Raw genomic sequence first — 72,089 nt, 5'->3', positions numbered from 1 at the left:
AGGATAAATCTGCCATGGACAAAGGGCTTATGGTTAAAGGTCATTGTATTGATTTGGTGGAGGATGGTGCCTTTGAAAGACAACATTGTTTTAAGTAAATCGATTGAATCTGCTCTGGATGCCTATGTAAGAAATTGGTTTAAGGTCTCATTTAAATAATTGATCATCATGTGTATTTATTAATGGTATTTAACTGAACTCCCACTAACCTAGGGTATTTCACAAAGATCAGAGCTGCCAGAGGCTCATTATTTCCCGACTTTTCTAAATGACTTCTCCAAATGTTGAGTCCTGCTGTATACTCAAGGGGAAACCTTGGAAGAGATTTAATGGAGAAATCAAGGACTCATTTTTGTAAAAGAAAATTAAGTTTAAATGTGAACATTGCAGCATGTGATAAAATACTTCATGAACGTATGTTTCCTATTGACATTGGACACATGAAAAATTCTACTCATTTGCCTATTGAAGAAAAATCTAAGCATCCTTCCTTACACTTACACCAGAGATTTACAAGCTGGAGTTTATGGGCCCTTAAGAAATGATAGATAGGGGCAGGTAGGGCTCTTAGTGGACAGAGAACCAGCCCTGGAGTCAGAAGGACTTGAGTTCAAATCTGGCCTTAGACACTTGACACTTACTAGTGATATGACCCTGAGCAAGTCACTTAACTCCACTGCCTAGCAAAAAAAAAAAGAAAAAGAAATGATGGATAGATTTGAGGAGGGGTTCATGAACTCTGCTGGGTAAAGTTACATCTTAATGTTCACAAACCTCTAACTGAAATTAGCATTTCATTTAGTTTAGTTAGAGGATAAATATTTTCTTCATTTATTTTTTTGTTTTCAACATTGACCTCCACAAGATTTTGAGTTCCAAATTTTCACGCTATCTTGCCCCCTCCCTCCACTCCAAGATGGCATGCATTCTGTATAACCCTTCCCTAGTCTGTCCTCCCTTCTGTATCTCCACCCCCTTCTCTTATCCCCTTCTCCTTCTATTTTCCTGTAGGGCAGCATAGATTTCTGTACCCCATTTCCTATATTTCTTATTTCCCAGTTGCATGCAAAAACATTTTTTAACATGTGTTTTTAAAACTTTGGGTTCCAAATTTTCTCTCTTCCTCCCTCCCCACTCACCCTCATTGATAAAGCAAGCAACTAAATATAGGTTATACATGTGCAGTTATGCAAAACATAGTAGTCATGTTGTGAAAAATTAACTCTATTTCCCTTAATCCTATTCTGTCCCCCATTTATTCTATTCTTTCTTTTGACCCTGTCCCTCCTCAGAAGTGTTTGCTTCTGATTACCCCTTCTCCCAATCTGCCCTCCCCTCTATCATCCCCCACTCTCTTGTTCCCTCCCCCTTCTATTTTCCTGTAGGGTAAGACAGATTTCCATACCCAGTTGAGTGTGTATGTTATTCCCTCCTTAAGCCAAATCTGATGAGAATAAGATTGAATCATTCCCTCTCACCTTCCCCCATTTCCCCTCCACTGTAAGAGCCTTTTCTTTTCTGTTTCTTTTTGCAAGTTAATTTACCTCATTCTACCTTTCCCTTTCTCCTTCTCTCAGTATAATCCTCTCTCAACACTTAATTTTATTCTCCAGATATCACCCCTTCATCTTCAACTCACCCTGTGCCCTCCATCTATTGATCTATCTATCTATCTATCTATCTATCTATCTATCTATCTATCTATCTATCTATCTATCTATACATATATACATACATATATTTTTTCCCTCCAACTACCGTAATACTGACAAAGGTCTCATGAGTTACAAATATCATCTTCCCATGCAGGAATGTAAACGGTTCAACCTTAAAAAGTCTCTTAAGATTTCTCTTTCCTGCTTACCTCTTCATGGTCCACTTGAGTCTTGTATTTGAAAGTCAAATTTTCTATTCAGTTCTGGTCTTTTTATCAAGAATGCTTGAAAGTCCTCTATTTCACTGAATGCCCATTTTTTCCCCTGAAAGATTATACTGTTTTTCTGGGTAGGTGATTCTTGGTTGTAAACCTATCTCCTTTGTCCTCTGCAATATTATATTCCATGTCCTGTGGTCCCTTAATGTAGAAGCTGCTAAATCTTGTGTTATCCTGATTGTGTTTCCACAATACTTCAATTATTTATTCTGTTTGCTTGTAATATTTTCTCCTTGACCTGGGAACTCTGGAATTTGGCTACAATATTCCTAGGAGTTTTCCTTTGGGGATCTCTTTCAGGAGGAGATCAGTGGATTCTTTCAATTTCTATTTTGCCCTCTGGTTCTAAAATATCAGGGCAGTTTTCCTTGATAATGTCTTTTTTTTAAGGCAATTGGGGTTAAGTGACTTGCCCAGGGTCACACAGCTAGTAAGTTTCAAGTGTTTGGTCTGAGGCCAGATTTGAACTCAGGTTCTCCTGACTTCAGAGCCAGTGCTCTATCCACTGCTCCACCTAGCTGCTCCTATAATTTCTTGAAATATGATGTCTAGGCTCTTTTTTCGATCATGGCTTTTAGGTAGTCTGATAATTCTTAAATCCTCTCTCCTGGATCTATTTTCCAGGTCAGTTGTTTTTCCAATGAGATATTTCACATCGTTTTCTAGTTTTTCATTCTTTTGAATTTGTTTTACAGTGTCTTGATTTCCCATAAAGTCACTAGCTTCCAATTGCTGCATTCTAATTTTTAAGGAAGTATTTTCTTCAGTAATCTTTTGGACTTCCTTTTCCATTTGGCCAATTTTGCTGTTTGGGGTGTTCTTCCCCTCATTGGCTTTTTGGACCTCTTTTGCCATTTGGGTTAGGCTATTTTTTAAGGTGCTATTTTCTTCAGCATTTTTTTTTTGGATCTCCTTTAGCAAGCTGTTGAATTGTTTTTCATGATTTTCTTGCATCACTCTCGTTTCTCTTCCCAGTTTTTCCTCTACTCCTCTTACTTGCTTCTCAAAATCCTTTTTGAGCTCTTCCAAGGCCTGGGACTGATTCATATTTTTCTTGGAAGCTTTGGATGTAGGAGCTTTGACTTTGTTGTCTTCTTCTGGTTGTATGTTTTGATCTTCTTTGTTACCAAAGAAAGATTCTGACTTTTTTTGTGCAGTTTGTTCATGATCCCAGACGATTACTTGAGTTATAAACTCTTTGTTAAGGTAGAGGTCTGCTTCTAATGTGGAGAATGTACTATCCCAAGCTTCATGGGTTTGTACAGCTGTTTTCAGAGATACTTCTGGGGACCTGTAAATTTTCAGTTCTCTCAAGGTGGTATGATCAAGGGTGAGGTGTTTACTCCTTTCCTGGTCTGTGATCTGGTCTATGAGTGACCACAAGCACTCCTTTCTGTCCTGCAACTGTGAGGAAGATTTCCTCTCCACAGCTACTACAAGCTCAACCACGCCAGTGCTCCTTCTTGCCCCAGGACTGCCACCCAGAACTGTGACCCAGATCCAAGCACCGGCAAAGCAAGAGAATCCTGCACCAGCAGAGAAATCCCTGTGATCCCCCTCTGATCCTCCACTCAATTCTCCCTCGGTCTGTAGGCCAGAAGCTCATGAGGCAGCCACTGCCCTGGGGCCAAGATCAGGGACTGAAGCTGAAACCACCTTGCTTCTTTCTCTCACCGCAGAAACAGACTTTTCCCACTGACCTTCTAAGTTTTCTTTGGTGTTCATGGATTGACAAGTCAGGAAACTACCACAGCTGCCTGCAATTCAGTCCTCTGAGGCCTGCTCCAGGTTCACTGTGGCCTGTGTGCCCAAGCCCAACTATGCTTCTCTCCCAAAATGGTGTGATGTACCTTTCTGATCAACCATCCAGGCTGTCTTTGGCTGGAAATTTGTTTCACTCTGTCTTTTTGTGGTTTCTGATGCTTTAGAATTTGTTTAGAGCCATTTTTTACAGATATTTGGAGGGGTTTGGAGGAGATCTCAAGCAAGTCGCTGCTTTCATTATGCCATCTTGGCTCCGCCCCGAGAGGATAAATATTTTTGAAATGGCTACCATGAAAACCAGTTACAATTTATGCACATATGTTTGTTCTAGAGGACAAAAAGGGAGAGATATTTTATGAATAACCCAACATCATTCAAGTTATATCACTTTTATACTCAGTGACTCCAATGAAAAAAGGTCAGTTTGAAAATAGTGGGGAAAATATTAGAAAATGTAGATCAAGAATAGAGAGAGATATTTTTTCCTACCAAAATATAGCACCCAAGCCATCTCATGTCAGGCTATTGTTTCATATGTTGAACATTCTTTGGCACTGTCCTTCTTTAGGATTGGGATGTAAACTGATCTTTTGCAATCCAACGGCCACTGTTGAGTTTTTCAAATTTGCTGGCATATTGAATGTAGCACTTTAACAACATTATCTTTTAGGATCTTAAATAGCCTTATTAATAGCACTACTTCCTAAGACCCATTTAACTTCTTTCTCCAGGATGTCTGGCTCTAGATCAATAACAAAACTATCATGGTTATTGGTGATGTTAAGATCTGACTTGTATAACTCTTCTGTGTAATCTTGTGACCTTTTGTATGAAATGTTAGCTTGATATCTCTAATTTTCTTGAAGTGATCTCTTGTCTTTTCCATTTTATTGTTTTCTTTTATTTTTTTGCATTTCTTATTTAAGAAAACCTTATCTCTCCTTGCTACTCTCTGGAATTCTGCATACAATTGGGTATATTTTACCCATTTTTTCCCCTTTCATTTTCCTTATTTCTTCAGTTATTTGTAAAGCCTCATCAGATAGCTATTTTGTTTTCTTGCCCTTCTTTTTCTTTGGAATGTTTTTTGTTGCTGACTTTCATACAATATTGCAAACCTCTGTCCATAATACTTTAGGCAATCTAGCTACCAGATCTAATCCCTTAAATCTAGTTATCATCTCCATTTCATATTCATAAGGGTTGTTATTTAGGTCATACCTATATGGTTTAATGGTTTTCACCATTTCAATTTAAGTCTAAATTTTGCAACAAACTTATACATATTTTATTGAAAACCTTACTTGATCAATACAATCTAATGTTGTTTGGTAACTATATCTAAATTAATTTTTAATAAAATATGACTTTTTCCCTTCCCCCTCATGACTATTGCTACCCACTGACCTACTTTCTCTTTCCCTTTATATCCCTGGTAGAATTCCACCCAGGTAACAAATAGGCAGAGTGAAGAGATACAAATAATATGCTAGCCATATCCAAGCTGGCATGGCTTGACCTTCAGTTTTCTTCAGTGGAATGCAAGGATACAACCTGGAAGAAATAGGAATTGTTGAGATAATCTCTGGGGAATCCAGGAGGCATTTAAAACTTGGTATCATCTTGCAGGAGCACCTTCTTGAGGGTCCTTCATGGTCATTCAGTTGACAGAAGCATCATCATCCTGATTAAGATAAATTTGGAACAAGAGCCCAGCTCAACATCTTGCCTCTACTTCTTCCTGCTTACTTATGTGACTATGTGACTGTATTCTTGTGTGTTCCTTACTACTTGTGTGCCTTCACAAAAGCAAACTACTCAATCATTGGGCCTTAGTTTCTTCATCTGTAAAATGGGAAGTAGTTATGTTTGCAAGGTGAACCTTATGAGTGTGTGAATGGGGCTCTTCTAGATACTCTAAGGCTGAAGCTGAGCCTTGCATTGCTCTATCAGATACACAGCTAAAGTTGCATTGCAATGAGTATGCTATACTCATAATCTTACTGGCAAATGAGTTTTTATTGAAGGTGTCAGTATAAATCCAGACACACAAGATGTCTGGAGATTGAGAATTCAGATACTCTGCCATTGTTCTTCCTAGAAAACTAGATTTTATGGCTGGACCTCTGTCCTTTGCCAGTGTGTCAAAGGTATATTTAGGTCTCTTCCCTTCACTGCTAAACCAATACTGCCCAAGGGTAACAGAGTTATAGGCAACCTCCTCCACCAAAAATAGTAACTACTACCTTTGTTTATTCTTTAATGCTTCAGGTAAACATCCTCTCATTTCCCCAGTTCCACTGACCATTAATTACCACTTTTACAGAGAAGAGCTCTGGAGGTTTAAGGTGAATGAGGACAAGGTTACTAAAGAGAAATAAATCACACAACCACAAAGTCTAAGGAGGAAATCCTTTCTTCCAATAGCCCTGGCTTCTGTGACTTAGGAATTGCATAGGAAGCCATATGACCTGCATTCTTCCAAGGTAAAACAAACGATCCTAATAGCTGATCTTCTTTCACTCTGTTTCTCAGAATGGAAATGTAGATAATCTATAATCTTAAAGGTATTTTTCTCTTTGCTTAATAAATATTCCTTGGGGTTCCAAACAGTCCACAGACTTGAATCCCTCATTGTTTTTAAAATCAGGATTATACCAGAAGGCATGGAGAATAAGGGGAAAACTCACTTAGTCAGGGAAAATGGTCATTTATATATTCAGTACCATGAAATACTCTGGCCTCTGTGAAGCAATTAGCTGTTCACCACAAACAGTTGTTTAGGAAAATATTATTTCAGCTAGTATGCAAAGGAAAGCAGATGTAATGGCTCTGGGGTCCATCTGGGGCCTCATACCTCTCCAAAGCCATCCATCATTTATTTATGGCACAATATTTAGGCCTTCTTATTTCCCTAAAATTCAAGCATTTAAGAAAATGAAAGTGGGGGCAAAAAGCTGGCACCTAGAAAAAACCCAGGTCATCAGTCAGAGAAGAAATGGTGATCTTCACAATCCTCCCCCAGGTGCAACTGAGCTGGCGGCCATACGTACTAGCACCCATATGGCACAAACAGCCCAGTGAGCTCTGCTGCTGCTGCTGCCCATACTGATGTGTTTATTTTTACTCATCAGATGATACTAATAGGTAAAGTAATTTAGTAAAATAGCATAGTAATAAAAGTAACAATAACAGTATTTTCTCCATAAACCTGGTTCACATTTTCTAGAAATACAATCAGCAGAAAAAAATGCTCCCCCTACAGTGTCCACATGGAAGGCTGCACTTGTAACCAGCACGTGTGGCCAGGGTACACATATGGAGAAAGTGTATGCCTCTGGCACTGCAAGACCATTGCTATCTTCTGGTGCAGCAGCCTCTCCCAGCTGGGTCTGCTCCCTGCTGATTTACTTGTTATGCTGTTCAGCATCTTGCAGGTGCTTCTGAGATGGTCTTCTGATTGAGGTCCAGCAGAATTTCACCAGGGATGGGTTTGCAGAGTTTCTCTCTGTTCTGAGAGAAATCTGGAATGTTCAACTGAAGTGCTACCCTATCCTCACAAGGGGATGAGTGAACCCTGCAATCTCAAACTTTAGAGGTCACAGGCTTTTTGTTATAGCTTTTTAAAGAAGTAAGACTTTTTCTAAAAATTTTATAGCACTAGAATAAAATAATAAAATTATCTGGAAGAAAGAAAGATAAAAAATCAAAGGAGTCAATTCAAAAATCAGTCAAAGGAAGGTAGCCCAGCAACACCAGATCTCAAACCATATTAGCAAGGAGTAATTATCAAAACAATCTGATCCTGACTGAGAAATAGACTGGCTGATGAATTGAACACATTGGTCTAAAATAGACAAAAGTAAATGACCAGAGCGAACTAGTGTTTGATAAAACCCAAATCCCAGTCTGCTGTCCCAAAACTCACTATTCAATAAAATTAGAAATACTCAGAAAATTAGAAAGTAATCTGGCAAAAATTAGGAGTAGACCAATATGTAACAGCTAGGTGGTACAACAGGTAGTGTCAGGAAGATTCCACTTCACGAGTTCAAATCTGGCCTCAGATCCTTGTTAGCTGTGTGACCCTGGGCAAGTCACTTAATACTGCCTCAGTTCCTCAACTGTCAAATGAGCTGGAAAAGGATGTGGCAAACCATTCCAGGGCCTTTACCAAGAAAACCCCAAATGGAATCACAGAGAGTCAGACAGGACTGAAACAAATCAACAACAACATGACATATCATATGCTGTGATAAGCTCAAAATGGGTATATGATTTAGATATCAAAGTTGATACAAGCAAGTTAGGAGAACACGGAAATAATCACCTGAGAGCTCTAAGAATAAGAGAAGAATTCATGGCCAAACAAGAGATAAGAGAGTATCACAGGAGGTGAAATGGATGATTTATTTACATAAAATTAAAAAGATTTTGTGCAAACCAAACCAATGCAGCCAAATTAAAGGGAAAACAGGAAACTGGGGGACAATCTTTCCCAGTAGGTTTCTCCAAAATAAAGGGAAGTGAGTCAAATTGATAAATGGTTAAAGGATATGAATAGGCAATTTTCTGATTGATTTATTTGAAGAAATAAAAGCTATCAATAGTCACATGAAGAAATACTCTAAATCGCTAATGTAGACTAGTGAGAAATAATGAAGAAAAATTTCAAATTAAAACAACTCTGAGGTACCACTTCACACCCATCAAATTGTCTAACATAACAGAAAAGGAAAATCACAAATATTGGAGGGGATCTAGAAAAATATGGACACTAATGAACTGCTGGTGGAGTTATGAACTGGTTCTATCATGCTGGAGGCACCCAGGTGACTCTTGGCCTGATGTCAGGAAGACCTGAGTTCAAATCTGGCTTCAAACAGCTACTAGTGTTATGATTGAATTTTAACAAAAGAGTGAATTGAGGGAGATCTCTGAGCAAGATAATAATTGTTAGCAGAAGCATGCTGCTTGTCAAAAACGGGTTAATGGACTGCCTCCATTAACGTCAAAGGCCCTGAGCAAAAGAACAGCTTCCTTTTTTCTAAATTTTGGGGAGTACGAAGAATAGAACAAGGTAGTTGATGTCATGGAATTAAAATCAACATGATTGATTCCAGAACTGAGGTGCACGATTGGTTGGGAGTTTGGCAATGGGGACTAGCAATGACCTCCTTCTTCTCTTATAAGATTAAAAAGTGCTCTCATTTGAGTCCAGGTGTAAGATAGTGGTCCAGACTTTTGGACGGTAAAGCAGACCTTCTTGAAGGATAGCTTGGTGGCATAAAGATACTAAGCTCAGCCCCCTCTGCTTTTCAAATGCATTCTCTAAGGTCAGTTAAATTCCTTAGGCAGGAAAGCCAGGTTTGTAATCTTAACCTATTACAGAACAGCTAAACTCTGAACCGAGTTCAGAGACAAAGAATCATGACCTAAGCAGTCATAAAGCAATAGCAGTTACAGGACAAAACCAATTTATTATAAATAGGATCAACAAGAAAACGAGACAGGATCAATCTGAATCTTCTCACTAGGTGGGCGAGTCACTTAACCTCTCTTTGCCTTAACGCACTGGAAAAGGAAATGGCATCTTTGCCAAGAAAACCCCATACAGGGTCATGAAGAGTCAGATACAACTGAATGACTCAAGAACAGCAACAAATCATGCTGGAGAACAATTTCAAACTATGTCCAAAGGGATATAAAACTGTACATAGTTTGTATCCCACAGGTCTGTATCCCCAAAAATATAAGAAAAAGGAAAAGGAAATAGATGTAAAAATATTTATAGCAACTCTTTTTGTGGTAGCAAAAAAATTGGAAACTGAGGAGATGCCTACTCATTGGGGAATGGCTGAACATGTATCATATCATTGGGATGGCATAGTATTATGTTATAAGAAATGATGGAATGGATGATTGTAGAAAAACCTAGGAAGAAATATATGAACTGATGCAAAGTCAAGCGAGCAGAACAAGAACATTATACAGAGTAACAACAATATTGTAATAATGATCAACTGTGAAAAACTTAGCTACTCTGATCAACACAATGATCCATGATAATTCCAAACTCAGGAGGGAAAATGCTATCCACCCCCAGAAAGAGAAGTGATGGACTGAGTATAGATTGAAGCATCTTCAGTTTTTTCTTGATTTTTTTTTTCCTCCTGCAACATGGCTAATGTGGAAATGTTTTGTATGACTTCATAAGTGTAATGGGTATTGGATTTCTTGCCTTCTCACTCTAGGGAGGGAGAGAATCTGGAAATGAAAATTTTATAAAAATTAAAAGAAATAAAGAACAATTTAAATTAAAAAAAAAGAAGCAACCCTAATACAGTCAGACTAGTGAAGGTAAATGTAATGAGATTTACCATCCCTCTCCAACTTTAGCCTCAGGCTTGCGTTTTAAGCTAGAAAACAACTCAGCAGGCAAAGATGTGGAAAAAAAACATTTTTCTACCATATTTGGGGTGCTAGAAGACACAGATGATTTCTCTCATATTTACAAAGAGCCTTGAGGTTATCAAAGGGCTTTCTTCACTACAAGCTTGAGAAGTAGGTACTATGCAAGTGATTATCATATTTGCCTTTATATTGTGTATGTGTGTAGGTATATATGTATATGTATATGCATATGCATATGTATATGCATATACATATGTATGTATCATATTGTGGTCATTATATAAATTATTCTTTTCATTCTGCGTAAAATCCCAACTTTCTCTCAATTCTTTCTTGTCATTTCTTACGGTACAATATTCCATTACTTTGTATTCATTCAGTGGCATTCATTCAGCCTTTCTTCAGTTAGTAGCAAGGTTTTTGTAGCTATTTGCTTCTATGCACAAAGGGCTACAATAGGTTTTTGTGTTTATATATGTGTGTGTGAATATTATGTGTATGTGTGATTATGTGTGTGTGTGTGTATACACTTTCCCTTAAGGTCTATGCCCAACATTGGTATAGCTGGGGCAAAATGTATGTCCAGTTTGATGACTCACATCAATCCAGACTACTGTTCAAAAGAGTTGAGTCATTTCACAATTATACCAATAGTGCATTGATCTGTCTTACATGCCACAGGCCTTCAAAGATTTACGATTTCCATCTTTTGTCATCTTGGCAAATTTGAACAGTGTGCAGTAAAACTGGCTTGCTTTAGTTTGCATTTTTCTTTTTAGCAATTTGGAGCATTATTTCGTAGGGTGGTCAACTGTCTGGATTTCTTTTAACAACTTTTTGTTCATATCTGCTTCTCTAATAGGGCTCTTTTTAAATATTTATGTCAATTTACTACATATCTTAAAGATCAGACCTTTGTCAAATGCTTTCTGTGAAGATTTCCCCACCCTCAGTCAACACTTTCTGATTCTTGTTGAATTGCAAAACTATTCATATTGATTGCTCCCATCCCTTCTTTTGGCAAGGCAGGTCTATAAAGAGTACCCACTCGCAATTATCTTAGCTTAAAAGAGGTTACTTACTGACCTTTAATGTTTGTCACCTACCAGTTGGAGCTTATCGTGATATATGGGATATGTGCTGGTCTATACCTAATTTCTGGTAAAATGATTCCAAGTTTTCCCAGTTTTTATCAAAGAAGGAGTTTTTCTACCAGTATTTTGTGGCCGCAGGTTTTACTGAGCATGAGGCTACTATGTTTGGTTGCTTCTGAGTTTTGCTTACCTGATCTGTTCCACTAATCATTTTTTTTCTACTAAAAAAAAAACCTGCCAAATGGTTCTAACATTTTTTAAAACTAGAACTGTGATTTCTTCACAGGTATGGAGCTCATGTGAGGAATTCCTTTTACCAATGCAGATGGGAAACTGTGATGCAATTTATAGCTGTGCAGAGGTACTCTGGGCACTGAAAGATGAAGAGAATTATTCAAGGTCACACAGGCAGGATGTGTAAGGCCTGGGACTTGAAGCCAGGTCTTCCTGACAAAGGCCAGCTTTCTCTTCACTTTACCACACTTTCGCTTTGATGCTTACTGTTTTATAATGCAGTTAGAGGGCTGGCAATGCTAACTTCCCCTTAATCCATCCTGGCCCCATTATTTTACCAGAAATTCTTGACCTTTTATTCTCCCAGATGATTTTTGCCTAATGTTATGAAGTAACCTCTCATTGTTACGGGACCTACTTCACTAAGACAACACCTTGATTATTTCCATGCAAAATGTGCCTGGGCTCAGGCAATCTTCGTGTCACCAGACTCATAACAATTTGGTCAAATCGCCCCATGGTGCACCATGGACAACCAATCTCTCTATTGCAAGTCATAAATTTTTCAGTGCAAAGCGGCAAACAGTGGTGATTCAATCTCCACAAAAAGGATTAGCATAGATTTGTACTGCAACGTCTTAGGCTTTTGACTAACACTAATACTGTTTTTTATTTCATTAAATATTTCCCAATTACATTAAAAAATAACATTTATTTTTTAAAAATGAGTTCCAAATTCTTCCCCCTCCCCCACCCTTTGAGAAGGCAAGCAATATGTCATTCTACATGTGAAGTCATGAGAAACATATTTCCATCTTTGCCATGTTACAAAAGGAAAATACAGAAACCCAAGAAAAAATAGTGTTTTTTTAAAGTCTGTTTCACTCTGCACTCAGGGTCCCTTGGTTCTGTCTCTGGGGTGGAGAGAGTCTTTCATCGAGGGACCTTTGGCAGTGTCTTGGGTCATCATCTTGATCAGAGGAATCGTCTTTCCCAGGTGAACATCTCTACATTATTACTAGAACCGGGTTCTCAAGAGCTCCTGTTGAGTGCAGAAGGGGAGGACCCACAAGTATTTCTGTTCCCAGCTGTATTAGGAACATCCTAAACTTAACAGGACCAATCATTTGTAAGCCAAATAATAAATTCTACTTTCTTTGAGGGCCCCAACTTCCTCACCTGCCTCCCACCTTTCACTGTGGCTTTATTTATAATGTCTGGAAGGTGGTGAATGAATCTGAACATAGGAAGGCATCATGGCAGAAAGAGGAGCAAGTCCTGGCTCTCAGTTCAGAAGATCTGGGTTCAAATCCTCCCTCTGCCACTTCCACATCACTATGTGACCTTGGGGAAATCATTTAATCTCTCAGAGGCTCAGTTTCCTTATCTGTAAAATGAGGAGACTGGGCCCAGTAGTATCTGAGGCTTTTTTCAACTCTAGATCAATGATACATACCTTCCAATATCAATCCATTTGGGGCTGGACAGCCCTAAGTTTCTTTTAAATTCCATTTTCACAGTAACCAAAAGGTATGTGCCTTGTACTCTCCTGCAGAAACTAACATCCATTCTAAACTCCTACTGAAATAAGGTAATTGAAGGGAAAGTGGGAGGCTTTCCTGCTGGTGTGGGATATCTCCACAACAGATGTTGGACCTCCTTTCACTGATCAAGTATTTGCTCTCTACCAGAGATCAACTTTGAGCCACAGACTGAGTTTTCTGTGGCCTTACCTGAATCTGAACCAGAGTAGCAACTGTGACTGGTCTGGAGCTGGTCAACAAATGGAAAACAAGAGGAGAGAGCAAGGTGAGTGAAGGCAGCTGCTTGTGCCAGATAACTAGCAGCTTGACAAGATCCTTCCAACCAAGGCTGCCCATGTCCATGGGTGGAGCCAAGTCTACTTAATCAACTCCGAGTGTCTCACTCTCCGAATGAGAGACCTTCCCTGGACAGTAGCTCTGAAAAAACTCAGTAATCTGATCAGGGCTGTGCCCAGTGAGGACACTGGAAGCCTAGAGATGAGTGGCGGACCTCAGGGACAGAATGAGACATGCACAATGCATGTATTGACTTTGCCTGATTATACTTGTTTGATGCAAGGGAACGGAGGGATAAAAATGTGGAGGGGGGAAAGATAGATCCTATCAAGGAAAGATTTTTTTTAAAATTCACAGAAAAGAACAGAAGGAAATTCAGAAGAGGACAGAGGCAACAAAAGCTTGGTTCCTACTATATTAAATGTAAAATTTAAAGAGACTAAATTACATTTCACATGAAATCTTCCTTTCCTTTTTGTGTGTATTGAAATGCCCAGCTCTGTTCATGTCTAAGCTTACTTGAAAAATAAAAGATTTAAAAAAGAGGTTAGCCATTTTGCCTTGTACACTCAGAAGTCTTGCTTGCTGAATGATCAATTGCCTCCAGCGTCTCTGGAACTGTTAGGGGAGGAAGAGGAGAGCTGGTTGAAGTTGCTGCTGTTCGTCCTTTACTCTTGAAGAGGACCATGACATCAGGGAGGTGATACCTGCAAGTGAATTGGCTTTAACTGAGGGAAGGCTGTGCAAAGTCATCAGCCTCACTTTCTCCTCTAAAGCCATCTGGGTCCAGTGGCCAAATATAGATCAGGACGACTGGAGATGGTCCAGGATGCAATGGGGAATCTCAGCCTTTTCAAGTGAAGGTCTCAGTCAAACTGAGACCTGTTAAAGATGGATGAAGACATTGGGCTACAAACACTATGCTGGTACTATGTCATTTAGAAAGATCATCAAGTCACTAGCTTCATTGTCATGAAGCTGAAAGATTCCTGTCTTTTGGTCTCTAGGAGCCTTCTTTTAAGATGTTAATGGAATTTCCCAGCAAATACCCTCAGCAAAATTCAGATACATGCAGTTCAAGCAAGTCCAAGAGTGAGCTGGCACCACTGAGAAGTGGACCACGTATGTCATCTGCTCAAAAGGTTATGGAGCATAGATTTGGATCCAGAAGAGACCTTCCAGGTCATCTAGTCTAAAGGAAGATCTGGAGGTCGAGGGAGGTTAAGGGACCTGCTCCAGGTCACACAAGTCAAATGTGGCAGCTGAGATTTTCATTCAGACCCCATGGATTCCAAATTCAGCCGCTGACCACCCAAAAGGAGAGTCTGAACTCTTTCCTATTCTTAGCCAGGAGCCTCTCAGAACACAGTCACTGCTGAGGAAAAATCACTGGTAGAATATTTCCCCCAAATAGGAATGCCTCAAGCAGGCAAGGCACTCCCTCTCTGTGGGCATCAGTTTCCTGTTCTATAAAATGAGAGGGTAAACCAGGAAGGTTTCAGACTTAACTTCACTGTCTTACATTCTGTGTTCTGTAAATCTTCCACCTCTCCAAGTTATAGGCAGAGTAACGTAAAGCAGAGAGAGGATAGAAAAGGGAAATGGACATTTGGGGGAAGCTCTTTCTGACTGTCTGAACATCCCATTTGTCAAGAAGCTCAGACCTTGTTACAATTCTTTGTTCCTCGAAGCAGCAAGAGATTTAATTGGGGGGTAGTCACTTCCTATATATACTGCTTGGCTTCCAGGCTAATGAGCAATTAACTCCAGACACTCCCAATCTCTGTCAAGAGTGAAAGGGGCAGAGGAGAGACACCTGGGCCGGGCAGGCTGCAGGGAGCAAGGAAAGAGGATTTCTCATTGGCCAGTTGGAGAGTGCTATGTCTAACTCCTTATTCACGGAGAAGGGAAACATATTTTTTTCTTAGCTCCTTCACCTAAAAAATAAGAAAGTCTCTAGGAATTCTATGTCACTTACACAAATCACATTAATGGGAATTTACTACAATGACTAGAATGTCAGAGCATGGAAGGGACCTTTGAGATATATAGGTCAACTTAATAACTTTATGAAAGAGGAAATTGAGGCCCCAGTCGGTGAAGTACTTTGACCAAGATTATGAGCTAGATAGTGACATAGTGAACTGTATATGCTTTGAGGTCAACGTGTGTGTGTGTGTGTGTGTGTGTGTATGTATGTCTGTGTGTGTATCAGCTTTGTACCAATTAAATTTGGCACTGTATTTTACCTTTATGAAGGGATGAAGGAGGGTATAATGTAAAGACTGAATTTACAGTCAGAGGACTTGGGTTTGAATCCTACCTTTCTTACATACTACCTGTATGACCTTAGGTAAACAACAATATCCCTGGCCTCAGTTTCCTTACCTGTAAAATCAGCATTTTGGATTGATCTCTAAGGTCCCTTCTCACTCTGTATCTATGATCCTTTGAAGTATGTAATAAAGGGCTGTTGAACTGTCAAAATAAAATCTAATGCTTCTTAGATCCTTTTAGGTATAAAAATACTCCCTTTATGATGATTGAACTTTATGAAGTAGGCAGGCCAAGCACTTTTTAGTGTAGTGGAATAAGTTCTATCTCTGAAACCAGAGGAGCTGAGTTCAAATCTCACTTCTGATACTACCTGTGTTACTTTGACTAAGGTAGGTGATCTCCATAGAGGTCAGTTTCATCATTTGTGAAATGATGGGATTGGATTAGATTTCTTCTGAGGTACCTTTCAGATCATCAGTCCTATTATTCCCATTTTACAGAAAATGAAACTGACTTTCAGAGGGGGGAAGTCATTTCCCCAAGATCATAGGGCTCATATGGGTTGGATGTGAACTTGAGGGTCTTGACTCTTATTCCAACAGTCTTTCCCGGATAAACTGCCCCAAAGTAAGGAAGGGCTGAGGCTCATCCTTGCCATTTACCTGGAGGGTGGCAGAAAGACGTTAGGATGAGCTCAGTGTCCAGCAAAGTAAGATGGTATAAAGGTATAAGAGGTAAGTGTTTGGCAAGCAAATGAAGCAGGGGCTGGTAAAGGCCGAGTGGAATGGCCAGGATATGGACATCCTGAGAACGCATTATGCACTGCTTGGTCGTGGCCCAGGGCAATTCAGCCAACGCTCATGAAGTACCTGCGGTGTGCTAAGCATGGCTCTAGTGGTGGGTTTCTTGTTCAGTCATGTTGGATTCTTTGAGATCCCATTTAGGGTTTTCTTGGCAAAGATACTGGAGGGGTTTATGATTTCCTTCTCCATTTCATGTTACAGATGAGGAAACTGAGGCAAACAGGATGAAGTGACTTGCCCAAGGTCACAGAGCTAGTCAGTGTCTGAGGTCAGATTTGAACTCAGGTCCTCTGACTCCAGGTCTGGCACTCTATCCTCTGTGCCGCCTAGCTACTACTGCTGGTGTTGAGTTTCAATTTCTTATTAACCACTTTTGTTCAATTCTTTTTTGTCCAAAATTTATTCCTATAAGCAGAGAATGCAGAAGTGAGATAAGAGTTTAGCAGGTCAATTTTCTTTATTATCAATCGAGCCTTTTCCTTCTTTTATCCTCTTTCTTTAACCAATTTTGGGGGGGTATAGAAACTCATTTTCACTTTTTCCCCTTATTCTCAGCTTTAGCCCTCCAGTCACTATCAGTTTATATTCACTTACTCCCCCCTCTACCATTATCTGCCCCTGTTTTTGTCTTCTACATGATTAAAAAATCTAGAAAAGTTGGTGAGTTCCATGTACATGCCCATGACACCCCCACTGTCCACCAATCACAAGATAATGATAACTTACATTCATACGGCACTTTAAGGTTTGCAAAGTGCTTTACAGATGTTATCTCATGGGATCTATATTGGTCTCTCAAAACAGCTCCCCTTGTTCTTTCTCATTGGACTTTTTGTGTCTCAACAGTGAGAGCTTTCCATACCTTCCTCAATTTACTTCCACTGTAAAATTTTAGAGGTAGAATCCTACTTATCCTTTTTCTGAAGTTTTACAATACAATGTTCTAGAATACAGGGTGCGTGCCAGATAATGTCTTCATTCCCTCTCCATTCCTATCACAAATCCTTAGATGAATTGGTCCTACTCACCCCCAAGGTTCATGTTTATTCCCAACAGATGATTCCTCCTTGCTAGTGAGCACCAACAGATGTTTTTAGGGAGCTCTCCCCCTCATTGCTTCTTCCACTTTTTAAAGTTTGAAATTATCATTAGGGCAATTCAAGATTGGTTGTTCTATTTGGGGGTGAGGGGAGAGGGCAAAAAAGAGAAATCGAATATGAAGTACTCTGACATCTGTTGGGATAATCAGATAATCAGATCCTCTCCCACTCACTCCAATATAATGATTTCCTATTAGGCTTGTTATCTGGTTCCCCAACTCCATATCCATTCCTTCTTTCTATCTAGGTGGTTTGTAGTATACTCCCATTAGAATCTTTGTCTTTTTCAACTTTAGTTCGTCTTTACCCAAATGGTACCCACTATGCTTTCACCATTCTGGGTCCTAGTCTCGCTCAATTACTACATCTCCACCTAACCCCACTCTCCCCCTCCACTCTTGCAGTTCACCGCATGTGAACCTCTAGAAAATCTACACGGGTTTAAGGCACCCTGGACCAAAACCCTCTAAAAGTCATAGTTTATGAACCCCCTCAATGTATCCATTTATTTCTAGTCAACTGAAGACAGAAGAACTCAAAGCAAAAAAAACAAACATATAATCAAATGGCATAGCAAATAAATTGGTGAGAAAAATATTATCTCATTGTATACATGAAGTAGACTCTTCCACAAGTTTTATTCTACCTGTGGAAGAGGGGATACATGCACAAAATGAGTAACCAGGGACGATGAATGAAAGGCAGACGTGTGGCGGTGGGGGGGGGATGCCGCATTACCACAGAGTGTGACTAAAGGAAGAGACTCTAGGAGCACATATGTCCAGTGCATACTCATAAAGAGTACATTCACAGAGACACATATAGCCAGGACCACCTACTGATCTGACATCACAAGGCTGCTCATGTCCTCTGGTGGCATGACCACGGTGTTATGGTTCCTGAGCACATCATTTCTGTTGGTGTTGCTTCTCCAGTTTTGGTCAGGTCACCTCTGCTAGCCCTCTCCCCTGGCTGTATGGTCATCCAAATGCTCTTTCTCAGCCCCTACTGAACTTTAAATATTTGTGCCATATTCTCATCTCTGCTTAGATGTATCAGCTATTCATGTAAAGACTCTCAGCCCACCTTCGTCAGTGGGAGGTTATAACAGGTTACACCTGTTCAAGACATCCCAGAAAATGTCTAGCGAATATTAAAGATTTTCTTTTGAACTCTCCTAGTCTCAGATAACTATATAATTTAAAACTGGAGAATTCTTTTTTTTTTTTTGAGGCAATCAGGATTAAGTGACTTGCCCAAGGTCACACAGCTAGTAAACATCTGAGGTCAGATTTGAACTCAGAGACCCTCCTGGCTCCAGGGCTGGTGCTCTATCCACTGCACCACCTAGCTGCCCCAAAAATTGCGAATTCTTGTCAATACCTGTGAAATCCCTGATTTTGAGTCTGTAGCCCCAAAACTCATTTAGTGATTCCACAAAAAAAAAAAACACCCAGAGAGGCTTTGTGCATTTGTAGGCTGATGGTAGTAAAAAGATTTCCCTCAAGTGAAATATGTGATTCACACTCAAACAAAGTTACGATAAAGTGTCAAAGGTTATAAGAAGCACATAGGTTCTACTACTGGTTCCATAGAGCTATCCTTATTATAAACATCTGCCAGTGACTTGTGCTGACACTTACTAGCTGTGTGATCCTGGGCAAGTCACTTAACCCTGTTTGCCTCGGTTTCCTTTTCTGTAAAATGAGCTGGAGAAGGAAATGGCAAACCACTCCAGTTTCTTTGCCAAGAAAACCCCAAATGGGGGCATGGAGAGTTGGACGTGATTGAAAACCACTGAACAACAGCAACAATGGAAAAACTTGCCGTTTCCCAGACCTGGAATACTCTTGCTCCTTATTTCTGTCTCTTGACTTGCCTGGTTTCTCTCAGTCCCAGCTAAAACCCCACCTTCTCCAGGAAGACTTCTCCAATCCTCAATTCAGAGACCTTCTCTCTTTGGGTCACTTCCAATTCAGCCCATATAAAGCTTGTTTGTGTGTAGTTGTTTGCATGCTGTCTCCGCCATCAAACTTAAGCATTGGGAAGGTAAACAGTCCTTTGGCCTTTCCTTGTATCCCTAGCACTTAGCACAATGCCTAGAACACAACGCATACTTGGTAAATGCTTATTGACTGACGGGCTCTATACAATTGCATGAGTATATCTTTTTTATATGTATGTAATGTTACACAACTCTTTGACCTATACTGTTTCTTTTGAATAATATATATGCTTCTAGGTCTATAAGGCAGCTGGGTGGCACAGTGGATAGTGTACTGGGACTGGAATTAGGAAGACTCATCTTCCTGAGTTCAAATATGACCTCAGACACTTACTAGTTGTGTGACCCTGGACAAAAGTCACTTAACCCTTTTTGACTCAGTTTCCTCATCTGTAAAATGAGCTAGAGAAGAAAATGGCAAACTGCTCCAGTGCCTTTGCCCAAAATGTAAAGGTGGGTCATGAAGAGTTGGACATGAGTGAAAAATGACTTAACAACAATCTAGGGTTGTATTTCAGCTAGAAATCTTTCCCTGCCAAATCTCAGTGATCCTAAGGAGGCCAACTTTACCTCATTTAACAATGTCTGGATCACCTTTAGTCTCTCTTGTACTTCTTTTTTTGCATTTGTGCAGATACATGAGTCCATTTTCTAATTTTTCACAACCTTTTCTTCTTTTGTTTCCTTTGAATTATTGTGCATGCCTACGGTTATTCTTCCAGCATTATACCTACTTCCAATCCTCTCTAGCTTGGTAGGTCCATGTCTAGGCTCTTTTCTCTTTCCATATTCCTCCTTTGTTTCAAAACCTCTGATGAGGGGTCCAAGACTCCAGGCAAGTACTTTTGTGCTGGGTGCACTCTGTCCTTGGCCAAGAAACCAGCATTGCTATATTATAAGTCATGATCCAGAAGTTTGAATCCCATGTTCTGATACCACCATCTTTTTAACCAGCTGCTCACTTCCCAAACCTGCCATCATCTTCTGATGCTCTTTCCTTACATAGGCAGTAGTTATATAAATACCACTTGTGAGTTCAAAGTCATAGGATTCCTTCCCAACTGTTCATAATACTTAGGAATGCTTTCCAGATACTTTCTGGCAAAAATTTGCTCATAACCCCCCTCATTCCCCTGCCACCAAATTTGTGAAACTCCTGCCTTAAGTAGCAGTTCTCATGTCTAAAATGTGTGAACCTAGCTGGGATAGATGCTGAACTCTCTGATACATGTTCAATCAATGAATAACAGTCTTCAGAGAGATCAAGGATTGTCTCTTGGAAGAAAGCTGAAACTCAGCAGAGAGCCCCCCCCCCACCCCAGTAGCATTCATCCCCACATTGCTTCTCATTTCCACATTGGTATTTCTTGTGATCTGCACTGATCATCTCTCACTTGACAGGGTGGTCATTGCCAAACATCACTCCTTCGATAATAAGTGGCTGCTTCATGGAGTCATACGGTGCAGCCGGACAAGAATCGCCTGCTCCAACTAGCCTCCCAAGTAGCAGGGGATTCTTGTAGCCTCTGAAATTCCACTGTGAGACAGTTCTGGGGAGGAAGTTGTTTTGTTTTCCTTAAAGCAGACCTACATTTGCCTAACTGCTAGCCTTACTCATTACCCTGGATCATAGGTTCTGCAGCTCATTAATCAGTCCACCAATAAACACTTATTAAGTACCCACTATGTGCCAGGCACATAATGGCAGCCAACTGTCATGGCCCCAGCTCTAAATCCCCTGTGAGGTTGAATTCTCTAGTTTTATCTCCTGATTCACATGAAATATCAACTCTAAATCTAATCATAATAGCAATCACTGGCACTGGCACAGATATGGCATACACACATCACACACACCACACACACACACACACACACACACACACACACGCACAATGTATGTCTCTGCTCTCCAAATTTTACTAGAAGTGAGCTCCTCAATCCTTTGTCATACTTGTTTGTGGGGCTTTGGAAGGAAGACAGCAGTCAAGACTCAATTGGGTCTGAACTCCAGAGCTGTCATTCCTGTCCTCAGTCTGTCAGTCCCTTGACTAGTAGAAACCAATTGGCTCTGGTCCTCTTTTTGGGCTCTTTCTCTATCTTCTCTTATTTTCGAGTGCTCCATTGAGTCCACATCTTCTCTAACTTTTCCATTTCCTAACTAGAATATTTTCATATTGGAAATACCATTATTTGTCAAGATTGGAAAATGTGGTTGAAAACTAAGTTGAGAATTATGGAAGGAGCTTTACTGAAGTAAAGGGAGGTGAGAGAATTAAAGGTGTCTGAGCCTGGGGGGGGACTAAAATTTTCAAGAATGGAACCAATTCATTCATGCAACCAGGCTCAAAAAGTCCTGGATATTCAGGTCATTAATCAGCATTGCAGATGGCCTAGTCCTTTCTCCCCACAATTATTAGGTCAAGTTCATTTGCATTCTGCCTCTGGGGACTAAATAAGGGGCCCAGATTGATATCATGGCATTTGCATCATGACACAATGACATTTGCATGATGCTATAATGTACAATACATTACATCTCCCAATGCCATTGAAATGCAGGCAGGCTGGGTGTTAAGTAAAGCATGGAACGTATCTTTAAACTGGATTAGCTACTGGGATGCTCAGTGTCTGTTAACAAATCATGGAAGTAAAGAGACAAAAGGACATTTTAGACCATGACACAAATGAGATGAGGGTATCTTTGACCTGTGGTAGAATGAAAGTACCATCAACCAGAATGCAGAAGGCCTGACTGACATTTTCTGGCTACAGGGCTTTGGCTAATAACTGATGTGTGCAGGGGGCTTTGATGTTTCACTTGCTTAGTGGATAGAGGGCCAACTTCAGAGGCAGAAAGAACTGAGTTCAAATCTCATCTATGACATGCTCTTGTGTGTCACCCCGGGAGTGCTCTGGAACATCTCCACGGCCACAGCACTCTTCTAAGTTCAGACCAACTACAAGAGAGGGGCTGCTGGGCCTCTGTAGAGGGGTATATTGTAATGGGACTCCCCCATGTCAATGAAATCAGAAATCCAATTTTTAACATGGATTTTAAAGTTTACAATGTGTTTTAGATGCATTATCTCATTTTCATCTCCACAACGACTCTGTGAAGAAGGTACACACAATGGTTGGTATTATTATCTCCGCTTTACTGATGAAGAAACTAGGGCTCAGAGATGTTAAGTGACTTGACCATAGTCACACAGATCTCCAGGACTCTACCCACGAAGCCATGCTTCTCCTTCTGTAAGTCATGGCATGCTTGTGAGCAGCTTCCTCATCTGCAAAACAGAAACAGTACATGCATCACAGGGTTGTTATGAGAATCAAATGAAATCATTCCTGGGAAAGCACTTGGTCAACATTAAATTGCTATACTACTACTACTGCTGCTACTATTACAAACTACTATTACAGAGTGAGAATTTTGCTGGATTTTGGAATTTGAGGATTTGGGTATCAGTCCCCTCCCACCTCTGGCACTCCTGGTCTGGATGACTTCATTTATCTTTTCTGGGCCTTAGTTTTCCCATCTTCAAAATCAGGGATTTGGACTCACTAGACTCTGGAGTCTCTTCCAGCTCCAAGTCTATGCTGCTTCAGAATCAGTATGGGCTAGGCTATAGGGCAAGATGTGAGCTGTGTGATCCTGGGCAAGTCACTTAACCCATTTGTTCCAATTTCCTCATGTGTAATGATAATTACATTATACTGTTATAGTGCTTTAAGTCTATGGAGTGTTTACATATTATTTCATTTAGTCCTCAAGCAAGGCTGTGAGAGAGGTACTATTATTATTGCCATTTTACAGATGAAAAAGCTGAGGCTGAGAGGGCTAAGTGACTTGCTCAAGGTCATATAGCTAGTAAGAGTCTGAGATGGAATTCGAACTTGAGTCTTCCTAACTCCAAGTCTAGCTTTCAATCCACTGCACCACCAAGGGATAGCTTGTAAAATGAGGGCATTAGACTAGCTGACCTCTAAGCATCCTTCCAACTCACAATTTTTGTTCCTACCAAAACCTACTATTCTGAAACTTGTGGTGAAGAAAATAGCTCCTGAAACAAACGAGCTCTAGAACACAAACACATGTTCTACACACATGTAGTAGGTGAAGCAAGGAATTAAGCCTTTTGTTAAGTGGAACCCTGCTATAGAAATGCCTTAGAAACCCATGGGTCCTAGAACACCAGCAGCAGATAATTTTGTCACTACTTTAACCTCAGGGGTAATTCTAAATCCAGAGTGGGTAGGGGGTCACACAACAAGTAGGTATATGTGCCAGGTACTGTGCTAAGTGAAGAGGACACAAAGAGAAAACAAAAGTAATCCTTACGCTCAAGGAGTTTCCATTCTAAGGGGCAGACCGTGTGTTCAGATGTACACATGCAGAGTAGACAGAAAGCAACCTGAGGGGAAGCTGTCTGTAACAGGTGAAGGGGTTGGAGAAGACCACTTGCCTGCATGTTCTCCTTCCTCATTTGGGCTCCGTCCTCTGTGACCCTGGGCTCAGGGTGGGGAGCAGTCTTGTTCTAGACTCACAAGTTTGATTACCATCTCCAAGCTCCCTCCTCAATTTCTAAGTCAATATCTGATAACAGTAGTGACATCATCAATATCATTCCTAGAAAGGATTTGTCAATCATTTGTCCCATGACCTCAACCAAGTCCCGATTTGACCTCTCAATGTTCACCCCAAAAGAACATTCAATCATTAGTCAACAAACAGAAAATAAAAACATTTTTTTTCTAGCAGCAAATACGAAGATAGATGTATTTGAAATCAAATGGGGGCCAATTTTCTACTACTCTAACTTTGAGGGTGTGGGCATCGGTACATTTCTGGTGGTATTTGTTGAACATCAAAATAAAGTCTAGATTTCCCAAGAGACATGATGGAAATGACCCTTGGCAATATATTCCATCAAAATGAGGCATGTCCAGAAGTATGAGTTACCACCTTTCCCAAAAAGGATATATTTATATTCACTGGGGAAAAATATTTTTGAATCTAGAAATCATGAGTAGAGGCAAAGGTATAATATTAAATTAAAGGGTAAAGACGGATTTCACAGAAGTGAAATGATTGACAACTCAGCTGTTTTTGACATGTGATGCCCCATCCCTGTTTCTCTGCATCTTGTTCCTTCTTCCTCATCTCTCTCCATTCAGACTCTCTGAATTGCCTCACTTTGTTTCTTCCCTCTCCCTCAATTTCATTCGAGGACCTTTGCTAGCTATCTACTAAACTCACAAACATGATTTATTTATAACTTTCCAGTTTGGGCAGCAGAGAGATGGCAAAATAACTAATTCTGCCTTTTAGAAACTTCACTGATCTGACTCGGATGTGGGCTAGCTGATAGGTTGTTTATGGGAAGCCATAAAATTTAAAGAAAATGGAATTTTCTAAGTCTAACAATGAATTACTGTTGGACCCACCCGAGTCAGGGTAATTCATCTATTTGCTATTCTGTACCCAGGCATGTGGTTTGGGCTAAGTTTGGTCCTGGGGGAGCTTGGCCCCTAATGAGAAGGGTTGGCCTCCCTCTTTTCACATCCTTCATCTCATTAAATTGGTCACTCTGATACCTTCTGGAGAACTTTGTTGATACCTTAGATTATGGCTCATATCTATGGCTTTCCCATCAGCGTCAGTAGAAAGAAGTTGAGATAGAAAATGAATCAGACAGGGAACAGTTATTTATTCCTACACATGAAAAAAGTCCTAAATATAAAAGTGAGCTTGAATAAAACAACTTAAAATAGGATTCAGGAACTTAAATTCTAGCTACTGCTGCAGTCTGTTCAGAGGCTGGTATATATACCTCATCAGAACATAAAACAGTTTGCAGGACTATGAATTAGACATTTTACATTTCACCTCAGCTCTGCACTGTCCATAAAATTCTTGGATGACCCTCTGTTGAGAAAATGGCCAGGTTTGTCTAATCCTCTTCTCAGTGACTCTCTGCAAGTGTGCTGGAATTGTCTTTGGGGACTCATCCCATGGAACAATTCAGCTGTTACGTGATGGTACTTGGGCTCCCCAGGTCTCTCAAATTTATAAGGTAACCACCAAGCCTAGAAGCATTCATTCTAGGATTGATACTTGTTTGCCTAGGATCAAGATAGAACACAGTTCAAAATCATAAGTCTAAACCTAGCCTCAGGTTTGTTGAGGCTGGACACATTCCTTAGATGTCATGTATTCATAACCACATGGAACCCAGCATGGGAGAAATAGAGTAAAGCATCCCTTCATTGGATGAGTCACTTGATGAAGTGATATGAAAGAGTCTCCATATCATTTGAATCCAGAAAGGAAGAGAGAGAACCTAAGGGACTCCCCCTTCTTTTTTGGACATCCACCAAGTTAGATCTTCTGTCTTTACAAACAATACAAGGGTTTCTCACCATCTCAAAGTTCCAACTCCTCACCAGTGAGTCTCACGTGGCTGGAGGAGGGTGCCCTAGAGTTTCCATTTGCTGGGCAGCTGGGAAATAACAGCTCTGAGCAAGTTTGATGGGATTCACTTCTTTCTACAGCTATTGGAAGGAATGCATTAGTAGCAATGGCTAATGAGGCTCACTGTTAACAACTGGCCCCTGAGGTCTGCGACTCAGGATTATTCTCTTCTTTCTGTTGGTTTTTTTTTTTTTTCCTGCTGGCTAATCACATAGCCATGAACTATCATTTTCTGTGCAATTGCATGGAAAACTGAAGGTAAATATACATTAGAAACTTCACTGACGTGACTCAGCTATGAAATTACTGATAGTTTGTTTTGGGTAAGTCATACAATTAGAAGAAAATGGAATTTATCTATAGTTATCTATAGCTATCTATGTCTATAAAATATTAGTGTGCATGTATGTGCATATGTGTATATGTGTGTGTATATATACATATCTACATGTGTGTGTGTGTATGTGTGTGTGTGTGTGAAGTATCCTTTCAGTCAGTGATCATCTTCAAGGGAGCAAACTGTGGAGGGCAGGAATGTTTTGGACGGAAACATCATATTGCAAAAGGATGAGTAGAGACAAGAGGGGACCAAACACAAGCAAAAGCTGTCTCTGTTCTTTCTCTTCAGTTTCCTAAGAGATCTTTGAGGCGAGACTAAAATGAAGAGATCCTAGCCGAAAACATGAAAACCATTGAAATGGTAAAAATACACTTTAAAAGAAAGATACATCATGTAGCCATCGACCTTTTATAAATGATGGTAATTCTCCTTCCTTGGCTGAGCTGGCCTCAGGGCATTGTAGTTGTTATCTTTGACCTAGCATCATCTCAGGAACGTGACACTTTTTCTCCTTAATTTTATTCTCAAGAATTAAATACTGTTGGCACACTGCCCTTAAACAGCACATAAAAGAACTTCTATCTCACCCTAGAAGCAACAGGGAGCCACTGTACCTTGTCAGGAGGGGAGTGACGTGGCCAAGTCTGTGTGTTAATCGATGAGCATGGAAAGGACATCAGTGGACTCATGAAACAGCTGATTTTTTTTTCAAAGATGCTAAAGAGATAGAAGTAGAAGTAGCGTAATCTTGAAAGAATGAGAGGGTTCTGCAAGATTTACCACAGGAATACTAAGGGCTGGCAGCACTTGCAAGAAATGCCAAAAACGCCTTTGAAAATGGAACAAGAGGAAGGTTGAAGCAGAACTAAGACCCCTGGAAAGTTTGGATTGACAAATAACTGAGAGAAGAAGACAGAATTCCTCCCTCCTGTGCTGGCCTTCTGTTTGCTTTACACAGCGGGAAGATCTGCACCTTGAGATGGAGAGAACTAAAATGCTGCATTCGTTTTGATCTGGAATGAAGGGTAAGTAGGAAGATGGCAATACAGCACCAAGCTATCATCATTTAATTCAAGTCACCACTGAATACCTGGGAGGAAGATGAAAAAGGTCACTTGGTATGGCTGAGCCACAAACCTGCTGTGGTCATCCAGGAATGGAGGCAAGCCAAGAGAGGAGTACCAAGTCCACTCTGCACTTGATCAGACTTTGTTGTGTAATAGTGGTGATTGTGTTTATATGGTGGTAGTGGTGGTGGTGGTAGTAGTAGTAGTAATAATAGTGGTAGTAGTAGTAGCTGCTAATATTTATATGGAGCCTACTATATGACATTTCTTTGCTAAGCTCCTTACAATTATCACCTCTTTTGATCCTCCCAACAATCCTATTTCTATTTTCTGGAACAAATCTCACATTTCTCTGAACTCTTCATGTCCATCATTGATTAAAGGGCAATATTATCACAATATATTTACATATTTTATTTCCACATGCTGAAATAATAATAATAGCTAACATTTCTATTGTACTTACTATGTACCAGGCAGTGAGCTAAGTGCTTTGCAATTACTATCTATTTTGATACTCATAACAACCCTGGGAGGTACATGTGAGGAAACTGAGGCAGACAGAGGTGAAGTGACTTGCTCATACAGCTAATAAGTATCTGAGGCCAGATTTGAACTCAGGTCTTCTGCACTCCAAGCCCGGTGCTCTATCCTCTGCACTACTGAGCTGCTGCTTACGTTTTGTTTTGTTATATCATGTCATGTCATGTTATATTACACGGGAGTTTTTTACAAAGGAATATTTACATTAAGAAGATACAAAATACACAAACACACTCCCCCAAACAGTGGGAGGTATAATTCTCCTCCTTGCCCTTTGTATCTCTCAATTTCTGGAAAGGGGAAGGGGATCCAGTTCACAGCTTAACTGGGTTCCCATAGAGCACAATCCAATACCCCTATCAGCCTCCAGGGCCCAGCACCTGGGCTTCTCAAGGCTTCCCTGACAGGCTAGTTGGCTACAATTTCTAAGCCAAGAGAGATGCCAGAATTGAAGTGACTTTCTGAGGATGTCTTATCCAGGATGTGTCCAATGTGAGACTTCAGTCTAGGAGTTCCTGGTGTTCAGAACCCTCTGAACTACACCATGTCCACTACACCATGATGCTTCATTTTAGTCACACACACACACACACACACACACACACACACACACACACATACACACACACACACGGTTAGGTGTATATACAAACATATAATATATACATGCATACATATATATATATATACTTAGCTCTACTTGTAAAAATAAATGTTAAATTTAATAGGGTTAATAGGGTGCATCTCTGTACTTATCTGTGTTTCTTCTGTGCTTTAAATGAAGATTTTTTTTTGTGTGTGGCTCAATCCCTTCCCACTAACCTTCTACTCCATCCTTCTCTAGTGGAAGCCATGCTTTCCAACAAAGATGTATTATCGTTCTCAGTGAATAAGCAAATTCCTGTGTCTGAGAATACCAATTTTATTCTATTTCTTGAGTCCATTTCAACCCCCTAGCAAAAGGTGGGGGTGTATGGCTCTTCCTCAGTCTTCACAGTCCCCAATGTTTGCCGCTTTGATCAGAATTCTCAGGTCTTTCAAAGCTGTATTTCTTTATATTACTGTTGTTGTCATCACATAAGTTGTTCTTCTGGTCCTGGTTATTTTACTTTACATCAGGTCCTACAAGTCTCCCTACATTTCTCTGAATCCATTATAATCATCATTTCTTATAGCAATAAAATTCCATTATGTCCATGTACTATCATTTATTTAATCATTCCCCAAATTATGGGATAACAATATTCACGTGGAAGAAGACCTTTATTTCCACTTCTTTGCCATTATAAAAGGAACCTTTGGACATATTGATCCTTTCCTTCTCTCTTTGATCTAATAATAGCACCTACCTCTCAGGTGTTTTAAGGATTAAAAAAACAAAAAAAATAAGGAAAAGGAAAGTGCTTACCAAACCTTCAAACTTTAAAGCATCCATAGAGGATTCAATGTTTGCTTTAGGTCACACGTTGTGCTATATACTCAGGCAAGAAAGCAAAAAAAAAAAAAAAAAAAGGAAACAGTTCCTGCCCTAAAGCAGCTTGCATTTCTCTGGGAAGAAGCAACATAGAGACAGAAACATAATACAGAATAGATACAAAATATAAACAAAGTAATTTCCAGGCAGGACACCAACAGCTGGGAAGCTGCCAGGATATCCGATAGATGTCACTAGGGCTGAGCTTCCAAGGAAGGTGGTGTTTGTAAGGGGAGGAGGTACATTTCTGGCTTGTGACTTGTTTTTGTGCCAAGGTGAAGCCATGCCAGTTTCCTCTCCCTGTGGTAGCCCATCCCTAGGGAGTGCCTTCCTAGCCCTGTCCCAGCCTGCATCCTTCCCTTGCAGTGAGTTCCCCAGGATTAGGGTCCTAGTGTCTAGAAATCTATTTTTATTTTTTCCCACGGGGCTTTGTATCCTAAGCTCTTAGCACCCTCACTCAGTTCCAATTTGCTTTAGAAAGTAGATCTTCAGGTACTTGCTGCTCACTCTCAGCCACAGGCTTGCTAATTACGCTCTTCTGGGAGTTAATTCAGCTCATCTTGGGAATTTGAATGGGAAATGTGCTGAAGGGTCCTGGCCAGCACCACCTCACACTTCAAAAGGAACACCCTTCCCTCAGGCCCAGAATTAATAGACCTTTCTCTAAGATTTGTCTGGAGGTGAAAAATTGAACTCTACTGCAAGGATCCGAGAAGTGCCTGGAAGCAGACCTGTGTGGAGTGCGGAGAGTTGGGAAGGCAGATAGGAGGTAGAGAGCATAGCACTTCAGGGGGGAGAGGGGGCGAGAGGGGGCGAGAGGGGAGGAAGAGAAGAGAAGCCATCTGAAGAGATGATAAAGTGATGAAATCTAGAATGAGAGCCCAGAGGAAATAATTCCCAATTTATTCCATTATCCCTTCTTCCTAAGTGGTAGGACTAGATATCTGGATGACAAGATCTTTATCTTATAAGATCACAAATTTAGAGTCAGAAAAAACCTTTTCTTGATGTATCAGAATAAACATTTTGTTTGTTTTGCTTTTAGGAGTCTGATTATCCTTCCTTACTGAAATAATATTAGCCAAAATTTATATGTAGCACTTATTAAGTGCTTTACAATTATTTATCTCATTTAATCTTTGCAACAACCCTAGGAGGCATGTACTATTATTATCCTCATTTTACAATTGAGGAAACTGAGGTAAGCAGAAGTGAGCTATCCAGAGTCACACAACTAGGATGTGCCTGAGGTCTGATTTAAACTCTTGTCTTCCAGATTCCAGACCCAGTGCTCTATCTACTGCACCACCTAGCTGCCTAATAATCTAAAGAGAATGCAAAAAGAGCCTCTACTTGGAATCTCTCTCTCTCCTCCCCTCCCCCATCTTGTGGTGGAAACTGATCCATGACCACGTCCACGTCATCTTGGTGCTCAGCTGTGAACAAGCCATAGGAATACCCTGTGCTATTTCCAGTCACCCCTCCCTTGCATACAGAAGCATCCTGATGAGGGGAACCTGGACAGGATTCTCTTTTTACCTGAGTCACCATCTTAGATGCACTTGGATTGCGAAAACCTGGCCTTGAAACTCCCTAGCAGAGTAACCTTGGGCAGTTGCTCTCTGAGCCTCAGTTTCTCTATCTGTAAAACAAGAATGAATACTTTCATTGACTACATGGAAGGAAAAAAAACATACTGCAATCTGCATTTTTGGCAATTCTGTCCAAAATGATTTCTTATTAATTTTATCATTAATTTAGATCTAGGCATTTTAACCACAGAGAAGCAGGCATCGAAACTCTCGGAATCCAGGCATGAGCTTGGCCATTCTCCAACGAAAGACTATTTGAAATAACTTTATTAGGAATCTTGCATGGGGAAAAGGTCACGACATGATAAAATACAGTTGGAAGTTCACATTCTTCTTTTTCAAATAGGATAATAGCTCTATCATCTCTTAAAATTCCTCAGCTGCTTCTTTGAAGACCCCCTCAAAGATTCTGGGAGCCCCGCTGCTCTCTGCCTTTCAGAAAAGAGAACAGGAAGTCACTGAAGAGGAGCAGAACTGTCTCCCCTTCAGGGGGCAGGGAAGGCAAAGAGCTGAAGGAGACTGGGCTGCTGCCCTTGAGCCACCTGGGGGCCTCCACTTCCCCTTCTGACCTCTTGGGACAAGAACAAGGCTGGAAAGACTTCAGAGTTCTTAATATTTTCAGTCAGACTTAGAAGGATGTTAGTGTGCTGCCACCCCACCCCCCAGAACTGCTTGGATGATCCGATGGGCTCGCTCATTTAAAATCACTTCTGACGGCGCTGCAGAAATCATGCTGTTAGTGCCATTAGAATAGGAGTCTTCTCAACACCAAAATTCAGTGATTCGCAGTTACTACTAGCGCAAGTACCAATGCCTCTGCTTGGCCTTTAAAGCCCTTGGCGACCTGGCTCCACTTCCTGCTTGGGCCTTACTACTATGCATTATGCTAGTTCTAGGCTCTGCAGTACCCCCACCCTGACCTTCTTTCTGTTCCTCTCCAGTGACATTGTACGTCCCATCTCTGCACATTTTCAAAGGCTTCACACCTTCCTGCCAATGTACTCCCTCCTTCCTTCTGTTACTTAGAAGCCTCAGTTTCCTTCAAGGCTCAGCCCAGGCTCCCTGTTCTACTGAAAACTTAACTGCCCCTCTCCCACCCTATCACTGGCATTGCTACCTCTCCCCTCTCCCCAATCCCCTCAGTAACTTTGATTTGTTGGGTACATGTATTCTGATGTGTATGCATTCTTCAATAAGATCTCTACATACATTATTATTCCTCCCTCTCCCTCCTCAAAAAGAATGGCAGCTAATAGTGGGAAAAGCATCTTCTTTTTGGTTTCATATCCCCCGCACTTAACACAGAACCTCTTACTTACAGGGTTTAAGAAGTGTCTATTGATTGATCACCATTCAGAATGTATTCCTGGTCCCCCTGTTTCCCACCCCCCCCCCCAGCCATTTAGATATTTCTTTAGTCCAAGAGAATTACTAGTACTGGCTGGAGTGTTTTGTACGGACCTTTGACTACATTCATTGTCAAGGTACATGCTGGGGCCATGAGTGCCGGTTTGGTTCATTTTTGTTCAAACCGTCTTGGCTCCCCGAAAGCTGATTTTGTGCATCTCTTCTTCTGGGCTGGTAGGACAAAAGCAGCTCCACAGGGGGAGATGGCGTGTAGGAATGCTCATTAGCAGCTAGTCTGGAGAAAAGGCTCCCCCTTCTATGAATAATCCCACTTCAATAGCGCTGCTAGCAAAGGCAGTGGAATGGGCACAGGCTGTTACTTCTCCTGGCGCCAGTCTTTAGAAACCTATCACCTGTTGCACAATCCACAAACAGCAGGGGAATGCTGTCTCCATACTTATAAGCAACCAGCAAAGTGTATTGGGAAGCCCGTGGAAGGCCCACCCAGGATGGAGAGTAGTGGGATTCAGCAGGGCCTGTGAGGGGCTCGGCGCTTGACATCCATCCCCCACATTTAGGACAAGGTGTACAAAATACTCAAGCTCCTGGAGGACAGAAACCCTAAACCAGAACCAAGTTCTGAAAGTGTTAGAGAGTGCAGCCAACTAGAACTGATGTTAACTTGCAGGGGCTTTCTCAGTTTTTTTCACCGACCTTCCGCCCTTCCTTCCTTCCTTCCTTCCTTCCTTCCTTCCTTCCTTCCTTCCTTCCTCCCTCCCTCCCTCCCTCCCTTCCTTCCTTCCTTCCTTCCTTCCCTCTACCAATACAAGTTAGTAGCCTGTTCTGCACCTTGTATCAACATATCTTAGAAAATTCTATGGGGACATTGAGAGGTTAAGTGACTGGACCAGGGTCACACAGTCCATATATGTGAGAGGCAGGGCCTGACCTCAGGTCTTCCTGGTTTTCTAGGCTGATTTTCAGTGAAAGCACTAACTTTCTTCATCATTTCATTTCTGGCTTAGCACAGGGCCCCCACACATGTTGGTGTTGTAGTGGTTGTGGCTGATCAGTCATTTTGGTTTATGGCTGATGCTTTGTGCCCCCATTTGGGGTTTTCTTGGCAAAGATCCTGGAGTGGTATGCCATTTCCTTCTCCAGCTCATTTTACAGATGAGGAAACTGAGGCAAACAGGGTGAAAGGACTTGCCCAGGATCACACAGCTAGTAAGTGTCTGAGGCCAGATATGAGGAAGATGAATCTTCCTGACCCCAGTGCTCTATCCACTGAACCCCCTCACTGGCACAAAGTAAATGCATAATAAATACTTTTTGACTGACCGGTTGGCTTGGGATGTTTGTTTATCTGTCATGTACTAGCATAGTCCTTCCCTGGGATAAGGATTCTATCATAAGGAACAACTTACCCCAGTTAAGGAGATGAAATTCCCACATATAATCCCATTGGGTGGGCAGGCATGTGGAATAGTGGAAAGAGCCCTGGATTTGGAAGACTGGAACCTGGGTACCAGTTTGATCTCCGGCACTTCTTACCTCTGTGGTCTTGGACAGATCCCTGTGCTTTCTGAATCCCACATTTCTCATCTCTAAAATGAGGCCGGTGGCTTCCAGAGTCCTTTCCCACTATAGAGCTGTGATCTTATTCCTCTAAGGAGGAGACTTGTGACTTTATCAGGGAATCTCTTTGATTTCCCTTCTCATTGCAGGCAGTCCAAAGTTCCTTCAAAAATGTAAATAGATGTAACAGACTTTCAATGCCTATTATCCCAGAGATGAAGAGGAGAGGAGGAGGAGGCTTTCTCCTGCTTACAAATCAAAGGAAAAGAAGGAATCCCTCTCTGAGAAGAAAAGAAGTATTGCAGCCTTGGGTTGAGCTGAGCCTGACAAGCGTCAGCAAAGGGCTTTGTTGGACATTTCAATGAGCACTTGGGAGAGCACTTCAAGGCTTTCTCTAATTATAGCTTTCCTTTTTTTTTTTAAGTTCTATTTCCCTACAGTTTCAAAAAAATACGTATATATACTTAGACATTCCAAAGAAACACCAGTTGTGTTTCTTCCAGAGACAGAAAGAAAAGAATATCACAGATTTAGTGCCAGAAAAGAATTTAGAGGGTCACCCAGTCCAACAACCTCATTTTACAAATAAGGAAACTGAGGCCCAAAGAGGTTTAATGACTCATCCAGAGTCACACAGATGGTCAGTGGCAGAGCTGGTATTGGGTCTGAGCTATGACAAGGTCCTCAGTCAACTCCAATTCTCCTGCCTGTGCAAATTATTTCACTTATCTTACTGTACAGAGGCTAATGAGCCCCAACCAACTATAGACATCCCAGTAACAACAGATCAATAGACATTTATCCAAACCTACTATGTAGGAGCAGCTAGGTGGCACAGTAGATAGAGCACTGGCCCTGGAGTCAGGAGGACCTGAGTTCAAATGTGGTCTCAGACACATAACACTTACTAGCTGTGTGAGCCTGGGCAAGTCACTTAACCCCATTGCCTAACAAAAACCAAAAAAACCTCAAAACCCTACTATGTGCTAGGCATAGGGAAGAAGGAAGGAAGGGTGTCCCTGCGCTTAAGGAGTTTACATTCAACCAGTTGATATGACATATATGAATATTTTGTACAAAGAAAATAAATAGAAGATAATTGATGGGGAGTGGGAAACACTAACAGGTGGGAGAATTGATCAAGAGAAGTCTCCAGTAGAAAGTGATGCTTGAACTGAACTTTAGAGCAATTGGGAAGGGTCTAAGCGGTAGTGATGAGGAGAGAGGCAAGATGGACAAGTTCTGCAAAGACCTACCAATGTACCTCTATTCCCAAGTTACCCAAAGACAATTTGGGAAACAGGTAATGTTTAGAGTTCCCTCTGTTCAGAGTTCTACAGAGATTTTTTTTTTTTACTAAACGTGAACCAACAACAAAACTTTTATAGTACTTACAATTATTGTCATCGTCATCATCATCATCATCATCATTATCTATAGTCTTACGGAAGCTAAGTGGAGAGTTACCTACATGGCCAGAAGAAGCCAGAGGTGTCCAACAAGTAGCCTGCAGGCTGCAATGAGTGTGTCCTAACTAGATTAAAATGCAATTGAGAAATATTTTATAAAATAGATGCAAATACAATAGAACATAGATAATGCTAATATGTGCTATTCTAAGTCAATATGAGATCTTTATGTGTGGATTAGTCACCCTATTTCTGTTTGAGTTTGAGACATTGAACTTAAGCTAATCCATCCATGGCAAGAATCCCCTGGAGGATATCACCACCCCCCCCAACAGCATTCCAAAGAATATTTCTAAGGACACTCCTCTCCCACAACTATGACTCTCAAAGAATAGGATCAACCCAAAGAGGCTGGAAAAGCTTCAGCGATGAACACACCATTGGACAGAAGTCTCACTAACAGGTTGGCTGGGGGAGGTTATATGACTTTTGGTTTCTGCATTCTCAGAATACAGAAAGTGAATTTTAGGGAGGTTGTGATCCACTTTGTTGAATGGAGTATACACAGAAAAGAATGGATAGATTTTCCCCCCACAAAGTATTGAAGATCTCACTGCATTCACAACTCATGGGCCTCAGTTTCTTCATCTATAAAAATGAGGGAGGTGGGTGAGATGACCTATGTGGGCATCTCAACCTATGACCTTATACGTCTTGTCAATTTCATTTTTATTGTCTGAGTGCAGGCTGAGCTCAGGTCCTTTAGCATTTTAGATTTTTGGGGGGGGGGGCTCTGGGAATGTGGAGCTTTTATTTGAATCGGTACTGAATTCCCAAGGCAACATTTATGCTGATTATCAACTTTCAGTGATATGTAAATGGGAGAATTATAAATATAGCACACAAATCTCACTGAAAAAGCTAGAATCTACTTTAGTGACATTTATACACCACAGAACAAAAAGTATCACTTTCTTCCCCATGGCTTTTCTGTGATTGGGAAGAAACAAGTTATAGATAGCAAGAAATAACCCAAATCACTTGCAGATGGCATTTAAACTGAGGACAAAGAGGAGACAGTTAAGTGTTAATATCTCTGATTAGAAGATTTGAAAGCTCTTTGAACTTCCCCAGGAAATCAATCCACCTAACCTACTGGGGGAAGGATGTGTGTGTGGTAGGACTGTATATATGTATGTGTTTGGTAGGAGTGTGGGTATGTATGTACATGCGTGCATGCATATATGTGTGCATGTGTGTATAATACAGCTTCCAGTTAGCTTCCAAGCCACCTACGTCATTCTTTGGAAGAGAAAAAATACATTACAGCTCTGAAGAGAGTATGTAGGTCTTGATCATACCCTCTCTGAGTTCCTTGGAGCTAAGCATGTAACTTCACATTCACCAGCTATAATGGGGAGGTGGAGTGAAGGCACTCATTTCAGGAGCCAAGTCTTGGAGGAGGGGCCAAGGAAGTGCAAAGTTTGGCTGGTCCAGTCCTTGTTCTCGTGGAGCACAGAGCCAAAAGGGAGGATCAAAAATGAACAGAATTCGTATTTGCCATGAGAGAAATGATTATTTCTCTCTTGTGTTAATAACCAATTATTGAATGAGGACTAAGGTTTTTCCTCTTTTCTACTTTCATCCAGAAATCAGCCCCTCACGGTTATTCAGGCATCCTTTGAAGTGCATTACTGATAAGGAGAGGGAAAATTCAGATCTGATTAAAAGGTAAAGAGAGTTTAGTTTAGGTGAATTGAGGGATTCTGGCCCCTTGTGTTTTACTCAGGCAGTTCTGGGTAAAAGTGGATTTCCCCCTTTTGTCTAGATGACCCTAGAAAGGGTGATATGGGTATAGACAATTCTCTTTGACCAAGACTTAGTGATCAGTCACATACCCCAGATCCTCATTAGAATAAGCCCTCCTTTCATTATAATATTCATCCTTTCATTACTTGTTAACCAATCACAGTTGATTTCCACCCTCAGCAACACCCACTCTTCCAAGGGCACATAAAAATTGAGTGGGTTCCATGAGGGATCTTTGGCCTTTGAGAGTGCACTGACCCTTTTTTATTAATTATTGCTAGCGTGATTGATAAAATGGTTAACTACCCAGAAATGGTGTCTCTGGAACTTTTTATATGCCACAGAAATATTACAAAGGATCAGAGAACAAGAGCTGAAAGGGATTCCAGAGGCTAACTAGCCCAAGATCATTTTACTCAAGTTTAAACTGAGGCCCAAGGACATTAAAGTATTTGCTGAATTTGACAAGTACAAACATCGGAGGTGGATTTGAACCCAAGTCCTTTGTTTCCAGCTGAAGCACTCTGTCCACTGTATCATGCGGTTACCATGATAAAGTGAGTCTTTTTTCAAGGTGTCATTTTTAATTTAATAAAAATAAGCCTCAGAAAGGGGAAAAAAATGTGTTGCTCTGGGTCATACAGGCTGTAAGTATCCAAGCTGAGATTTGAACCTGGCTCCTTTACCTTTGGATGCAGTGACCCTGGGGTGAAGGGCACAGAGCAGTGATCTAGCTGAGAGGAGGAATTGTGACATCATGGGGTCATAGGTGGAGCATTAGAAGAGATTTCAGAAGCTGTGTAGTCCATCTTCATTTTATTAATAAGTAAACTAAGACTAAGGGAGGGAATAGATGCAAAGCTGGAAGAGATTCCCTAAAGCATTTACCTCAATTCGCTCATTTTACAAAGAAGGAAATTCAAGAGAGACCTTCTGGGCTCACAGCTCATCTCTGACATTGCTGATCATGGATAAATCCCTTAGCCTCTCTGGGCCTCAGTTTTCTTATCTATCAAGTGGATTTGATATTTCCTGTAGTCATTTCTAATATGGTTGTGAGGACTAATCTTTTGTAAATATTATTTTTCCCCAATTACATGTAAAAATGATTTCAACATTTGATTTTTTTTGAAGTTTTGAGTTCTAAATTCTATCCCTTCCTCCCTCCTTTCCCCTCTCCTTGAGATGGCAAGCAATCTGATATAGGGTATATGTATGCAATCATGTAAAATATTTCTATATTAGTCATTTTGTGCAAGAAGATTTGAAAACAAAGAGAAAGAAAGAAAAAGAAAGAAAGAAAGAAAGAAAGAAAGAAAGAAAGAAAGAAAGAAAGAAAGAAAGAAAGAAAGAAAGAAAGAAAGAAAGAAAGAAAGAAAGAAAGAAAGAAGGGAAGGAAGGAAGGAAGGAAGGAAGAAAAAAAGGAAGGAAGGAAGGAAAAAAATAGTATACCTTAGTCAGCATTCAGATAATATCAGTTCTTTCTCTGGAGGCAGATGGCATTTTTCATCATGAGTTCTTTGGGATTGGAGGACTAAATAATTTTATGGTTCTATCCCTTTGTATTTCAGTTTAGTTTGGCTTATTTGTACATATTCAGACTTGATTATATGTTTAAGTTGTTGGTAATTCCATCATTTTTAATCTATTCATAGGACCTAGAACTGTAAGGAAGCTTAGAATTCATTGGTCCTATACCTTCATTTTTCAGATCAAGAAACTGAGGCTGAGAGATGAAGTGGTTTTTCAAGCACTAAGTAGCAGAGCAGGGATATGAACTCTGATCCTTCAGTTTAGGGCACTTTCCATTGCACTGGGCTATACTTTTTTCAAAGTTTGAAGTTACTTATAACTGTCCATTCTTCCCATCCCAGGAAGTACTGCTCACTGCTACTGATAACTGTCAGTTCTACTCTGCAAATAAACATGTTCCAAAAGGTCCCTTTCTAATGCATACCGATTAATTGTAATTTTTCTTCTACCAATGATTGGTGCTTTTCTAAGCCAAATGCCCTCACCAAACCTTTGTATTTTTTGTCTGCATTGATGTTTTTGAAAGCATGAATCCATCCTAAAGAAACACCCGGAATGGTTGCTGACTGAATTATAGCAATCATTGACTTTCCAAGTGGTGTTATTTTATAGTTTAGAGCTAAAAGGGAAGAAAGACATTCTAGCTGTTCCTTTCAAAATCAGGATCAATTCTATCTAATTCCACAAGCGTCTCTTAATTTCCTTCTTCCCTCTTCATGGCACCATGATGCTCCATGGTTGCAAAGATAAAAACAAACCATTTTCTGTGCTTATCGATATAACATAGACATAGAGAAGTAAAGAAAAGGTCATTTGAAGAGGAATAGAGGACTGGAGGCAGGAGGAGGGGAGAGAGGGTTGGACAAAGCATCATGACTGGGGGTGACAGCTAAGAGAAATCTTGAAAAGAATCCAGGCTTCCAGGAGCTGCAGATAAGGAAGGAGCAGATTCTAAGCACAGGGAAGAATCTGGGCCAATGGAGAAAGGTGGGGAATGAAATGTCAGGTTTGGAGGAGACTTCTCCCTGATATCTCCCTTTGTGATCTCATCAAAATCAATGGATTCAGCGACTTTTTCAGTACAGAACTCACAGGCCAGTTTGGTCATAATGAGGAGTGGTTGAAGGGAAATTAGAGGATATAAGGCCAAAAAGATAGACTGGTTCTATAATATTTGTCAGTCTGAGGAATCTGTATTTTGTCCTGGAGACAAAAGGAAATGACTAATGGTTTGAGGGCATAGAAGTGATATAGTCAGACTTTTGCCTTTAGAAGATTATTTTGGCAGCTGTGAGAATAGACTGGAAAGGAGAGATCCTGGAATTAATTAGGAGGCTATAATAATTGTTTGGGTTGTTGTTCAGTCATTGCAGCCATGTCTGACTCTTTGTGGCCCCTTTTGGGGTTTTCTTGGCAAAGATGCTGGAGTGGTCTGCCATTTCCTTCTCCAGCTCATTTTGCAGATGAAGAAACTGAGGTAATGGGGCTGTGACTTGCTCAGGGGATTGCTAGAGGAAAAGGGATGTGATTCATAGCACAAGAGGAGGGGTGGAACTTGGCAAGGAGAATGATCACCTTGTTCCTAGTGACTTGAGCAAATAAAGCCATGTGTAAAGATGTATGAAGGGTCGTCATTTGTTGAATAGGGAAAATGAGAGCAGTCATAAGAGGAGCCTTGATTTTCTCTGGATGCAGGAGAAGGCAATGAGACTTGAAGGTGAAGAGAGAAGAAAATATTTGATCCCACTGCTCTGAGGACAGAATTGGTCTGCTCAATTATGTAGGCTTCCGCCAGAAATGTTCAGAAGCATGGCAGTGGGAACAGAGGGGCATGATTGATAGATGAGAATTAGGTGGGCCTGAATAGTGGCAGTACAAGATTGAAAGAGAGGCAAGGTTCAAAGACAGGGTATTGTTGACCTGGGTACCTACAGGGTCAAAGCTAAAGGAAAAGAAATGAGGCCAGAGGAGGAGTATGGGACTGGGAGTCCAGGGTGAGTTGGCGAGACTGGAGACCACAGTAGGGACAAAGAATAATCCCAAGAAAAGGCAAAGATAGCTGTAGAAGGAGATTGTGATCAGAGAGAAGAATTCCAAAGGCTACGACCAGGAAAATGAAACAGGTTGTGATTAAGGCAAAATATTAGATCTGCCCACCTTATGGGTAGCATTAGACCAAAGAAGGTGGGAAAGTGGAAGAATTGAGAGATTGTGTGTTTAAGGGGACATCAATATATATATTTAGTTCCCCAGATATGAAGACAAGGGTTGGAGATGAGAGAAAAAGCTTGGTATTTGACTTCTTGAGAAGAGAGGGAGAGTGAGCTGGAGTGAGAAAAGAGGATGGGGACTGGGCTAGATGGTGAATACCCTGACCCCCTGCTACTGCTTCTCCTACTCTTAGTGCTTTCTAGCTCACCTCACTCCCTTCACCATACCGTGTCTCCTTCTGTCCTGACCTTCAACTGTTCCCTCTGAAGCCCTTGCTATATTGACAGGAAATAACTTTTTCATCCAGTCAGCTAGATGGTAGAGAGGACAGAGCCTGGACCTGGAGTCAGGAAGACCTGAGTTCAAACCTGGTCTCAGACATTCACTAGCTGTGTGACCCTGGACAAGTCATTTAATTTCTGTCTGCCTGTTTCTTCACCTATAAAACTTGGATACTAATAGCATCTACCTCCCAAGGTTCTTGTGAGGATAAAATGAGATAGTATTTATAAAGCACTTTAGAAACCTTAGAGCACTATTTAAATTGCTATTATTGTTATTATTATTACATCATCTTCATTATCATCATCATCATCATCATCATCACCCAAATCTCTTCATTCACCTTCTTGTTTGTTCACAGAAACCACCCATTCTCTGTGATGCCAGCCAGCCCTTCCCTAGCACCCTCTCCATTGATGGTGACTCTTCTCACATGCTCAGAGCTCCATGCTAGGAGGAGGAATTGCCCTGCTGCTCTGTCCCACTGTCCTACTAAGCCTTTCCTTCTACTAGTATCATGAGACCATCTCTCCTCCTTTGAGATGCACTCAGAGTCGTTTGACACTATGACCCATGCAGATATCTTCTTCTGTCCTCCAAGTCATTCTCTCACATCTTCCAATTAATTAAGTATATGACTGGGAAATTTATTCTCCATCCTGATATTCCTTTGAATGCAGTATCCACCTAGTTCACAATTTTAATTTTAAATCCCATATTCCCCTTGGATCTGTGTGAATCTGTGGGGGGAATGTGACCCAGGATTTGGGGAAGAAATATATTGTGCCAATTGTTCTTACCAAAACACCTTAGTAAGAACTTTTGAAAAAAGCTAACTGAGGTAAACTGGATGAAATCAAAGGAAAGCACACCAGTGGGGGCTCACAAACCATAGTACTAGAAGCCCCCAGATCATCAGGGTCATACTCTTGGAAGCCTGTCTTGTCAGACACCTTCTAAGATCCCAGTCTGTTAATAAAAATGGGAGTTGGAGAAGAAGTCCTAGAGGGGCTGCTGTATTAGGTTGTCAGGGCCTTTGCTTCTGCAAGGCAATCATTGGCGAGTTAACCAATCATGCATACTGTCAGCTGTTCCAAAACCTTGAATGTCCCTGAAAGCTGCTGCTACCCAAACTGACTCCTAGCTTTCAGCAGGTTAGCTAAGCTCCTCCTTTGGCAGGGAAAATGGAAGCTATATACTGTGAGCTTGCTCATTTCCCTACTCCGTTGCTCACAATTTAGCCACATTGTCTCCTCAGTTTACTCATTGTCTGAAGAAATGATCGTTCTCTTAAGCAAGACCCATCCCTCTACTTATTTCCTCTAACGCATCATTTCCCATCATTCATATTCTATAGTAGGCTCAGTAGGCATTGAGTCTGAGGCTTAAAAAACAAAGCAGCAACATTGCTTGGGTATTTTCTCCCCAGTTATATCTCAGAGTTGGAAGGGATCTCAAAAACCATCTCTAAACAACCTAGAAAAAGGATCCCAACTTGCCGATGAGCGCCCCAGTCTTTATTGCAGATTGCATTTGGGGGAACCCCCTTATTTTCCAAGGCAGTCTATTCAATTTTGGGCCAACACTAAGTGTTAAAAAGTAGTTTTGTTTGTTTGTTTGTTTGTTTTGCTTTACTGATATCAAGCCTAATTTATCCTCTTTACATTTTTTTCTATTATTCCTGATTCTGCTTCTTGGGCCCAGGCAATCAATTGATTTTTATTAAGTGTTCCTATGAGATACAAAGCACAAAGAAGGAAAATCTCTACTTTAAAGAAGTTTAAGTTTTAATGATAAAGACAACTATGTGTGTAAGCTTATAAATACATATGTATTGTTTATCATATTAATAATGACAATATATTAATATTATACAGTGATATAATATGTCATATTATATATATTACAGAGACTAAATACAAAGGTACACAGGCTAGTTAATGCAAGGTAGCTGGAGGGAGTACTAGCATTTGGGAGGATTGGGAAAGGATTCATCTAGAAAGTGATTCTTGGGGACAGCTGGGTGGCGCAGTGGGTAGAGCACCGCCCCTGGAGTCAGGAGGACCTGAGTTCAGATCCAACTCAGATACATAACATTCACTAACTCTGTGACTCTGGGCAGGTCACTTAACCCCAATTGCCTTGCCAAAAGAGAGAGAGAGAGAGAGAGAGAGAGAGAGAGAGAGAGAGAGAGAGAGAAGAAAGTGATTCTTGAGCAGCTTCTTGAAGGAAGAGCGGGACTCTTAGGTGACCATAGAAAGGGAGTGCATGACAGGCATGGGAAATGGCCAGGGCAAAGGCCGGGAGATGGGAGATGTAGTATGTTTGCAAAATAGAAGGTGTTTGGCATGCTGTCAATGAGTAAGAAGGGGAATTATGTATAGTTAGTGTGGAAATATAGGTTGGAGCAGCAAAGTGGTGGAAGAGTTGATAAGTTAAAGAGAGAAGGTTCTATTTTTCCTAGAGACAGTAGCATTGATCCAGTAGGGGAGTGTCACTTACTCGTCTGTAATGTTCTTGTCGGTCTCTTTCAACATTTTGTACTTTCAAATTTCCTTTATTTTGTAGCTTTACGGACAACCATGCTTTAGAAAAGGAGAACAAAAGCTGTGAGGTGCATGCTATTGCTGACCAGTCTCTTAACTGCACTCTGCCTGTGTCATCCATATTGTGTGTTTTCTACAGGTGAAATATTGATGGCTTTTGGTTCTTGATTGATTTGGTTTTGTTTAGTAGAAGAATCCACTCAATGTTTATTGTCATATATTTCTAAGTTCAAGATTTTTTTCTTCTAGGTTAAGCCCCGCCTTTTTTTAGGGGGCTCATGTTTAATCTCTTCAAGAGGCTGCTGTCCTGGAACTTCCCCTTCTCTTAAAAAATAATTGGACCCCAGAACTTTCCAGAAATTCATAATTTTCCATGAATTACCTTGTCCTCTCTTCAGGAGACTTCATGGTGTGACTATTGACTCCTGAAGGCATAAGTTAAAAGAATTTCCGTAATCAAATAGCCATCCCTGGAAACATGTAGGGGAAAGCATATGCAACTATAGTGGGCTTCATAGCTTTCCTCTTGGCTGCATTCCTGGATCTCATCATGCCTTCTCGAATGGTTAGCATCCTGTAAGATCATATCAATCCTGGATTTTACACATCCTCAGTCCACTTCCCCCTGAGCCCTGGCCACACTCAGACTACCATTAATGGTTTAACTCTCTCAATGAAGTATCAGTAGATATATCCACCACGTCAACGGAGTGGTATATCAAGGTCACAAACAAAGACCCATGTCCCTATGATGCTATCAAGTTGATTAGGCTCACAGATCAATCCTCTAGATTTTTTATTTCACATATTTTTATAATGGAGTAGAAATAATCTATAACAAAATTCCTCTTTTCTCATGTGTTATTCAATGTATTTTTAAAATAAATTTAACATGATTTTAGAGGGATGTAAAATGAGAATTTTTATTATTTTTGTTCATTTTTCCTTTTATCATTCTCTAATGCTTTTTGTCACTCTCGATATTTTCTAATTTCAATTTTACTTACTGCCATTCTTGTTTTAAAAACATTCAGCTGCTTGCTATTATAATGAACCTCTTCTTTGCAACCTAGTTACATTAATCTATATTTTGTGTTTTCTATAAGCAAAATACTGATGGCTTTTCTTCTTCATCAATTAGTTTCATTTCATAGGAGAACATATATTGTTATTAATTATGAAGAAAAAAAGTCATTTAACGTTTTCTCATCATTTGATATTGCCTGGAATGATTGAAGCCTATAATAATCTTCATTATTTGTTATTCTAATTGATGAATCAGTTCATAGTTTTATATTCTGTGCTATGATTTCTTAGAATTTCCTGAAATCCAGTTCTGTGTGTATATGGGTAAGAACATATACATATTCATATATGTGTGTGTATGTGTCTTTGAGAGTTTCTACTTTTTAGTATTTCTCAACTATTTAAAATATCTTTTTTTAAATTAGGGATATATTTTAGTACTCATTACTTTTTTGTGTTATTAATATAGTACTACGCAATCTTGGTCCAATGTTTAATTTACAGATTTTGTAGAACAGATTATATACCTTATTCTTCCATATGTATTTATACATATCAATCTTAACTGGCCTGCAGCAGATAATCACTTTTAGGAAAATAGAAATGGTGGACATCTATCCGAGACAAAATGGCACCGAGCTCAGAACTTCACATAAACCGATACTACAGTGAATTCTCAAATTGAAGCTGGCCAAATGAAAGTCATTAATGTTTTCAGTGAGTGAAAATATCTAGTGACTGAATTTGCCATTAAATCCAGGAAAGTAAATTGGTTTATCAAGAGAGAGATTCTACATTATTTTTCTTAGTCCTGCAAAGAAACTGGGCCATGTAGATGTGAGACTATTTGCAGAAGGCGCTTGGTATTCTAAGTTCATGGACAGCTCCTGAGTCCTTAACAAATCCTTGAATGGAGCATACTTACAGCTTAAAGAGTCCTGAGCTGTCACCTAGGCCAATGCCCTTCTGAATTGCCCAAGGTCACATAGATCATAAGTTAGATATTGGATTGAAATCTATGTCTTTAGGCTCCAAATCTAGGTCTTTTTTTCATGATAACACACTTACCGGAACTCTCAGTACCAATAATCAGCCTATTTCATTCCTTTTTTCACTCAATTCTCTCTTCCATAAATTTGGGACAACACTTTTTACAAGAGACAAGGAACATGGATCGTCTTGACTTCAGGCCTTCTCTTGCTCATCCCCCAGATAGTTATGAAAGTCTGCCTGCCATCAAGTCAAGAACAGTTGGTTGTTACTAGTTGGGAATGGCTAGCTGTTCCCAGCTTCCCTCGGACCACCGTGGTAATATCCCACTCCAGGAAAATCAGGGACCTCCACCCTTCTTGAGCATTGATGTTCTCTTTCTCTCTTCAGTCTACTCCCTCCTTCCATGTATAACATAGTGGCTTCTTAATCCTGTATCCTCCTTTCCCCCAGGTTATACTTAGGAAGGAATAGTTAGGAGATTAGTGACTGAGATATAAAAAGATGAATGGAAGTAAATCAAATTGTTTAGCCAAGAAAAGAAGAATTGGGAGGACCGGAAGTGGTTCATTGTCTTTAAGTATTTGAAAGGTTAGCATGTGAAAAAGGGAATAGACTAGTTCCACATGTCCTTAGAGGAAAGAACAGAAAATGAGGGAATTTTGAAGCAGATTTCGGCTGACTCTAAAAGAAAAAAAAGTCTTCTGATAATCCAAGTTGGCCAAACCTGGAATGGCCTGCCTGAAAGAGAAGTGAGTTCCTTTCCAATATGGATCTTCAGGCAAAGAATGGATGTCACTTATAGAAGGAATTTCCGCTTAAATACACCCAGGTCTAGATGGAAAACTGTAAGATCTCTTTAGAGTTTGAAATTCTAAGATTTGTGGAAAGAATACTGGACTAGGATTTTAATGCTATCATTCCCATTCACTACATTTGTTACCTTGAACAAATCATTTCCCCTCTCCAGACCTCAGTTTACTCATCTGTCAATAAGAGGATTGGACTAAGTAGCCTTTAACATAACAACACTCACTCCTAAGCAGTTGACTAGATGCTGTGGGTAAATTTTGTGAGTGAATAATTTAAACAATGGGGCTCAAATGTATCTGTTCTCCAGAAATGCCTGTTCTCTGGCCTCCTGGTGGCAGGATGCTGCCACTGCTATCTTGAAACATCTGTGATACTCCATTTCTTACTCTGCTGGGGGAATGCTTTTACTTTGGTGGTTTTATTCTCATTTATTAAAAAAAAAGTGTACCCTTCATGTGCCCAATGAAAATTATTTAAGAATTATAGAAATAACACAGTAAAAAATGAAAGCAGCTATGGGAGAGAATCATATAAATATTCCTTCAAAGTTAATAAATAAATATCCATACATTTTTGTTTTTGTATTCATAGTAGTGATAATTCTTTACATTTCAGTTTGATTTGGTTCTAAATTGTCTTTCTGGATTTATGTCCCATTACTTCCTCTTCTTGTTCACTAAGTTCTAACCAAAATGGCCTACTTGTTATTCCCCACACAAGATATCCCAGCTTCTGTGCATGACATTCTCTTTCCTGTCTCCATGCCTTTGTCTAGACAGTGCCCCCTACCTAAAATGCTTTCCCTCCTCTCCTCTACCTCTGGTGATCCTTTGATCATTTCAAGCCTCAGCTCAAATGTAACCTCCTCTCAGAAGCCTTTCCTGATCCTCCCATTTGTAAGCCTAGTGTTTAGCATATCATTTGGAACATAATAGGTGCTTAATAAATGTAGATTGATTGATTAACCTTCCCTCAAAAAACAAAAGGCAAACCCCTCAGAAATTCCTTTGTGTTTTCTTTGCATATATTTTACAATTGCTTCCTCGTGTATGTAGTTTCTCTTCAGTAGACTATAAACTTCTTGAAGGAAGGAACTGTTTTTGTCTCGGTATCCCCATGTGCATTGCAGTCTCAAGAACATACCAGATACTTAATGAAAAGTTTCTCAAATTAATTAAAGTGCAGGAAGAAAGCAAAGGATAGTACAGATGAACATATATCTCTACATCTCAATCATTCTGCTAGTGGCCATTTCCATTCAAATTGTGTTTAGAAAAATAACCTGTGATCATGGCTTTCTGAATGAAAGCTGCCAAAGGTGGGACTGATGCCTGGCTTGGTGAGAAGTCATTTAGAAAAACAAACAAACAAGACAAATAAGTAAACAAACACCAAAAGGTAACGTTCAACCTAAACACAGATCTTTGTGCGGCACCACAGGTCAGTGGAGGGTTAAACTCTATTAACAGATAGAAATCATGATCAATTATTTAAATGAGACTTGAAGCCAAAGTCTTACATGGGTGTCTAAACCAGACACAGTCAATTTGCCTACAACAACAGCCAGACTCTAAAAATCAATGGAATCTGCCCTAACAATAAATCCTTTATCCATGGCAGATTTATCCTTGTCAATAACTCTTAAGGAAACACCCTTTGTGTAAGCTACTAAAAAGCTGACTTATGGTTAGCATGCTAGTGGCCATCTTGTACAAGTTAGACAGTCTTACTCAGGTTGACATACGTAGGTCAGTTTTTGTTGTCTACGATCTGTGAAGTCATTGTTCAGATCAATTTAATAAGCTTGGATTGAGCCCTGATTAGGTGGTCAGAGCCACGGTCACCATTGAAGGATTGTCTCTCCTTCGTCTGTGAGCGATCAGTGCAGAAGGCAGATGTTGCAAGATAGAAAGGGAAAATAGGATGCATATACTGACTGTTAAGAGCTGGCTGCTTTCTTTCCACTGCTCTGAGATTCGTGACCTCAAAAGAGGGGCATGACTTGCCCAATTTTAGGGCATTCCTAACCCTCAATTTCCTGGAGAAATATAAGATCGCTTAAGTATCACAACAGGACATAAACTCATTGAGTTCTTGCACTAGCCTTTTTTAATGTGTATCCCACCTAGTCATGGTTCCTAGAACATGATGGAATCTTAATAAATATCCAGTCATTGATTGAAGGCAGAAGTGCAAAAAGTCATTGAGACTCACTACAAGGAGTAAGAAACAATCTTCATTTAGTACCCTGAGCACCCTTTGAGATTTACTCAAAGCTGTCCCCTGCTCTCATTTCTCACAGAGTCATACATCAACATAAGAAGTCCATCTCTCTTGGAAATTTTGGCTTGCTGGTAGTAAGCAGTACAAATCCTGTATGACTGGACTACTGTAGTGGATATGTAGGGCAGCTAGAAGTCAGGAAGACTCATCTTAATGAGTTCAAATCTGACCTCAGACACTTAATAGCTGTGTGACCCTGGGAAAGTCACTTAACTTTGTTTGCCTCAGTTTCCTCAACCGTAAAATGAGCAGGGGAAGGAAATGGCAAATCACTTCAGTATCTCTGCCAAGAAAACCCCAAATGAAGTCACAAAGAGTCAGACATGACTTAAATGATGGCAGAACCACAGCGGATCTGTGGCCTTGTCAGTGTGGGTTCTATTTCCAGTGGTGTAGATTGTGATATGTCTGTGCAACACTTTTCTGGGTCCTCACTGCAACGCAATGGAGGGGTCCATCCAATATACCAGGGGCTCTCTGATTTCTCTTGACCATACAAGGGTACTAGTGGAGCACAAAGGATGTTCGTTCTTGTCACTATGTGGTTGGCATCATTTTTTTTGGTCACATTTCTCTGATGAACTCTTCCATTCCACTTTTCCCACAGAATACATTATTTGCAATGTTTTGCAGCTCCTCACACACACCACACGCTTCTCCCTTGCCCGTTGCCTGTGTGAAAACAAACAAGTCACTTAACCTTTTAATGACCCCAGGAAACTTCCTGTGGTTAGAAGCTGCAGAGCAGGTACTTACCTACATTGGCAGAGGGAGTGGCCTCATGGGGAATTCCCTACACCAGGGACGTCTCAGATCTGTTACAAACAGAAAATGTGACTGACGTGTTGTTAAGCAGTAGAGACACACATGCCAGGAGATCGAGAAAGCATTGATACTAAAAAGATGCGTGTTTTGGTTTGTGAGAAAGGTTTGAAATCATTAAAAGAACTAGGAAATTTCCCAAAGGTAGCCCAGCCCACTGTCCTCATGTTCACTCTTTTAATACTGCACAACAAATGTCGAGTACTGAGAAGTGGCAGTGGGCCTGTTTTCTTCATGCTCATACAGATCACAGTGTGAGCTATTAATGGATTGTAAGCTCCGTGAGGATGAGCACTGTTGGGGTTTTGTCTTTGCTTCCTACCCAATGATGTGATCAGTCCTAAATAAAAATCTGAATGAATGAACACAGAATTTCCTCTGCTCTCCATGCTAACTAGCAGCAAGGTCATTAGGCCTTCAGCATTCTGACCAGTTGCTTCCATGGGCAGCTCAGACTGAAGAATTCTGCGGCAACAGCATGATTTGGGGGGAGGAGGGGTCGTTACTCTCCTTCCTATCTTATTAGCACCTTACCGTTGTATTATGGCTCCCAAAGGCACGCCTCGCTTCCTTCCCTGGTCTTGAGAGCTTCTTTTTCCTCTTCAGAATTCATTATACTTCTGGAGGTTTTCCCAATTAAACCCAAAAGCAGAATGTTCTTTTCATTAATATATTTCTAGTTTATTAGATTCATCGATATCTTTGTAGGTATATTCCTGTGACAATCCCCTATGCTTCTCTAGTCTAAGAAATATATACATATTTGTGTATACATCTCTTTGTGTGTCCACATATACATATATGGACACACATGCCTCTCTACATGTTATACACATATATGTATAAGAATATATGTGCAGGTATGTATGTATATACACGTACATACATACAGAATATATATGTGTGTGTATGTATGTATATACACATATATAGATATGTACACACACACATATATATATATATTCTGTATATGTATTTATAGGCAGAAACAGATTAAGCCTCCCTCCCTCTTAGAAATATGAAGAAAGTATTTTATCAATATCCTAATCTGAAGCCTTTGGACTGAATGAGGAAACTTACTAGTCTTCTACTGTGGATTCTGGGGGGAAAAATTCCTTTGCTGAAATCTTTTTTTACATCATAAAAGGCCCAATCAGTTTCTAAACAACTCCCAGACCCCTCTCCATCCTGATCACCCCAGTAAGAACTCCTCCCTGAAGTGATAAAGGTAATGATTAGACAATGAGAAGAAAAAAAGTCTCTGATTAATTCAGTTAATAATATTTTTTTTTGCTTTTATTGGAGAGGCAATTGGGGTTAAGTGACTTGCCCAGGGTCATACAGCTAGTAAGTGTCATTTATCTGAGGCCGAATTTGAACTCAGGTTCTCCTGACTCCAGGGCCGGTGTTCTATCCGCTGCACCACCTAGCTGCCCTGACATTTCTATTAAATGCATCTTTGACCAGGTGGAAAGGACAGTTCTTAGCAAAAAGCAATTGCATAGTTTTAGGAAATCATTCTCTAGGATGGGTGAATATTTAAGTTTCTATTGATCTAAAACTGTCAACTAACTTTGTCTTGACTATAGACATTTATTTGTCTGTTCCTTGAGAATTTTATAAGTCATAACTCCAAAATGACTAGTCAACAGAGAGATTTTTAAAAGTAGAATGAATTTCTATCACTTTGTGTTCCTTCTCTAAGCAGGAATGCTTAGAATTAGTTTAAATTTATTTTTTGAAGTGTTTCTGACAAGCTGTGCCTAGAACCCAGACTACAGAATGTTTTTTGTCAGAGTTAGAGAGCATCATGGCTCAGCAGCCCGAGTTTTGAAGGAAACCAAGGGTTCCAAGATTGGCACCAACTCTACAATTTAAAGAGTTGCCTGAAGATCTCAAAGGTTAAGTGACTTGCTCAGGGACACACAGCCAATGCACGTTACAGGAAGATCTTGAACACAGTTCTTCCCGGCTTAGGCCAGCTTTCTATTCTCTGTGCCAATACATAATCTTTAAATACAAACCTGGATGTGAACATATATATACATATACATATATGCATATATGTATGTATATGTGTGTGTATATGTATGCATATAGATATGCACACAATATATACATATAATTATTTGTGTGTATATCTATGTATATATACATATGAATATGTATGCAATTTTTTTTATTTTTTAAAGTGTGTGATACTAAAAGAAACACATTAAAACTAAAGAATGTTGAGGGCAGAGTATTGCTTCATTTTCATGCAGTGTTGATATTGGAACATTTAGCTTTTAAGATTTGCTTCATACCCATCGAATCCATTTTTAAGAAAACTTTTCAACTTAATAGACTCCTACTTATAAATATTGTGGGGAAACCCTGTCACCAAAAAGCCATTGTAGTAATCAGCTAACAATAGGTGGTGAAAGTTAGAAATATTAAGGAATACACTCAAGAGTCCCTTCTTGTCTCAGCCTTTTCTGCCACAATTTAAGTAGGGAATAAAAAAAAAAGTAGGGAATAGCATTCGTATGTGGGTTCTGCCTGTTGTGTGTCACTAACTTACCTGTAGTCACTCCCCACAGTCAATCAACAAACCAGCCTTGAAGTGCCTGCTTCAGAGGGAGAATTGGCCCATTCTTTGTGTCTGTACCTCCAGCACTTGGTAAGTATTAGTGATTGATTGATGCTTTGGCTCAGGCATCAGAGGCTTGAGCAACAGACGCAGAAGCGAGACAGAGGCCTCAAGGAGCTTATGGTCTACCTTAGTACAGTGAATTGATTCAGAAAGAGCTCTCTGTGGACTTAATGTCACAATCGACGACTAAGTGAATAATAGTTTCCATTTTTCTGGATTTTTAATGTCTACTAATCACTTTCCTCAAATCACCCCAATAGTTAAATGGGGTTAGTGATTATTCTTCTCATATCTTATGGAGAACAGTTTAATGAAGCAAACACAATTCCTTTAAAAACAAGAAGGCAGGGGCAGCTAGGTGGCACAGTGGATAGAGCGCCAGCCCTGGAGTCAGGAGGACCTGAGTTCAAATCCAGCCTCAAACACATAATACTTACTAGCTGTGAGACTCTGGGCAAGTCATTTAACCCCAATTGCTTCCTATTTAAAAAAAAACAAAACAAAACAAGAAGGCAGTAGTGGGAGATGGGTAGAGGGCTGGCCTCAGGAAGTCCTGGGGGTTCATTTCAAGTCCAGCCTTTGGCATTTCCTAGCTCTGTGACCCTGGGCCAGGCATTTCACTGCAGGAAACTTTGTAAAATTGTTCAAGTTATAGGTTGGAGGGTTGGAAGGAAATCTTCTAGCTCAGGAAATTGTGAGACCTTGACAAATGCAGCTCACTGAGAGTATGCAAAAGGTATAACAGCAGGAACTCCTTAGGGGATAGACTGATCTAGACCTGGGCTTCTCAGTATTGGGTTTGGGCCCTATGGGCAGGCTAGCGAAGCCTATGGGCTCCTCAGAATGTTTCTAAATTCATAAAATAAAATGTAGGTAATTATAAGAGAAATGAATTATACTGGTATAATTATTAAAATATTAAAGAAAAAAATAAGTTCATATATCCCAGTCTAAGAGCTCCTAGTTGGCTGGTTGCTGAGGTCCCCTGTGATATTTACTATGAGAAAACCCAGGTTCTGAGAAGAGAAATCATTTGCTCCTCATCACTTACCTAAGGATTTGAACTCAGAACTTCTGACTTCCAGACCAGTACTCTTTTCACTGTGCCAAGCTGCCTCTGCCTCCTTTTCAATGTTGATGTACCAAAAAAAAAAAAAAAAAAGTTGCAAAAATTATGCAGGGATGAAAGGAAATGAAGCTTTTTAAATAGTTGTCTTGGATATTTTAATGACATTGCAGTAATTTGAATTCCTAATTACTGTACTACACACAATGCAATTTGCATATCAATGCATTATTTTAACTTTGTTGGGAATATCCTGTTTCCTCCTTTCCTTTTTTTTTTCAGTTTCAAACAAACAATATCTTTCAAATGAAAAGACCAAGGATTTATATGTAATGGGTTCTTTCTAGGGGAAGCCAAAAATACTTGACAAAGTATTTCATCTCCAGGACGTGCTGAGAGATGGAAAGATGATAAAGTCTCCCAGAGCTTTTCTACCTAGCACTGAAGTAATCAACCAATGAATCTTTCTGGAGTATACTAGGCATTAATTATTTGGGAATCACATAGAGAGATGAAGCAATGAAATTTTAGAGCTGGAAAGGGGTCTACAAAATCATGCAATTCAGCTTAACTTAATTAAGCACCTACTAAGTGCCAGGGACCAAGGATACAAATACTAGTAAAACAGCCCCTTCCCCAGGGGACTTACATCTGGTGGGAGGATGACAACCCTTAGTGAAATGAGAGGCTTGGGCTAGGTGATCCCTAAATTCCCTTCCACCTCCAGAAGTATGTCCCCATGATCCCCTTATTCCAAATAAGGAAACTGAGGCTCAATAGGTGAAATGACTTGTCCAAAGACATATATTTATTAAATGGTAGAGCTAGCCCTCAGAACCCTAGCTCTGAGTTCATTCCACTTCATTCCATTGCATCCAAGCGAAGATTCTCAGATTTCTAGTGTCTATATTCCCCAGAGGTCCATGGTTTAGGGGAAGGCCAACTGTTGACCTGTTTCATTGCAATGACTGAAGCTGAGCTCAATGGCTATTTCATTTGGTCCATTTGGGACTGAAAAGTGCTGTGGGTGGAGGGGAAGGGAAAGGGAAGGTATCTATTAGGTGGTGCCTGGTTTGTTTTTGTATTCTGTTTTGTTCTGTCATCCCTTCTAAAAGACCTCCTTCTAATCAGACAGTTCTTATATCCATCCTTACCTGTCCTTTCTTATTCAATCCAATAAATATTTGTGGGACTTACTAGGTTATAGGCACTGTCCTGGGTGCTGGGAACAACAAAACCAGAAATGAAAACATGTGCATAAACAAATAAATATAAGATAATTTGAGTGGTAAATTAAATTAAACACTGTGGGACTCATGAGATTTATTCATGAATAAGCATTTATGAAATACCCACTACATGTGAAAAAATATTATGCATTTTTTCTGTGCCAGGCACTGCACTAGGTCCTGGGGATAGGGTGCTATCATTAGGATGACAGTCCCCAAGGAGGTCACATTCCATTAGAAGAAGCCAATGTATATGGAAGCTGTAATAAGCCCAACGCAGATGTGCTTGGGAATTTACTTCCCTGAAGGGTACATGTAGGGATCTGTGTTTCGTATTTGACTTAGAGATTTCTGAGGACCTTCACAATGTGTGTAGCATAAATGAATGACATGGGAATTCGGATTGGCAATGACTGTAGATAAAAGAAGAGTCACAGATGGTGAGAGAGAATGTAAAAACCAAGACAAGAACCTTGAAAGGTGACTAGGAGGGCCTGCAGAGCCACAGGAATGTGGCGAAATTCAGCTTTGCAACCTAACACTTGGACTGTTAGACAGTGTCAAGAACGGTCTGCTGGGGTGAGAGCCTTCTCTCCCTGCTTCCTCTGAGATTTCTTAACCCCGATGAATCAAAGAGCCATTATACTTTTGTGCATTTATCATCTACATTAATTTGTATGCCCACCTCCTCATTTCGCTGTACAAATAGGTTCCAATTAATGTGAAAATAAATACTCATTAAGGTTTTTCCATTATTCAAATTTGCACTATTTGATGTTTTATGTCCCCTTTGCTTTACTTCCTCTGAAGTTCCTCCTGTTCTCTTCTGTGCATTTAAAGATATTCCAATCAGCCTCTTTTCTTTCAGCATTACTATTGCTAATCTCTCCTCTCTCCCCTGAAATCCTTCCTATTAAAAACGCAGAATAAAAACACTCCAGAAACATACAGTCAGGAAACACGAATTCATGCAAGGGCTGTGTTCAAAACTGGATGTCTCTCTCTGCACCTTGTTGTCACTGCTCTCTCAGGAGGTGGGTAATAAGCTTCATCACTGTTCCACTGGAGATATGGTTGGTCATTGCATTGATCTGAAGTCTTCAGTCTTCCAGAGTTCTTTGTGCTGTTGTCCTGGAATATATTTTTCTCCTGGCTCTGCTGCCTTCACTGTGTACCAGAAAGTGCTATCCAGGATTTTTGGAAATCATTTCTTTCATCATTAGTGATGTGATAATATACATTACCTTCACATACCACATCCTGCTTCCTCCTTTCCTTTTTTTTTTCAATTTCAAACAAACAATATCTTTCAAATGAAAAGGCCAAGGATTTGGATTGATTGGATGATTTAAATTGATGGGTTTCCTCTTAAATTCTAGTTCTTTTTTTCTCCTCTTTGAATTTCTCTCTCAGTATTTGTAAGCTTATCTAGCCTAGTGAACATTCCTTCCTCAGTCTTGTCCTCTCTTTTAACCTTGCCTCCTTCCCTATCTGCTCTTTCCCGCCATTGAGTTTGATATATTTCTGCATCAAACTCTCTGTACATGTGTGTTCAACTCCCTGGTATTGAGCTCAGATAAGAATGAGGTTCATCTTGCGCCTGTTTGCTCTCTCCATATTTGTATATTCTTTTCATGAACCCAATTATGGGAAATAGAAAGTTCTGTCCCCTTCCTCCTTTCTACATTAATATGTTTTTTCACTTCTTTGCTGCACTTTTGGGTAGAGCCACTAGTCCTATTTGATCTTGTCCTGGGTCACCAGAGTCCCTGCATTGACTTCTGCCTCCCAGGATTAGATCCCACTGGATAAGGATCTTTGAGGTTCAGGGAGCTAGATCTTTAGGGCTCCTTCTGACTGCTTAAGGCAGAGTGTAGAGACTGCAGAGCATTTGTAACCCTTCAGACTATCAGGCTTCTGGCTTCATATAATTTTAAAATTTGAAGGAACCTTAATAGGTATCTAGTAAACTCATTCCCAAAAATGAAAGAAAGAAGAGAACAGTAAACAAAAGAAAGGGAAGAAGCAAAAAGGGAAGGGAAGGGAAGGGAAAGGAAGGGAAAAGAAGAAAAAAGATATTCACTGTGACATACTGTAAGTCTTCATCTAGCCTCCGCTTGAAGACCTCCAATGAAGAAGGAACACATTACCTCCCAGGGAAGCTCATTCCATTTATAAATATCTCTAATATTTAGGAAGCTTTTATTACAGGGTTTCATCCTTAAAGGAGGGTTAAATATACAACAGTAAGAGGAAGTGGGGGTGATATGGTAAGAATAGGAAACAATGAGCAAAGGCATGGAAGTAGGAAAGTAAGAAGAATGTGTAAGTGGTAGCTCTGTGAGTCACCTAATTTGAATACTGCACAGAATACATGAAGAGGAATAGTGTGAGATAAAGATAAGAACAGCAGGGCACCATATTACACACACCTTCGAATGTCCGACTAAGATTTTTTTTAAATGATGTAAAAGTTCCCCAAAGGAAGGGCCATTCTTACACGGAGTTTAGTAAATTGTAATTTAGGGGATTCTGATTATTTTGTTGATGCTTTCTCTCTCCCAAAGTTTCATCACGTCACGTCTTGTAAATGTCACTTTTGTGTATTTTGTCCATGTGTGGGCCTGGCATGAAGACAATTCATAAATAACTTGTTGAATTTCCTTGAATCAAATGAAGGTGAATGGAATCGAGAACTTCATCCCTTCAATTCCTGCCATTCTACCCTTAGCATTCAACTGAGCTGGCTGGGGATGTCTCATCCAGGACAGCACGGCCTGACCTTCACTTGGACTGGAGATATATTAAAAGTGAAAAGGAAAGAGGATAATGGATATACACCAGAAGGGTGTGGAGGATGGACAAGGAACAGCTTTGTCATTTGCATTAACCTTGAACGTGTATCCCTTTTGAAAACCATCTGTCAAGTGGCATGAAGTCACTGCAGTTATCAGTGGCAAGTCCAGAACAAGACAGAGACTTTTTGGATTGAGAGGTGGAATTGGCCTCAGAGATGATCTAGTTCAAGGGTTCTTTTTAAACCTTTTTGTGCATGTCAATGTACCCTTTAGGAGTCTGGTGAAACCTATGGATCCCTCTCTTCTCAGAATCATGGTTTTAAATGCATGAAATAGAATGTAATTACAAAGAAAATCAAAGGTTAGTAAAAATAAAGATTTTTTTCCCCATTCAGGATCACAGGCCCCTTTAAATTAATCCATGGATCCCTTGGGTGTAGATGGCCTATGGACTCCCAAATCAGAATTCAGTCTATCAGATGTTCCCAAAGTGGGTAATACCACTCCCTGGGGGATATTAGAACAATCCAGCGGGGCAGTAGTAATCTTGGGTGCTACTAGGGGTCGTTAAATAAAAATAAGGGGATGGTAGAAGCTTACAGAAAGAAGAGAAGAGAAGAAAATGTTGAAAAACCGTTCATACGTGTTTCATCTGCTGTGCAGCAGAGTTAAAGTCATAGCGATTATATTATTTTCCAAATAAACACTCAAAATGCAAGTTATAACCTATCAGTGGTCAAATCTGCCTACAGGTATTAACAAGTAAGTGTTGTTGGCAGGTGAGCATATTTTACATTGTCCAGAAGTCCAGCATGCATTGGCAGGAATGTGTGTGTGTAATGACTTCTTTACAATGTGATAATATGTGGTTACATGACACAATATTGCATTGTCAAAATTTTGATGCAGAAAAACCCCACAAATTTACAATAAATTATTAAATTTAATATGCGTCATTTAAAAAATGTTACATTTTTTGAAATGATGCAAATTTTAAAAAAGGTTAAAGAGTTAAAGAAAATAGATTCCCAGGAGGTTGCTGAGTAATTTTTTTTTTAAATGGTGTGGTAGACCAGATAAGTTTGGGAACTTCTGGTCTAGTTTAATCATTTAGCTTTACATATAAGGAATGGAAGGCATGAGAGATGTGACTTGCCGACATCACAGTTACCTTAGTCTCAAGGTTCATAACCTTGGTATCTAGCTAAATGGAGACTTTTGTACTTCTATTTAGTAATGTGTTCTATTTTATTAAAGACTTTAACAAATTTATGTAGCACTCTCAGGTTCTTGGCAAACTTAAGACACAGTCTATGAAGGCACTGGTATCCTTACTCCTTTTTTGTTATGTGGCCAGGTTCATGCCATTTGTTGGTGCTGGGGGTGGGTGGTAGGTGGAGGGGGTTGAGAATGAGGGGACTTTTGCCCAGGTCCTATGTCCCCAAAGCCAGCATTCCATTTGCTAAATCACACTACCTTCTAACAACTAGTCAAGGATTCATTTTTGGAATTGAACCAATCATTTTAGAAATTAGGAGATGAATTTATTTGGTTCTATCTGCTATTTCAGCACAGGCGGGGTGACTACTCATTAAGGGGTGGAATCAAGACAGTGAAGTAAAGACAGCATTTTGCCTAGTTCTCCCGACATACCCCCTCCAAAACAACTTAAAATATATGTCAGATCAAATTTAGGGCAGGAAAGCTAATTAAGAGTCAGTGAGTCATTGTTCCAGCTCAGAGAAGCTCATGAACACAGAAAGATAGGTCTGTGCACACTGGAGTGAGGACTGGCCAGGGGCACAGTTGGGCAGATGTGGCACCAGTGGTTCTAGCAATCCTGGGCTGTGGCAGTGGTAATTGGACTGGGGAGCAGTCCAATGCCCAGAATCAGTAAGGGCACTGAACATCTGGTTAAAAAAATCCTAGGGAACCTTTTATTAGCACTGAGAGAAAGGATGGGTGCCATCTGGCAGCTCTATCACCCATTACCCAGTTCTGGATCACATTTCTAGAGTGGAGAGAGGAGCAGTTGTGGTCATGAGGGAGCAGAGGCCTTACATGGATAAGGACCAGAGAGCAAAGCAGGGGGGCAGTGACCAGACCTCTGTCTAGATCACACCATAATGAAAACACTGAAAACTTACAGGACCCCACTAATCTGTGAAAGTAGCAGAAGGATAGAAAAGACAAAACTCAGGCCAGGCCAGTCATCCCCAGCTCTTACGTGCACACACACACACACACTCACACACACACATACAGAGGGAGAGAGAGAGATAGAGAGAGAAAGAAAGAGAAGCTGGTCAGTGAAATGCCAAAACTAACAGAGGCTCCTCTGCTCCTCCATCCTAGGCTGAACAATGGATTAATGATGTGCACCTGAAGCTCAAAACTCTGAACTATTTTCACTGGTTACCTCATCTCCCTGCCTACAGCAAGTTTTCCTCTATAAGAATCCCTAGCATTTCCTGGCTAGGGGGGCATCCTCCTTAAGTGGGGGGCATTCCCCTTACTTGAGCATCTCCCTTTGTCAAGTGTCCCCCTTAAGTGAGTATCTCCCTTTAGCAGGAGGTGTCTCCCTGAAGTAGCTGTCTCCCTTGGGGAGAGGCTCTCCCTTCTCCATAGGCTTTCTCTCTTAAGGAGCAGCTGTCTCCTTTAAGGAACTTCCCCCCCTTAAACTGGAGTCTCCCTTAAGGGGTGGAGAAGCCTACTTGATGTGTGTGTTATCCACAATAAATGTCTTTACTTGATTTGGAGACAGCCTCAGAAAATTCTTTCAAAATGACTTTGCACACCATCATTTTGAAGTGTCCCTAAACATCCACAGTGAGCAGAGGCCAACTTTAATATAAAGTGCAAAGTCAAGAAATAGTTTGGAAAAATGATCAAGCAAGAAAATAGAACCTAACCATAAAAATTTAGAGACCTTGAAAGTGACCACACAGAAAAACAGGAGGAGAATTAGGTTTATAAGAAATAGGAAGTGTAGGCAAAGGAAAGTAGGGATGAAGTTATGGCTAGAGAACTTTGGGAGCTCCTCAAAATTTACAGAATATAACATGAGACACTATTAAACATAAAAAAGAGAAAATGAAACCTCACCATCAACTCTGGACTCATAATATTAAGTTACTTCCATCAATACTTACAAGCCTTAGCATCTCCAAAGAGGGAAAATATTTTTTTTTTCTGGAAGTAAGCTATCATTCCTAAATTGTCCCCAAATATTGAATTCATCTTGTTCCCAAACTCTCAACAATAAACAAACATACAATATATGCAGAAACATCAAGATTATAAAAGAAAACTATATTTTCAATCCAGATTATTAAAAACAAAAACCAACCACTGTGGACATAAAAAATAAAAGGTCACTGTATGTCTTAAAACCTATCTTGGCTGTCATCTACTTTAAATCACTCACAAAGTCAAGAGAAAGTGGGAGAGAGGAGGGTTGCTGCCAGAAGGAATCTCAGGTTGAAGGTTGGAGAAGCCTCAGCCACCTCCCACAGGATGATAGACCCAGTGAATAGAATACATTTCATCCTGGATTTCTGAAATGATGACTTTTATCTCCCAAAAGAAGAAAAACTACTTGACAGAATGAATCTTAATGACTTCATTATTTTCAGACTATTGGGCCATCAGGTCAGCTGGTAATTACAGGGTGGACCAGGAAATTGACTCAAGTACTGGGATCTCTATTTGAATGGAGGACAAATCAAACTATGTTCTCCTCAAGAATCACTCCCTCTAAAGAGAAGTATCTGTCCATCATACTGCTGTATTCCTCTTCCTCTGAGTATTTACAGCCCCCAAGACTACCATGCCATTCTGCTTTTGGACCTTTATCTAGGCTTGTAATTTATTTATTTTTCTTTGCGGTGCATTGCTTTGACCATGTTTATTTGATTCAAAAGAGATTTGGAAAGTTGAAGATGCCTTTTGAATAATAAGGTTTACACTCTGGGAGCTGATGCCTTAATCATAGAGGAAAGTAGGAAAATGATCAGAGCCTGGAAACACAATTTAAATTCAAATCCATTTTCTTCATTATCACCACTAGTTTGCTGAGTCAGTAGGCATGGTGTCTGTAGTCCGTGGTGCTGAAACAGACAGTTCCTTAGGAATTTCCATTACTGACTGCAGCAATCAATCAGCAATAAGCATTTATTAAATGACTACTGTGTTCCAGTCCCTTTGGTAAGAACTGGGGACAGAATGACAAACTTTCTTCTCTAAAACAGCTTACATTCTTCCATTACATATCAGATGATAAAGAGGGTAATAAACCATCTTCCCTATCCATTTGATGCTGCTAGGAGACATGGAAAGAAAGTCCCGTTTGTTTCAATTTAGAATACAGCTTAGTCAAATGCTTTATTCTGTACATAAGTCACAAGCCATAGGAAGGAGAAGCAACAGCTAGCATAAAGAGCAGAGTGTTTCTAAGGCACCAGTGAGTTTTTGGATGTGAGCTATTACCCACATGTATTTATAATTTTAACTCATGCAAACATTAGTGCTGGTTCACAAATATTGTTCGATGATCATTAACCTTGGTAGAAGCTTGTGTATCAGGGGAGGGAAGACAGGGACTTTCTGATCTCCTAGTTTATAGTTAGCCTCAGAGATCTAGACTGGGCTTCTGTTTGTCTTGAGCATGCTGAGGATTTCTGTGAAGACTTGAAGCCCTGAGTGTGTTGTGCAGAAGCAAGGCTTTATCCACCTTAGCCTTCTGAGGAATCCTGTACTTACAAAGTCTGGCGGATGGTCCCTAACTCCCAGTTTTGAGATGTGTGTTTTCTGCTGTTGTGCAGGGATTGGTACCACTGTTGCAGGGCACCCAATTCGTGCTTCTTAGTTTTATCAGAAGGAGGAAATCCCTTCTGTGGCTTCACTGGTTATTGAATGCATATAGATCCTGGCCCAGGATTAGTTGGGTGTTAGAAGGGGAAAAAGAAGAGCATAGGCATTTATATAGCCAGTCACACATATTTGTGCCAGCTACTGTGCAAATGCTTTACAAATATTCTCTTATCTGATCCCCAACAACCCTGCAAAGTAGGTGCTGTTATTGTCTTGATTTCATAGTTAAGGAAAGTGAGGCAGACAGATGTTAAGTGATTGTCCCAGGGTCACAAAACTAGTAAATGCCTGAGACCAGATTTGAACTCATCTTCCTGAGTCCAGGCCCAGAGCTCTATCCACTGAACTACTTAGCTGCTTAGAAGATTGGTGCACTAGGACACAAGTTGATGAACAAGCTCATTCTTTCCTAGGTTCCTGTCTAAGAGCACATATCCTGAGACTTGACTTTCAGCCACTAATAAAGGCAGCAAGGTGGTTGGGGGAGATAGACATGCAAGTAGCAAATTATTGGCCTGGTATGATTTAAAATGAATAACTTTTTGTGACATTTCGAGTCTTACTGCCCTGTTACTCTCCTCATCGTGCTTTACAATTCAGCCAAATGTGTCAGGTTACCGTTCCCACAGAGAACCCAGGTTATTGTATTTCTACACATTTGCACTGACCATTCCCCTTGCCTGTAATGCACTCTCTTTGCATCTGCCTCTCAGAATCCCTGGCTTCCTCCAACACACAATCAAGCCCTATTTTCTACATGAGGCTTTTCCTGCACCAGCTCCCCCTTCAACTGCTAATGTCTCCTCTCCTCAGGGTTACATGGTATCTAATTTACATGTGTCTTGTGAATACAGACATTGATTTCCACATTAGGATGTAAGCTTCTTGAGGGTAGGAATCCAAAGTATTTAAATATGCTTAAATATTTTATTTTTAAAGTTAAAAAATGCTTCTGTGCTTGGTAAAGTGAATGGCATATCGGAATCACTTAATAAATGCTAGTGGATTGGTTGGTTGCTTGATTCATGCACAATACTTATTATACATAGAAAAACAGCATTTCTTGGAAATTTTAAAAGGAAACTTTCATAGCATACTTTGGTGGTTCAGAATGTGTTGGCCATTTTGTAGTTGAGGGTAAGAATTGAAAATCAAGGGGTGCTAGGTATGCTGCAAAGCTTGCACAACCAACTTGAACCCTTTGTATCTAATAGTAGGCTGCCACTTGGTTGTTGGCACATAGCCAGATGAGCAGATCCTTGGATAGCCTTGACTGGAATTATGTCCAAGCTTTGTCCATTGTCAGTGACGCTGGGTGATCAGAGGTGAGAAGAGGATCCACATTTATCTAGCACTTTGAGTTCTGTAAAGTGCTCTCCTCTCAACAACTTGGTGAGGAGTATGCAGCAAGTGTGATTGTCTTTACTTTTATAGATAAGGAAACTGAAGCTTTGGGGGGTTAAGTGATTTGTTGATGATCACAGATTGTAAAAATAGCTCACATTTATGTAACACTTTAAGAATTGCAAAGCACTTTACTTTTATTATCTCATTTGATCCTCACAACAAAACTGCTATCATTATCCACATTTTATGGCTGGAAAAACTCAGCCACAGAAAAATTAAATGTCCTGGGTAATACCAATTATAAGTGCCTGAGGCGAGATTCAAACCCATGTGGTCTTGATTCCATATACGGAGTTCCATTCTCCATTCCAAGTTGCTTCTCTGAGGTGGATGTTAGATCTCTTGACTCTAGATCCAGAGTAACCATTGGTCTAGGATGCCTACTGAGGCCTTCACAGATAGTAGGAGGAAGGGGATTGAGAGTACACAGACACACGAGACTCCAAAAGCAATATAGCATGAGGTAGAGGTATGAAAACTTCTTTCTTTGCTGCCATCCCCTTCCATTGAAAATCAGTGAGGTTATGGCTATTAACCAGGATCAAGGACAGCTTTAACCTTGATGATCTATTTGTTACCCCACAGTTCCTCATCCCCAAAGGCTGCTATGTGCCTGTCTAGTGAGGTCTGTGGAATTACGCTACATGGATATCCTAAGGAAATCCACCCTTTTAATGTTCAATATTCTGCCCCAAATGATCCAAATGCCCAGCATTTGTGTGCCTCCCTGCAGACTACTTAATTCAATAAACATTTATTTAAGGTTTCATTGTGTGCCAGGCACTGTGCTAAGCTATGTGGATACAAATCAGAAAAAGATGATTCCTACCCTCAAGGAGCTTACAATCTGTGGGAGAAGACAACACAAAAAAGGAAGTGTAAAAGTGTGGGGGGAGGTACTCAGCATGAGGGCATGGTAATGACGGAGCAAATCTAGGCATTTGGTTAATGGGAAATGGTTGGGCTATGGGTCCTGGGAACCCTCTTTAAATGGAGGCCTTGGGAGGAGTTGTCGTTCTACCTTCCAGTCCTCCAAACTGAGAGTCAGAGGCTGCTGAGGGAAGTAATGAAGGGTGAACCACAGAAAGAACCAAGGCTGAGGAAATCTCTGACATGACAAGGTTCCTAGTGATGAACCTTGTTTGGGGGCATGATGATGGTGGGGTCAAATCCAGGAAGACAGCTTGTGGGAAGTGGTTGAGGGACCATCACAGGAGATCAGCAGTAGCTTTTTTATTTGAACTCCAATGAATGAAAATAGGCAGCATGGAATATTATTAAAAAGACTGGATTTGGAGTCAGAGGACTAAGGTTCACATCCTGACCTGGTTACTTATTATCTGAGCAGTGGTAGGAAGGTCACTTTCTTAGGCCCTTGAGCACTGGTCTGAGGGAGATTGTCTATGTATCTGAAAGAACTGAACCATCAGACATCAGGGCGAGGGAAGAACAATGCTAGGCTACTAGAGTAAGGGGAAATGTTAATATCTGCTAGGGCAGAGGCAGGCAGGAGAAAAATGACCTCAGTGAATCAGAATGCTAGGGCTGGCTGCCATTACTGAAACCTGTCTTCTATTTTGCTCATGTAGCTATGAGATGCCCTGTAATTACTGTGAAGAAACTAGGGAAAAGACAATACGGGATCTGTGCATAATACATGATTCAGGCTTTGGACAGAGTTTACGTTTTGAGGTAAAAATTAACATTACATTTTCTATTTTCCTCATTTTCTCCAAGGATCATACACATTGAACAACACTACTCTTGTCATTGAACTCCCCTTCCTAAAAGCCCATAGGGACGCCTCAATGCTTAGAGGGAACAGAGTCTGTGCTTTCCCAGTCTGGAATCCATGGTCCTTTATAGTCTAGCACTATTCTGCCATTACAACCTCATGTATTTGAGTCATTCAGTTATATCTGACTCTTCATGACCTCATGGGCCAAACTGTCCATGGGGTTTTCTTGGCAAAGATGCTGGAGTGGTTTGCTATTTCCTTCTCCAGTAGATTAAGGCAAGCAGAGGTTAAGTGACCTACCCAGCATCACGGAGCTAGTAAGTGTCTAAGGCACTTAGGTCTTCCTGACTCCAGACCCAGCCCTGTATTCACTGAGTCACCCAGCTGCTTCCTTCTGTCCTCTTCCTTTCAATCCAATTAGATCAAATATTTATGAGAGCTTATTATGCATAGAACAATGTGCTAGGTACTTGGGGAGATAAAATGTATGTGTGTATACATATATGCATATTTACATATTCACATTTATATATATTTACATATACACATATATATGTATATATGTAAAGCAGTTCCATTTCCCTGTTCATTCATTCATTAATTCAAACATTTGTCAAGGCTTATTACGTGCCAGGAACTGTGCTAAGCTCTGAGAATATAGAACCAAACAACAAAACAGTCATGGAGACTATGTGTGTGAATATATTCTCAGAGCTCAGCACATGTACACACATAAATGTATATGTAAAACACACATATATGCATGTATATGCATATATGCACATGTGTATAGGTATACAAACATCTCTAGCTCTATCATCTCTAACTCTAGCTCCATCTTCCTATCTATCTATCTATCTATCTATCTATCTATCTATTATCATCTATCATCTATCTATCTATCTATCTATCTATCTAGACTGGATCTTTATTTCATTGGAATAAGGAACTTCCAGTGAGGAGGCTTCTCCACCAAAACATATTGACACCTTCCCTACCATTAATAATCTTAGAGAAATGCCCTTAGAGCCCGCAGGGTTCCCCAAGATGATTTAAAGTGGTAGCAACCATCCCTCGGGAGACTCAACTTGCCAGTGCCTGTACACACTGGATGAGTGAGAGTGGGAGAGGGAAATAGGTATTATAAATAAAAAATGAGATGTAAGTTAATAAGAAGGGTATTTAAAAAAAAGTGTAATGAATGTTTACAGAAAAGTAAATGCCTTCTGGCTAGGGTATCAGGGAGGGCTTCCAGGAAAAGGTGGAATTTGATTAGAATACTGAAGGATAATTAGATGGCAAAGATGGTGGAAGAAGTGATGGTGAAGAAAGATATTTGGGATACAGTGAGTAAAGTTATGGAAACAAAAGGGCTCAGGGAAGATACAGATCATCAATGGTCCAATATGGCTAAATTACAGAATATCAGAAGATGAACTAATTTTAGTGGAAACTAAATTTGGAGAGATTGTAGAGAGCCTTGAATGCTAGACAGAGTAGGAATTAAATAATCTGACTTCATTATAGAGGAGAATTATAGTGAGGAGAAACTCAAAAATGAGAGAATGATTGTTCCCTTTTCCAATAGCCAAGGTGGGTGGTGATGAGTTAAATAGAGGTATCAAGTGGTCAGTGAAAAACTTGAGGTTGGAAATATAGAGAGAGGTCAGGGCCAGGGATAGAGAATTGAGAATTATTTATGTAGAGGTTATAGTTGAAGTCATGGGATTGGAGAAGATTGATTATTAAAGGAGAGAATATATAAATCAAAGACAAGAGATCCAAGGACAGACTCTTGCAGAAGACAAGCATTAAGAGACTGGAGTGATGAAAAGAAGCCAGGAAGAAAACAGAAAGAGTCAAGAGAGGAAACAGGAAAATGCCATGGCAACAGAAACCAAGGGAAGGTGGTTAACAGTGTCAGATACTTCAGGAGAATAAGTACCAAGAAAAGGTGGAATTTGTTGATTTTCAGGGCATTTCTGGAGTATTGTGCCAGCAGAGGGTCAGGAAGTAGTTGAGTAAAGTGCAGTGCAGAGATGTGCAAGGATTTTTGTTCCTTGATCACCTTTCCACAACAACAACAGCAAAATGTTTTGTGAGCCCCCAAGGTAGTTTAATATACTATCCATAGTATTATTTTACATTTGTTCATTAAGTACTTACAATACCTACAAAAATTTTGCCTCCCAAAGCTCCAAGTTTAAATTGAATTCTAGAATTATAATTTAAAAATTGTATTTTATTTATGATTGTGAAAATTCTAAACTATATAGCTATAAAATTTTATTTGCAAGATAATTGAGGATCTTTTATTTTCAACATTATGTAGGAATTTAAAGAAGGAATCCAACAAGACCTCATATGCTTGTCATTATCTATAAGACATTATGTCAAATTTATCTTACAAATTTTTTAATACAAATAACATTTTAATAAGTTACAAGTTGGAAAAAAATTAATATAACAATAATCATAGGTAAACTTAATTTCAATGTTAGACTTTTTCATTAAAAATATTTTGCAATATTTGGCTCAACACCTGACAAACATGGTCTCAAGAGTGGTTCTTCATTGAATTTCTTTCTATATTTTGATTTAAAACAGGAATACATTGAAAATGCATGCTCACACAAATATGAGGAAATGGTAGGAAAATTTCACAAGCTCTCTGGCTGAGAAATGGAAATTCATTTTTAAAAAACTTTTTAGCTACCTAACCAATAAATATAAATGAATGGCTAGTTTGATCTGAAAATATTAATTTTTCTTCTATCTAATAACATATGCTGTATTAAATGTTAAATGTACTTAAAGTTCAATTATATATATTGATTCATTTTTAAACAATATTTATGTAAAAAAAAACTTTTTATAAGGAAAGGATGTCTTGAGATATGACTTTATTCTCTTCTAGCATTGGCACAGCAGCTACATTCATACAGAAACTCTACTGAATGACTGCCCAGCATTGCCAGCCAGTGAATTTGAATATCCACCAGATAAAAGAAGATTAACCTAGGCAAAGGATAAGTTCAAATCAGAAAATAGCCTCAATGCTTCAGTGAGAAGTAGTAGAAAGTTTGTTTCTTCAAGACATTAAGGACAGTCTATTAAGGTTTCAAGATTACCAGTAATGTGCACGCCCAGAAATTAGGATTTTCTAACAACTTGACATTTGTGCTACACAAATATTTGTAACATTTTGCTCACATGATTATGCAGATAATGATTAATATAAATACCCGAATTAATTACAAAAGACATATGAAGGAAGATGTTATCTTCATCCAGAGAAAGAACTGATAAATAGAAGTATGTATAAAATTATTTTACATATATATGTATATATGTCTGTGTGCATATATACATACATAAAGACATATATGTGTCTATATATATGTATGTATGTATGTATGTATGTACGTGTATACACACATTTATGTTCAAAGGTAACTATCCTGGGGGGAAAGAGAAAAAAGAAATTTACTTGGAAACTTTCTTATATATTTAAAAGGAATAGCAAGTTGTACATAATAGATTTGCAGTTTCATATGCAATCATTGCTTTTATTATACGATGTTATAGAAATGCTTACTTTATTCCAAAAATTAAAGATTAAATAAATAAAAATGAAATGATTATGTGAGGTTTGTTTTCTTATGTGTATATCTTGTGCCTACTTCCAAAGGTGCACAAATGAATGAGATTGCTTATTAAGAGCTTATTATGAGCCAGGCACTCAAGAACTTACACAAATACAAAAGATAGTCCCTGCTCTCTAGGATCTTGTATTCTAGTGGGTGGGGGGGAGGGGATGACACATATAAAGGAAAGATAACCAGGGAAGGGTGTTTTGAGGAGTTTGAGAAGGCAAAATGATAGTGAGAGGAGTTACAGGGAAGTAAATTAGCCTGCCTTTCCCAGAAGCTGTGATCATGTTAATACTATTCTCAGAACTGCTCTCAGAAAAAGAGGTAGGAAACTGCCAGGGGAAATGGCTAACTGGATGATCAGAAGGAAAGAGGAGCTTGGTCAGGGCCTGCTAGATGGAGAGAATCATGTGCATTGGTGCTGGCTGGCTGATCACGAAGGACAGCATAGTCTGAATGTCCCAGTAACAAAACTTAGTGTATTAAGTCACCTAGGGCATTGTCTCAAGAAATCTAAGGTTCTAAAGGAAGCAGACGCATCGTTTGCTTACATTAGTACTAAAGTGAGTTTACATTCCCTGAAAATATGAGAGAGAGACAGAGACAGAAATGAAGAGAGACACAGAGAGACACAGAGACAGAGAGAATGTGAGTATTCACAGCATCTCCCAAGTCTTAATGCAGTTGCAATCTTTAATAATATGAAAAATGTAAATGCAACAAACTTATGTAAACATCATTTGAAAGTTTGATGACTTTTTATACAACTTTTGGGAATTTTTAATAATATAGTTTAACTCATACCCTTGAAGGGCCCTGTACTATACTCTGCATGTGGGACCTTACTCATCCTGGTGGGTTACCAGAACCTGGCCTTTAGATTGTCCACCTCTGACCCCTGATCCATCTCAATTAGACTTTTTCTTGTGGGGTCATGTGAGAACTGTCATAATGCAGCAAAATCTTGCTCTCGAAATGATCTGCAGGCTAAGATTGCAAATACAATCTCTTCAGTCACTCAGTAGTAGCTGATAGAAATTTTTTTCAAAGTTAAAAAATCAGCTAGAATGATGTGTAGCATGAGGTTGTGGTTAGGTTAAATTTTAATAAGAAGCATCAATATTTTAAAATTTTAAATAATTAACCTTTCAAACGTTATTTTTGTCTATTTGTAACATTTATACTTCTACATTATTGAAACTTAAAATTGCACTAAGATGTTTGGGAGACACTCAGTATATTAAGTATTTCCTGTGTGCCAGGCACAGTACTAAGTGCTGGAGCTACAAATACAAGAAATACATACACTTTTTGCCCTCAAGGAGCAAAAATATATATTTGAATGGAGAATAACCGTGCATAAAGTGGGGCTAGAAAGTGGAAGTGGGGGTACTCTTTGGAAATGGCTTGGGGCTAGGCGAGTGGAGTGGAGGTCAGTATGCAAGGTAGGATGAGGCAAGCCACACATCAGAGATGGGTAAAGGAGGAACAGGGGCTGAGGTGGCAGTTGGTGGGGGCAGGAGCATGAGGTTGGTGGCCAGAGCGCAGGCAGCATGGTGATACGGCCTAAACTGTTCTCTGGAGTCAGGTAGATACAGGGGAAATAGATTATCCTAGGCTTTCAAGCAATGGAGATAAGCCCATAAACTGCAAAGTCTGCACATAGGTCTTTGAAAGTCGACATCTGCAATCCTGTCGAGGATTTCAAGGACTATAATTGTCTTAATATTTCACACATTTGTAGCATGTTCTTGTATGCAAAGCACTTTATGGGTTTGCAGTACAAGTAGTATTACGCCCATTTTTCACATGAGAAAACTAAGGCTCAGAAAGGTACAGTGACACCATAGGACTCTTTAAGATTTGGAGCTAGGACTTCAATTCAAGTCTGCTGCCTCCTAAATACCACCCTATTTACATGCTGGCTCTTTCTGCTTCCCTAAATCTCAGTGTTCTAATCGTGCACTAAAAGTCCAGATCTTTCATTCCAGGGTACAATAGTTTTCAAGCAGAGGCTTATAGTCTCAGAGTAAGAAGGGCTCATAGAGAGCCCAAGCCTCCTCAATTTATAGACGCAAACACTGAGAGCTAGAAAGAGAAAGAGATTAGCTGAGAGACACCCATGTAAATCACTGGAAGAACCAGGATCCAAACTTAGTTACTCCAGTATGAAAATCACTGTTCTGTCCACTGCACCATCCTACCTTCTAACTGCATTCCCAAAGCGCTCAAATACGGAGAGGATAGCATAATCCTCTGAAACTTAGAGATCTGTGTTCCAGCCCAGGCTTCAAACTTAATAGCTGTGTTACCTTGGAAAGTCACTCTATTCTGTGTCTCCATTTCTCGTCTTTAAAATCGGCTGAATAATGTTTGAACTTATAAGGAAGCCATGAGGAAAAGGTTCTGTGAATTGTGTGGCACAAGGTAGACTTGAAGCCTCATTGTCCTTGTGCTGTTTCTCTAGCCCTGACAGAAGTATTCATCTTGATCGATGCATTTTTCTTTGTTACCTTCCCTGATGATATTCTAATGAAGAATGACTTTTCCAAGCCGTCCTTGGCATCATCCCTTCCAACACAAGCAAGAGGTCTTCTTTCTGACTGAGAAAAATGGAAATAAGTCACCTATGAAGCTGGAAGCTCTAGAGATTGTGTGTGGTCAGTCTGAGTTCTTCTACTTACTGCCTGCGTGGCCTTGAACAAGTCCCCTCTGGCCTTCAGTGTCCTCATTTGTAAAAGGAAGGTCATGGACTGGATGACCACGAGGATACCTTCCAGCTCCAAGTCTATGAGTCTACAGCCTACCATCCCAGGAATTATTTCATGTAGTGTATCCAGTCCAACCATTTCATAGAGTGTTTCCAGAAGAACTGTTTGATAAAATCTAATTATTTGAATTTTTAATATAGTGTATTTATAATGTGTCAGTGGATAAAGTAAGGAGCCTGGAGTCAGAAAGACTCAGCCTCCTGAGTTCAAATCTGGCCTCAGACACTTACTATCTATGTGATCCTGGGCCAGTAACTTTACCCTGTTTGCCTCAGTTTCCTCGTCAGTAAAATGAGCTAGAGAAGGAAATGAGAAACCACTCCAATGTCTTTG

The sequence above is a fragment of the Vombatus ursinus genome, unplaced genomic scaffold (genome assembly GCF_900497805.2).
Source record: "Vombatus ursinus unplaced genomic scaffold, bare-nosed wombat genome assembly UNPS02012901.1, whole genome shotgun sequence".
In the NCBI taxonomy this organism is placed as follows: Eukaryota; Metazoa; Chordata; class Mammalia; order Diprotodontia; family Vombatidae; genus Vombatus; species Vombatus ursinus.
The sequence above is the reverse complement of the archived record's forward strand: the minus strand, read 5'-3'. Positions refer to the sequence as shown.